Source organism: Chlorocebus sabaeus, chromosome 9, assembly GCF_047675955.1.
Source record: "Chlorocebus sabaeus isolate Y175 chromosome 9, mChlSab1.0.hap1, whole genome shotgun sequence".
NCBI lineage: Eukaryota > Metazoa > Chordata > Mammalia > Primates > Cercopithecidae > Chlorocebus > Chlorocebus sabaeus.
In genome coordinates, this window is record NC_132912.1 from 92,048,231 (window position 1) to 92,120,319 (window position 72,089).

The 72,089-nt window shown below is 40.8% G+C and overlaps 2 protein-coding genes across 3 annotated transcripts; both read right to left on the bottom strand.

Annotated features, from left to right (window-relative positions):
- Window positions 1–14,183: 14,183 nt before the first annotated feature.
- Window positions 14,184–16,551, bottom strand: CH25H (cholesterol 25-hydroxylase). The gene has a single exon (XM_007963493.3). The coding sequence runs from the start codon at window positions 16,346–16,348 to the stop codon at window positions 15,530–15,532; it is 819 nt and encodes a 272-aa protein (XP_007961684.1). The 5' UTR covers window positions 16,349–16,551; the 3' UTR covers window positions 14,184–15,529.
- A 5,190-nt stretch (window positions 16,552–21,741) lies between these two features.
- LIPA (lipase A, lysosomal acid type) lies at window positions 21,742–59,842 on the bottom strand. Of its 2 annotated transcripts, none has more exons than XM_007963495.3 (10): window positions 59,701–59,842; window positions 55,866–55,977; window positions 54,013–54,130; window positions 36,514–36,712; window positions 35,191–35,300; window positions 33,079–33,215; window positions 31,682–31,828; window positions 30,504–30,575; window positions 24,122–24,193; window positions 21,742–23,234 (listed from the first exon to the last, which is right to left on the bottom strand). In XM_007963495.3, exons 2-10 carry the CDS (start codon window positions 55,974–55,976, stop codon window positions 23,001–23,003), a joined length of 1,200 nt encoding a protein of 399 aa, XP_007961686.2. In that variant the 5' UTR covers window position 55,977; window positions 59,701–59,842; the 3' UTR covers window positions 21,742–23,000. The 2 variants fall into 2 exon arrangements, with proteins under 2 accessions (XP_007961686.2, XP_037865172.1); XM_038009244.2 differs by lacking the exon at window positions 59,701–59,842 and adding an exon at window positions 59,133–59,303.
- Window positions 59,843–72,089: the final 12,247 nt, after the last annotated feature.

Here is a 72,089-nt window from a genome sequence, read left to right on the forward strand (position 1 = left end):
TTCTCTTATTTTGTTCCATTGGCCTATGTGCCTATTTTTATGCCAGTACCATGCTGTTTGGTGACTATGCCCTTATAGTATAGTTTGAAGTTGGGTAATGTGATGCCTCCGGATGTTGGGAGCAAGCCCCCCCAAGTCTGGCCATAAACTGGCCCCAAAACTTGCCATAAATAAAATCTCTGCAGCACTATAACATATTCTTAATGGTCCTAACACCCAAGCTGGTAGGTTGTGGGTTTACAGGAATGAGGGCAAGGAACACCTGGCCTGCCCAGGGTGGAAGATACTTAAAGACATACTTAAGCCACAAAAAATTAGCATGAGCAATCTGTGTCTTAAGGGCATGTTCCTGCTGCAGTTAATTCAGCCTATCCCTTCGTTTCCCATCAGGGATACTTTTAGTTAATTTAATATCTATAGAAACAATGCTAATGACTGATTTGCTGTTAATAAATATGTGGGTAAATCTCTGTTTGGGGCTCTCAGCTCTGAAGGCTGTGAGACCCCTGATTCCCCATTTCACACCTCTATATTTCTGTGTGTGTGTCTTTATTTCCTCTAGCACCACTGGGTTAAGGTCTCCCCGACTGAGCTGGTCTTGGCATCCAGATTTGTTCTTTTTGCTAAATCTTGCTTTGGTTATGCAACATCTTTTGTGCTTCCATATGAATTTTGGTATTGTTTTTTCTAGTTCTGTGAAGAATGATAGTGGTATTTTGATGGGAATTGCATTGAATTTGTAGCTCGCTTTTGGCAGTATGATCATTTTCACAATATCAATTCTACCCATCAATGAGTATGGGATGTGTTTCCATTTGTTTGTGTCATCTATGATTTCTTTCAGCAGTGTTTTGTAGTTTTCCTTGTAGAGGTCTTCCACCTCCTTGGTTAGGTATATTCCTAAGTATTTTATTCTTTTGCAGCTATTGTAAAAGGGGTTGAGTACTTTATTTGATTCTCAGCTTGGTTGCTGTTGGTGTGTAGCAGAGCTACTGATTTGTATTGATTTGTATATTAATTTTGTATCCTGAAACTTTACTGAATTTGTTTATCGGTTCAAGGAGCTTTTTGGAGGAGTCTTCAGGGTTTTCTAGGTATACAATCATATAATCAGCAAACAGTGACAATTTGACTTCCTCTTTACTGATTTGGATACCCCTGATTTCTTTCTCTTGTCTGATTGCTCTGGCTAGGACTTCCAGTATGATGTTGAATAGAAGTGGTGAGAGTGGGCATCCTTGTCTTGTTCCTGTTCTCAGAAGGAATGATTTTAACTTTTTCCCATTCAGTATTATGTTGGCTGTTGGTTTGTCATAGATGGCATTTATTACATTGAGGGATGTCCCTTGTATGCTGATTTTGCTGAGGATTTCAGTCATAAACTGTGATGGTTAATACTGAGCGTCAACTTGATTGGATTGAAGGATACAACATATTGATCCTGGATGTGTCTTTGAGGGTACTGCCAAAGGAGGTTAACATTTGAGTCAGTGGGCTGGGAAAAGCAGATCTAACCTTAATCTGGGTGGGCACAATTTAATCAACTGGCAGCATGGCCAGAATAAAAAGCAGGCAGAAGAATGTGAAGAAACTAGACTGGCTTAGCCTCTCAGCCTACATCTTTCTCCCGTTGTAATATCTTGTAATGTCTCCTGTTTCTTTTCTAATTGAGCTTATTTGGATCTTCTCTCTTCTTTTCTTGGTTAATCTTGCTAATGGTCTATCAATTTTACTTATCTTTGTATATATGTATATAAAGTACATATATGTGTATATGTATATATGGGTGTGTATATAGATATAAAGGGGAGTTTATATATAAACTAACATATATATTAGTTCTGTCCCTCTAGAGAAAAGGATGCTAGATTTTGTCTAATGCTTTTTCTGCATCTATTGAGATGATCATGTGATTTTTGTTTTTAATTCTGTTTATGTGGTATATCACAATGATTGACTTGTGTACGTTAAACCATCCCTGCATCTCTAGTATGAAACCCACTTGATCATGGTGGATTATCTTTTTGATATGCTGTTGGATTCAGTTAGCTAGCATTTTGTTAAGAATTTTTGCATCTATGTTCATCAGGGATATTGGTCTGTAGTTTTCTTTTTTTGTTATGTCCTTAGGCATTAGGGTGATACTGGCTTCATAGAATAATTTAAGGAGAATTCCTTCTTTCTCTATCTTGTGGTGTAGTGTCAATAGGATTGGTAGCAATTCATTGTTGAAAGTCTAGTAGAGTTTAGCTGTGAATCTATCTGGTCCTGAACTTTTTTTGTTGGTAATTTTTTTATTACCATTTCAATCTCGCTGCTAGTTGTTGATTTGTTCAAGGTTTCTAACTCTTCCTGATTTAAGCTAGGATTGTATCTTTCCAAGAATTTATCCATCACCTCTAAGTTTTTTAGTTTAGGTGCATAAAGTTGTTCATAGTAGCCTTAAATGATCTTTTGTATTTCTGTGGTGTCAGTTGTAATATCTCCCGTTTCATTTCTAATTAAGCTTATTTGGATCTTCTCTCTTCTTTTCTTGGTTAACCTTGCTAATGGTCTATCAATTTTAGTTATCTTTTCAAAGAACAAGCTTTTTGTTTCATTTATCTTTTGTATTTGTTTGTTTGTTTCAGTTTCATTTAGTTCTGTTCTGGTGTTGGTTATTTCCTTTCTTCTGCTGGGTTTGAGTTTGGTTTGTTTTTGTTTCTCTAGTTCCTTGTGGTGTGACCTCAGATTGTCTATTTGTGCTCTTTCAGACTTTTTGATGTAGGCACGTAAGGCTATGAACATTCCTCTTAGCACTGCTTTGCTGTATCCCAGAGGTTTTGATAGGTTTTGTCACTATTATTGTTCAGCTGGAAGAATTTTTTAATTTCCATCTTGGTTTCATTGTTGACCCAATGATCATTCAGGAACAGGTTGTTTAATTTCCATGTATTAGCGTGCTTTTGGAGATTCCTTCTGGAGTTGATTTTCAGTTTTATTCCACTGTGATCTGAGAGAGTATTTGATGTAATTTCAATTTTCTTAAATTTATTGAGGCTTGTTTTGTGACCTATCATATGGTTTATCTTGGAGAAAGTTCCATGCACTGATGGATAGAATGTATATTCTTCAGTTGTTGGGTAGAATGTTCTGTAAATATCTATTAAGTCCATTTGTTTCAGGGTGTAGTTTAAATCCATTGTTTCTTTGTTGACTTTTTGTATTGATGACCTATCTAGTGCTGTCAGTAGAGTATTAAAGTCCCCCACTGTTACTAGGTTGCTGTCAATCTCATTTCTTAGGTCTAGTAGTAATTGTTTTATATATTTGGGAGCTCCAGTGTTAGGCGCATATATATTTAGGATTGTGATATTTTCATGTTGGACAAGGCCTTTTATCATTATATAATGTCTCTCTTTGTCTTTTTTAACTGCTGTTGCTTTGAAGTTTGTTTTGTCTGATACAAGAAGAGCTACTTCTGCTCGCTTTTGGTGTACATTTGCATGGAATGTCTTTTTCCCTCCCTCTACCTTCCAAGGATTAAAGTTACGTGAAATATATTTTCTCCCCACAAAAGAATTAAATTAGAAACCAATAACAGAAAAATTTAAAAATTCACAAATATGTGGAAATTAAATAATGTTTATAAATTACCAATAGGTCAAAGAAAAACCACATGGGAACTAGAAAATTAATTGAGATGGAAAAAAAAATGGAAACATGACATGCCAAAGTTATCAGAGGCAGCAAGAGTGCTCATAGGGAAAATTATACCTGTAAGTTTCTACATTTTAAAAATAGAAAGACTAGCCAGGCGTGGTAGTGTGCACCTGTAGTCCCAGCTACTTGGGAGGCTGAGGCAGGAGAATTGCTGGAACCCAGGAGGTGGAGGTTGCAGTGAGCCGAGATCGTGTCACTGCACTCCAGCCGGGGTGACAGAAAAAGACTTGGTCTCCAAAAATAAAAAAATAAAAAATAAAATAAAAGGAGAAAGACTTCAAATCAAGAACTTTACACCTTCAAGAACAAGAAAAAGAGGAGCAAACAAAACTCAAAGCCAGCAGAAGACAAGAAGTAATAAAAATTAGAATAGAGATAAATGAAATAGAGAATTAAAAAAGAACAAAAAAATGGAAACTGATGAAACCAAAGGATGAATCTTTGAAAATATTAATAAAATTGAAAAATCTTGAGCTCTGTTGATCAATAAAAAAGAAGAGACTAAAATAAGTAAAATAAGAAATAAAAATGAAGATATTACAGCCAACCTTACAGAAATAAAAATGATTATAGAATACAATGAACAATTTTATGACAACAAATTAGATGACCTAGACGAAATGAACGATGTTCTAGAATCATACAAACTATCAAAACTAAGTCAAGAAGAAATAGAAAATCTGAATAAACCTTTAACAAGTAAAGATAATGAATTAGTAATCAAAATACCCCAATAAAGAAAAGTCCAGGTTCTAATTGCTTCACTTGTGAATTCTATCAAACATTCAGAGAATAATTAACACCAAACCTTCTCAAACTACTCCAAAACATAGATGAGGAGAGAACATGTTCTAACTCAATCTAGAAAGACAGCATAATTACCCTGATACCAAAGTCAATACAGAAAACTGCAAGTCAAAATCCCTTATAAGCATAGATGTAAACATACACCACAAAATACTAAGTAACCAAATCCAGCAGCATATTAAAAGGATGATTATGCATCATGACAAAGTGGAATTTATTTCAGTGTGCTTCAACCTCAATCAGATTAAATTGATAGAATAAAAGGGAAAAATACTACACGATTATCTCTATATATACAGAGAAAGCATTTGGCAAAAATCAAACACTCTTTCTTGTCAAAAACACACAACAAATTAGGAACAGAGGGACCTTCTTCACCATGATAAGGAGCATAAAAACCCCACAAATAACATCACACTCCATGGTGAAAGACTGTAAGTGCTGTCCCTAATAATAAGACAAGGATGTCTAATCTCATCACTTCTATTCAACATTATATTTGAAGTTCCACACTATTTTATCAGTAAGAACATAAATAGGCAGTGGTTCATGCCTGTAATTCCAGCACTTTGGGAGGCCTAGGCAGGTGGATCCTCTGAGGTCAGGAGTTCAATACCAGGCTGGCCAACCTGGTGAAACCCTGTCTTTACTAAAAATACAAAAATTAGACAGGTGTGGTTTTGGGCACCTGCAATCCCCAACTACTTGGGAGGCTGAGAGGCAGGAGAATCACTTGAACCTGTGAGGCGGAGGTTGCAGTGAGCCAAAATCACGGCATTGCACTCCAGCCTGGACAACAGAGCAAAACTCCGTCTGAAAAAAAAAAACAAAAAAAAAAACCATAAATAGATGCTCAACATCATTAGTCATTAGAAAATGCAAATCAAAATCACAGTGAGATACTATTGCCCCATCAAAATAACTATAATATTTAAATTTTAATATTTTTAATAAAATGGCAGAAAAAATAAAGCCATAGAGATAGAAAGTAGATTAGTGTTCCCTACTGGAAACTATCAGGAGCAGTGAATGTGGAGTAACTGGTAAGGAGTATGGATTTTTGGGTGGGAGTGATGAAAATCCTCTGGAATTCGATAGTGGTGACAGTTACACAACTTTGTGAATATACTAACATCTACTGAGTTGGGCACGTTAAAGTAATTGACATGGTGAATTTTATGCTACGTAAATTTTATCTCATTTTTTTAAAAAAACATACAAAGTATGGTCTCTGAACAAAATGGAATTAAATTAGAAATCAGTAACAGAAAGATATTTGGAAGCTCTCCAAATGTTGGAAACTAAATAACATACTTGACATGGTTATGGGACAAAAAATAAAAGTGAAATTAGAAATTATTTTGAATTATATTAAAATGAAAACACAATGTAACAAAATTTTTAGGTTACAGCCAAAGCAGTGCTTGTAGGAAACTTTATAGCATTAAAATATCTATATCACTAGAAAAGAAAATATTAAAGCAATGACATCAACTTTCACTGGCCTCTTAAATAGCACTTCCTGGAAGAGGACTTCCCTCTTACCCTTTGGGCAGGAACTCTCCCTAACCTCCCAGTTCTTCTCCATACATCAACCCAGTTCATGTTTTAAGAACCTACAGAAAGAAGAGCAAATTCAACTCAAAGTAAGTTGAATACAGGAAATACTATAGATGAAAATAGAAATAAGTGAAATATAAAAAGAAAAACAATATAAAAAGTAAATGAAAGCAAAACCACGTTCTTTGAGAAGACCAGTAAAGTTGATAAGCCTCTATTTAAAGTGATGAGGGAAAAAAGACACAACTTATCTATGTTAGGTATGAGGAGGTGAGATAAATATACATTCTACAGATACTCCAAGGATAATAAGAAAATTTTATTTTTAACATTATATGCATTTTTTATTTGAAACTCTCAGAAAGCTAGGAATAAAAGGGAATTCTTCAATCTGATGGAGGGCATATACAAAAAATTTAGAGATAATTTCATACATAACAGTGAAACAATGAGTGTTTTTTCTCTAAGATTAAGAACAAGGCAAGGATATCCTCTCTTATGTTACTTCTATTCAATTTTTACTGTGGGTTCTAGCCTTCTAGCCAGAGCAAGAAAGCAAGAAAAAGGAAAAAAAAAAAAAAAAAGGGCATCTAGATCGAAAAGGAAGAGTAAAATGTCGTTATCTGCATACACACTTTATTTGCACTCCATATCCCATTTACTTCCACTCCATTCCATATCCCAAGCTGTCAGAGTTTAGTTATCTTTATTCTGCAGGCTGGGATCTGGGATGGAATGGAAGCTCTTCAGCCCCAAGGGCATCCTACAGACACACTGCCTCTGAACAAGGCATGTACAACCCTAGCCCACAGTTACTACGGAGCCCGGATACCACTTTAGAAGATAATCTTTATCTAAGGTTAAAACCTGCCTTAACAACGGGCTAATGAGCTTGAACCTGGAAAATCAGAGGTCAGAGAGAAATGGATAACAGGAAAGGAATTTGAATGGCAAGAGCCAGAAACAATGAAGAACCCTTAGACAGGTGAAACAATGGCAGCTGAAAGAGAGCGTGACATGCTGAGTGGACACATTGGAAGAGACTGGAGCAAAATGATAGGACCTACCTGGACCCCAACTCTGGCTTTTACCATACAGCTATTTGACTTAAGCAATTACTTTAAACTTTCCTTCTTGTCTGTGAAATAGGAATGAACACACAACGTACTTCACCTGGCTGGCTCCCTCTTGTCATTCAGGTCTCCTCTTAAACATCACTTTCTCAAAGAGGCCTTCCCTTACCCCCTTCTGCAGGAACCCTCCCCACCTCCCAGGTCCTCTCCGTCATATCAAACCAGTTCATTATTTTTCATAGCATTAACATAATCTGAAATTAATTTATGTATTTGTTTATCATCTGGGGTGCATCTTTGAAGTGAGTTAATAAAGGTATTACTTAACCAAGCAGATTGTTGGCTTTGAAAATGAGGTTGTTTTGGCCGGGCACGGTGGCTCACGCCTGTAATCCCAGCACTTTGGGAGGCCAAGGCAGGCAGATCACCTGAGATCAGGAGTTCAAGACCACCCTGGCGAATATGGTGAAACCCCATCTCTACTAAAAATACAAAAATTAGTCCGGCGTGGTGGTGCATGTCTGTAATTCCAGCTACTTAGGAGGCTGAGGCAGGAGAATTGCTTGAACCCAGAAGGTGGAGGTTGCAGTGAGCCAAGATCATGACACTGCACTCCAGCCTGGTTGACAGAGTAAGATTCCATCTAAAAAAAAAAAAAAAGGAAAAGAAGGTTGCTTTAAGGATAAAAAGGAATCATACATGCAAAGCATTTAGCACAACACCTGAGCCATAGTCGGCAATTGTTATATAATAGCCATTATTATCATTATTCTTGTTACGGTTATCATGATTATTTATTATTGCACTGTAGGTGCTCATTAAGCTGTTGGTTAAATTGAAGTGCTGAGCATTATGCCAGGGAGGCAACATAGAGTAGTCTTGAGTAGACTGATGTGTTGGGCTCTGTGCTGGTAACGTGGTCAAAGCCCTCAATCAGAGCAGCCCACTAGGAGGGTCAAACCAGAAAGAAGCCCCAACCTTGGACAACCAGACCACAGCTCCTGGCTGGATGCACAACTGGCTGGCTGCTCAGCTACCAGACCTGAAACCCCCCTCTGCAGTCCCTTTCCCATACCTCTTCATTGCCCTTCAGGAGGTCTCCACCCCATCTCACCAGAATAATGCATGTTATACCTGCACTGTATACAAATTGTGTTTTGCAAACTTTTTTCATTTATGGTCCACTTTTTTCTTTCATTAATGAACACTAGTCCTTCCATCCAATCTCATAAAATCCCCACAAGCAAGTACAGTAGTGGGTTATATGGAAAAAGCTGCCTAAGGACATATCCCTTTGAATGGATTGATTCACAGTCTAGCTTCTTGTTATGAAAATATAATCTGCGCTTGTAGCAACTCACCTTTTCCTTGCAGAAAAAGAAACAAGTTCTCAAAGACAAAACTCTTATAAGCAAACTTTGGCTCATTTTTCTATGAGATCATGAGAAGAAGATGAGACAAAGAAAAACTGAGCTCCTGAGAGGATGGCAGAGTCCAGTGATGACAAGTGATAAAGGCAGGTTCCAGAAGGATGTGCCTGGTGTGTACCATGGCTCAGCCACTTACTAGCTAAAAGATACGAGGTGAGTTTCTGAATATCTCTGTGTCATTCATGGGTTGCTGTTAGGAATTAAATGAGTTACTAGACATAAAATGAGTTGAGAGAATCTCATACCTAGTAAGCATTTGATAAATGTCAGCCAAGAACAAAACAAAAGAACAAGGCAGCAAAAGAGACACAGCTGGAAACAAACACACAGAGACAGGAAAAATACCAAGCGGCATCAAGATGTGTCAAATGGAAAGTTAGCCCAACAGAGGAAGTCAAGATGTGTGTTAGAAAGCTGCTAGCATCAGCTGGGACCTCAAACCCTTGGGGAACACAGTGTGGCACTATAGGACCCATTACCCATAAGAGGCCTGTTAGGAAATAAGGATATGCCCTCTATAGGAAGGATAGGATTGAGTTAAAGTTTGGGCTTCCAATTAGGCTTAGGTTCAGGTCTTTTTTATGAGACTTGAGATGTCTTTGGCAAACATTTGGAATAAACTCTGTACTCAAATTGCTATACAATAGCACTTGCTCACCTTGGGTAATAGAAGGTCAAGATGGGGTTGGCTGGTACTAAATTGTGTCAGAACACTCATTTTGTTCTTCACATTGGCCCCTAACAACCACACATAGTCAGTTTCCCTTCCTGGCCTGTGAGGCACCACAGACTCTGCCTGTGAATTAGGATGTGGCTATTCATTGTCCACTGATGACAACCACAAAACACCTCCTATAGTGGTTTGCGATAAAGGGCTTCCTCCTACAATCTAAAGGCAAAAGGACCCCACAGAACCCTTAGGTTTTAACCAATGTCCTCTTTACATACAAGAACCAGAAAGGTATTTAACCAGCCCAAGAAGAGGAATCTATTAGAAAGTCACGGAACCCAAAGGCAAAAAGTGTAGCAGGTTTAGGGTCGAGAACCTGGGCCTATAGAGCTTCTTCCAGAAACCAGGTCAGTGGTCTACTCCCAGAACTGCCATTCCCCTTTCCTCTCCTTCTAGGGGTATGTGTCTCTCATTTCCCCCTCCCTGAAAATCTGCTCATCCTCCTTTCATTCTATGTACAGATAGGCTTTCTTGGCATCATTATTCACACAGTACAAATGGCAGCCCCAAAACGGTCACCTGCATCTGCTGGTTTACATATCCCAAATGCCTGGAAAACAGCCTAATTCTTCCTAGGTGGATCAGATTTCCAACTATGGTACAGAAAGCTGTGGCCATGATGTGGGGATCATATAATACAATAGATACAGGGACCCAATCTGTGTTTGTGCGTGTGCATAATGGGGGTTGAGGAAGTTATTAAAGAAAGGGGTCTGGGTTTTGCAGGCTCCCAGACATGCATGCCTTCTTCTTCCTGAGAGGCTTTCTCCAGTAGGTCAGGAGAAAGGATGAGCAAAGGATGGATTATAGACTCTGTGTATGTGTGTGTATGTGTGTGTGTGTTTATGGTAAACTAGCTTCAAAGCTAAAACTCAGAACATGAGGTCCTAGATTAAATTGTCATCACCATCAACATTTGGTCTAATTGACGTACTATATACCACACATATTTAAAGTATACAATTTGGTAATTATTGGCATTTGTGTACACCTGTAAAACCATCCCCACAATCAAGATAGTGAACATATCCCTCATTACTATGTTTTCTCAGACCCATTAGGTAATTCATGTTTGCTGCCCTTCCCTTCACCAAACAACTACTGGTCTACTTTCTGTCCCCATTAATTCATTTGCATTTTCTGGCATTTTATATGAATTGAACTATATAGTAAATAATCTTTTTTGTCTGGCTTCTTTTACTCAGCATAATTAGGACACAACCTTATTGCTGCATGTATTAATCATCTTTTTCTGTTTATTGCTGAGTCATATTCCATTGTGTGCATGCTTTTTAAAACATTTTTTAAACAAAACTTTTCAGAGTTCGCAGATATTAAAAAAATATTCACAATAAGTACCCACAAAAATATGTGGCAGGGTAGATCTTAGCAAAATTGGAAATAAACACTTCACTCAAGTTGCTACAGGTCGGCAGAGCTATTTATGTTGGGTTTATGCAAATGATTAGCAAAGAATATTGATTGCAGCATTTTCTAAGTAGTGTCCCATAACTGCATTCTTAATACTCAGCAAGAGACAGTAAGTAACTTGTTCAGGGTCAAAAAGTTTATAAACAGTGGAGCCAGGATTGGAATCCAGGCAGAACTTGCAACAGTCGCCTAACTGGAATCACTGCTGCTGTTCGCTGCTGCCAGTTAACTTCTTGAACCAGATCTAATATCACTTCCTTGCTTGAAATCTGTGGACCACCCTTCCTAGTCCCTCAATTGCCCAAGTTCAGGTTTCAATGCATTTATCTATCTATTCATTATAAATCAACAGATAACAAGAAGCTCTAACGTTTGTTTCAAAGCAATTTTACATCTCTCAAAAACCCTGGGACATAAGCAGGTGAGTTTCAATGGCTCGTGAAGAGGCAAGACAGCAAATGTTTGTTGCTGGGACCCAATCCCAGGCCCTAACTGCCTTGTTAGACATATGCCTTGAGTGTCAGACACATTTCTTCCTTGTTTATTCAGTGCTCAGAGCTTCCTGCCATGTTTCAAGAATGTCAAATTCTTTCATCTCTCTCTAATTTTACAACTGCTGTTTCTTCTGCTAGGTATGCCTTTACCCTGCTTAGTGAAGACACAAAAATCCTTCATGATTTAGCTCAAATGTCCCATCTCTTTTTGAACTCCCTTAACAACCTGTTAACATCCTCCATTACAGCACTGGCCACATTAGATTAAATGCATTTGCTTGCCTGACTCTCCCAGTAGAGTGAGAACAGAATCTCCTAGAGTAGAGTCTAGAATCTCCTCTAGAACAGACATTATGAGTGGTGATCATGGCCTAAGTTAGAAATCTGGGATTGACTAGTGATGGAAGATGGAGAAGAACAAGAAGGAATGTTTGAGAAATGCATGATTAATGGCAAAGGTGTGTTTCTAGTTCTTCCAGGATTCATGCAACACTGAACCAATGTTTATTAAGAACTAGGCATAGTACTAGAGGCAGAGATAAATGGTAGATAGGGCAAAAATAGTTGTGTGTTTATGTTTATGTATGTGAAGAGAGAGAGAAGAGGAGACATAGTGTGTGTGTACACATCTAGTACAAAGATAGCAAGTTTGTACATGTTTACATATATAGTGTGTGTACATATAATGTGTACACATATATAGTATACAGTGTGCTTATACATGTGTGCATATATACAGCATATGTACACAGGGTATAAATACATCTATGTGTACACATAATAGCATATAGGCATAGAGTTTTTGTGTAGAGTGTGTACATATATAGCGCTTTTACATGTTACATGCATATGCACATATACACGGTGTATGTGAATATACATGCATACATACATTGTATGTATCTACTAGAATGCAATGCAGTAGGACATTTATAGAGTATATTAGGAGATGGTAGGGAGGATATTAATTATAAACAATACAGGTGTATTTTAGTAAAATGAGAAGCACCTTGAGGCTTGCCTCTCTATTGTGGCGAAAGAGGAGCCATTGAAGAGAGAAGAAACAGCTGGAGAATGAAAATGGAAAGGAGTTGAGAGAAACCTCAATAAAGCCAAGCAAGAACCACATTCTAAGTTGAGCTGGTTTAAAAATCAAATTCCTCAAAAAAAAAAAAAAAAGAAAGAAAAAAAAGAAGAAGAAGAAAGTAAGTCAAGGAAATGGAAACCCAAGGGGGAAAATGTCACTGGATTTGATAATTAGGAAATTAGTAGGCAACCCAGAGCAAAAGTTTCCGGAGGAGTGGGAGTAGAATGACTCAGAGGTAAGGAAGTAGAATCAAACAAACATAGATTTCTGTCTCTTTCTAAAACTTTTGCCTTGAAAGGATGATGGGAGAAGTACCTTGTGATGGAAGCAGAACCAGCAACTTGGCTTTATTTGATTCCCCGAAGATGAGAGAGCACAAGCATGTTTGTGAACAAAAGCTTTTAGCATTCTGAACTGCAGTCCTAGCACTCACATTGGGAAGCATCAGTCCCCGCAAACACGACTACAGCCAGGATTTTGGATTCATCTAGCACTTTGCGTCTAGTAAATCAAAAATCCCTCACAACAACTCAGCAAGGGACGGTCTATGATCAATAGTAAAGGAAGCTAAGGCACAGAGAGGTTAAGCAACTTATCCAAAGTCACTCAGCTGGTAAGTCCCAGAACCCAGATTACCACCCAGGTAATCTGGCTGCAGTAGTTGCGTTTGTAGCACAGGTGCAATGAAGGATGCAGAAAACACAGTCATTGACCTGCCTCCTGCTCTCCCAGTGCCTGCTTAGACTGGCCTTGATCTACCTCCCCTGGCTTTCTCCCCTACCCAGGCACAGGCTTTGGCAGCCTTGTGGAAGTGAAGTAGTGGGCCAGGGTGACATTGTTTTAGGGGTAGTAACAAAGGAGGAACAGAGGGAGGCCATTTGTTGGTGTTGCAGGGTTTGCAGCTCTCTGGCAGTTATATTATCAGAAGAGATGCACAGTATACACTACCAGACCTAAGTTTAGTAGAACTAGCTCCCACTCCTCATATTTTGTAACCTGGAAAAATGTACTTAACCTGTGTGGGTACCAATCCTCTATCCATAACATAGGATGATGATGAGAATAATAATTATTATTATTCTACATCCCTATGGTGTTGTTGAAAGGAGCAAGTGAGAAATTGTGTGAAAGCTCACGTGCATATGAACTTTTTCTTTACTATTTTTATTAACAGGTTCTCAAGCTATCTGAAAAACTGCTCACCCTCTCCACTTCCCCAGTTCTACCTTCCAAGGCATTAAAAACTGTTAAGACATTCGATTGTGAGAAAGTGTTTCTAAATCCAAATTGTGCACTTCCCATGTGTATAATTTGACCCAAACCTAAAATTCCCTTATGCAGTGATGCACCATGATACATTTTTACAATTCTCTGAGGATAAGCTGTAATAAATTGTCATTATCTATGATTTACAGGACAGCTTTTGCATGCCTACAGCTGCTTACAACTAATAGTTGCACCATAGACTCCACACCTGCCTGTTTATTCTTCTCTTCTTACTCCAGGCGCCACGTGCATCATGATAATGATATACTACCGTCAATGTAGCATTTGCTCCTCACATCACACTTCCTCTTTTCATGGATTTCACTTTTATAAGTCAATACCATCTTTAAATCCCAGTCTGGTCCTGATACAGACAGAGGAGGAGGTAACTTCAGTCAAGAAGCTAAAGGAATACACACGTTGAAGGGAACATGGGAAAACTGACTGTGAGGCTCCACACGCTGGGGCATTCTGCCAAATATTTTGAGGTCCTAACCATATTTCTTGGGAGTCTCATTTGGCAGACTGTGGAGACCAGGTCTCTAAATGGATGTTTTACCTTTAAACATGACAGTTTGTTTCAAAAATAATGAGCCAAGAATTACACACAAAGCTGCCATTCTTTATATTTTGTCGAAATTGTCTTGATTTTTAACTTTACACTATATAAACTATATTCCAAAAACAAAATTAAAATGAATAGGCAGGAGTTAGATGGGGCGCATGATGGGTGATGGATGCGTGGTTAGTAATAGGAATATTTACTGTCATCTGCAAGAACATCTGGGACAACTCCTCCTTTTCCAGATGAGGAACCAGGGATCCAGGGCCAAATTTCACTTTATCTTTCTTTTAGAAAGGGCTGTACCTGCGCATGTGTGTTTTAATTAAGAAAACTGAATATACAAAAATTCCAGATTTCAGAAGCAATGCTTTGAGGTTCATTTGCAGTAGCTACGGATGGCTTCACGAAACAGGAGCCTCCTCAGAATCGCCTTCTGCATCTATCAGCTGCTCTAGTGTATGCAATTGACTCACCAGTTCTGCAAAGCAACGCACACCTCCGATTCTGTTCCTCCCCCAGTCCTTTCTTACAAATAATAAAATGATTGATTGCTTAGTGTTAATCTCTTTATGAAACTTTACAGAGTAATCCTATCACTTGCCTGTTATGCAGAAATCAGCTGAAACACATTAGGAGCATTAGCATTTTTTTCCTCCATGAAATTGCTAGAGCACAAGGACAAACAGACCCCCTTCTCCTGCATCCTTTTCTCCAACAACCCCGGACAGAACACCCTACACCCAGATTCCTCTCTTTCCATGGTAAGGCTGATGGAGGCCTAGAAGCACATTTGGTATGCCCACTCCCTCTTCCCTTTTTGTCAGTCAAAATGCCAGTGAAATGAGAGTCAATACTTATTTGATTCATGTTCTTTTTTTTTTCTTTTTTAAAGCACGAATAACATTTCTTTCCAAATAAATATACAGTTCTATAAAAAATATAAAAAGGTACTATAATCTTGGTCACTGTCCAGCAGAAACATGTTTGATTGTTTTTAGAGTCAGAAGTCAACACCACCCATAAAAATACGTTCTTTAAGCCAGGTTTTAGAACACTTTGAAACATAGAAAATTCCTTATTCTACAAACAAGTCCTTTTAGAGATACTCTAAATATGCCAGTGATGAATGTCTAATTCATATCCAGGATTCAAGGCTATTGCGGTGAGCTAGACTAAGAATACCAAGAACACAAAATTGCATTGATACACAAACAGTATGTAAATTACTTTGTCACATTACAAAAATACATCAGGTTTTATCTGTGGTATTCATCGGTTAATAAGTTAGTTGCTGTAAAAAATAGCTATAGCTCAGGCGTTTCTCTTGATTCAAGTGTGAAAGGCACAGCAGTCCCACGTCTTAGGGGCACCCACCGCAGCCACATCACCGCGCTGTGACAGATGCAGTCCGCAGCGTTCCCAATATTTTGTCCCAGTGTGTGAAGTACGGAGCGAAGTTGCAGTTAAAGTGAGAGTGATGCAGGTCGTGGTGCACCACACCCCCGTACCACCCGAACGGCACCAGTCTGTGAGTGGACCAAGGGAAGTTGTAGCCGGAGTGGTCCTCCACGGACAGCCAGATGTTGACCACGTGGAAGGTCAGGGAGGTGAGCGGATGGCACCCGAGCAGCGTGACGTTCATCATGTCGAAGAAGCCCAAAGAAAACAGCTCCCAGACGCTCATATACTGCGTGGCCAGAGCGAACGAGGACGGGTTCTGGTGGTGCACCTTGTGGAAGGTGCGGTACAGCCAGGGCACCTTGTGGTGCAGCAGGTGCCACACGAAGAACTCCGTGTCGAAGAGTAGCAGGCAGAACACGATGTGGTGCAGCAGCAGGAGCAGCTCGGGGGCTTCGTGGGGCAGGAGGGCCGGCCTGCTGGCCCAATGCAGGAGCGTCACGGGGAACACAAACATCACATGCTGGTAGAGGGTCTGCCCCAGGCAGGGTAGCAGCTGCCTCGCGGACGGCGAGAAGTCGGGGTGGATCTTGTAGCGCCGCAGGGCGGGCACCCAGGAGCACAGGATGTCCAGGACCACGAAGGGCAGGCAAAAGGCCACGTATGTGGTGATGGAGAAAATGACCGGGAAGAAGGGCGACTGTATGAGGGGCTCCCAGCTCCTCAGGTGGTCCCACAGGGGCTGCAGGAACAGCTGCTCGGAGCTGCAAAGGACCTGGGGGTCGGAGGAGTTCTGGCAGCTCATGACGAGGCTGTGCAGGCAGCTGCGGCTGCTGCTCGCTTCCCACCGACTTTTCACAGGACTCGCGGCCCCGCCCCAAGTGATGTCAGCTGCCTTTCCATGCCTTTCCCGGGGATACGAAGCTTGAAGAAAGCAGCCCGGCAGAGTGGCGCTTGATTGCTGTAAATGTGCTCATCTATAACGGCATCTTTTCGGGTTTTAAATGTGTGTGTGTGCAGTGGCACTTAGTACTTTTCACGTAAGTTCTGATTTTTCAGTTGACTACAATTAACACACGATAATGTGTTAATGTACAGATCTACCGTGTGGAGTTTCTATGAGTTTGGCAACTCAGTTCACGTGTGTCATCACAGGTCCCAAACGAGACCGTTTCCATTGCCACCAGAAAGCGCTCCTTTGCAATCAGTGCAGAATAATTTGTATTTTTTAATGCACACGTATAACTGCATCCATGTGCTTTCATAAAGACGCAAGCATAATCGCATTTTTAAAAACTTTAAAACAACATGCAGTCTGTAGCTCGGGTGTTTTCTGTATGCGAACCCGGTTGCGGTCTGTCCAGCGGCGATCGGGAAACAAGCCCTTCGCACAGGGAACCGCTGGTTCCCGACCGCCGGCGGTGGCGGTCAGCTCAGGAAATCAGATGGGACGGGTGGCCAGATGGGAACCTCCGCCAGCTCCAGCTTCTCCGGAGAGTTTTCCTGGCCGGAGTCAGCAAGCTGGACAGACCCCGCACGCAGGCTCTCCTGGAGGGGCCGCAGCCCGGCCGCTGAGCTACCCTCGGCGGCGCGTCCCGGGGCGCTAGGCCAGCGATCCCAGCCGGGAGGCACCACACAGCGGAAAGAGGGCTTCGCGGCAGCCAGGCCCCGCTTTGCCAGGGAAATGCTGGATTTAACGCCCAAAGGCTGGATTTAACGCCCAGTCTGCGCCAATCTGGCTAAAAAGCCATTGTATCTCAATTTGGGGTGGGAACACTTAATTCAGCAAACCACCTGCGTTGTTCTTCAAGGGAAAGAGATGTGCGTTACTGAAGCCTCCCGGGAGGCTGTTGAAGGACCAGGTGATGACGCCACTACCCTGCCCTTCCTCTTGTTGGCTTTGCGGGGCCAACTGGCCCTCGCCCTCCGCCTCCCTTCCTTGAGTCCACTCCGAGTCCACAGAGCCGGGCTACGGGGCTCGTCTCCATCCCCTGCGTTTCTCCGCCACCCAACTGGGGTCCTCCGGCCAGGGGCCACCCAGCACAAGGAGGTCGGTACAAGGAGAGCTCTTGGGAGACCCTGGGAACAGCACAAAAATCGTCGCGTTCAACCCAGAGTCTGACACATGACACGACACAAGGGTGTCTTAGAGGATAGACGTTTTGGACACCAGCTTTGAAGCCGAGGAGCACTCCTGATTCTTGCTTAGTGTCTTGTATCTATGTGGTTGGGTCCAGCCCTTCTCTCCTTGAAGCTTGCATTTTCTTATTCTCCCCGATTCCCCACAAAGGGAAATTGAGAGTATTAAATGGAAAAATAATGTCTACCGTGTAAAACCCACTTACTAGGTGCCACAGATTGGCCGAATGTTTTATTTGAATGGATTTTATCCAATCCTCAAAAGAGCTGGCTTCCTCACCCTGCCGAGAAGTAGGATTATTATCATTGCTGTGGGTTTACAGGAGTAAAATCATAGGCCCTAGCACACAGAAAACACACAAAGTAATATGCATGGTATTTTAAATTTGTACTCCACATGTTACCTAAAGAATAACTGAGAAGTTTGAAATTAAAATCAAGTAAGTTTATGTAAAGAGAAATAAAAGATATAAAACAATCTATTATGAGGAAAGAACAAATACTACAAAAATATGGACCAATATATGGACCTAAAACTATGATAATAGATGGTATATATGTATACATATGATATGTATAATAGGCCAATTCATAATATATAATATATAGGATATAGATACTTATAATAGGCCAATTCAGAATCTCCTAACCGGTGTGTGTCCACTAACTGCCACTGATGGAATACTGACATTCCTTAGATGCTCATTCCCAGGAGCCCTCAGCAGTAGCCTCCAGCCCTACAGCAGCCTTTTTATTTAACCCAGTGTGCCATGAAAATATTATTATATTCTGCTGACATATTTGCTGTTGATGAGATAAAGGTCTAGAAGCAGCGTTGAGTTTCTTGATAGCCAATGCAAAAAGGGAACGAGGTTGAATTTTTCTAATGTTGCTGCTTTGATTTCTCTATGATAGCAGAAAATAGGTATAATGTAGGCCCCTGGTTTCTTCCAATTAAACAACCTGTCCTTGCTAGGCTGTCCACCTCCACCGCACCACCACCACCCTATCCTCTCCCTTGCCCAGTTCTGTTTTCAGTTCACTTTTAGGGCAACCCAGAAACTTTTATTTCTCATTCCTGCTAGATGTGGTCTTGTCCTTGATGCAGTGTTTCAGAGAAGAGCGTCCTTCTCACTGCTCCAAAGGGACCATTAGAGCTCACTTTCTCAGCCTTAAAATTGGGTTTCTGCTCATAAGTAAAATATCATTCAAATTTACCCACAACAGAAGTTAGCCCTCAAATTTCCTTTCAGCACACATTGTCCTTTTCTTGTGGTCTCAGTTATCACGCTTGGGTGCTTTGGTTGCTCTTGCAGATTTTTTTTAAGTGAGTGGGATTGGCAGGTTTGCTTAATTTGGATTTAGCTGCTAGATTTGCTGTCAAGACTGTCTCCTTTGAGCCCCCAGCCCCAACCAACCCATTCATTTTCTGCTTTGGTGCATCCATCATCTATTGCTGTTAGAACAGTGTCCATGTGCTGATTACAGAAAGCTGTGAACAGTAAAACTTGAGAACTCTGGCTTCAGCCTGCTTTGTCCAGACTCTCCCTGATGACTTTGTGACATTCTGAAGAATTGCAACTAAGCTTCTCTGCCATCTCTGCACTTGCAGCTGACCAGGACAGAAATTTTTGTCTAACATACAAATGCAAACATCCCAGGGGAATTGATGAATTACAGTCGTATTAGTTCTCCACTCTATATCATGTGGAATGCTGAACAATATGTCAGGTAACCAAAAACAGTATCACAATGGACCAAAATAAAATTGAACACTATAAAGTGCTGACTAAGATGGTATCATTTCTTGAATTTGGCACACTTGCACCTTTGAACAGTTTTTATTTGCACAAACATGTAATAGCTTGCTAGATGAATAGGTCTTTTTAGAGCACCGGGTGAATCTTCTAGGACTTCTCACAGTGCCAAGCATTGCATCTTTTATATAATGAGTGTTCAAAAGATATTTGTGGACTCAAGATTCATTTTAAAGGATATTAGCTGTAAATTGAGGCTAAAAAATAAAATCTTTTTTTTTTTTTTCTGGAGTACTGCTTGATGTAGTTTGGATCTACTCACCTATAAAGATGGTCTTCCCTAAAACGGGGTGTTTTCTGATTAGAACTTTGGCCCACACCATTTCTTGTCCAATTGATGGTTTTCTGTAAAAGGGGGTGTTTTCTGACAGGTAGCATTAGAACTTTGGCCATGCCATCTCTTCTCCAGTTGATCATGGCTTCCTGCGTATCAGTTTTGTATTGGCATGGTTTTTCTGGCGGGGTTGGAGGACGGGAATCCTTTATTTTCTGCTTATCACAGGAGTCAAATCACTTTTCTCAGTACAACAATCAAGTCTGTGCACACTAATCACAATCTCAAAGTTATATGGCACCAACTTACCAAAAGACTGTGGATACTGCTCCCCTTCCCCCAGCAAATAGAACATGTAGGTAGCAAAGCCTGTCACCAATCACATCATCCCTTTTTTAAAGTGACCTTTATGATTTCTTTTCTTTCTCAAATTAGGTAAAGCCATTTGGGCATCTGTCTAGCCAAAACTGTTTCTGGATATTAGAGATGTATAGTGTTGTGTAACAGGGAAGACTCGTAGAGGTGGAATGATCTCGAATATCAAAATCTAATCCTTCATTTTAAGGACTAAAGATTAAAAATGCAGTCTTGGAAAAGTCAAGACAAGACTAACTAGGGTTAAAAAGCAAGTTACAGCCCAACTGAGCAGAAAAGGGCCAGTGTTGGTTCCAAGGTATCTCTTCAGGAGGAGTTTGGTGTTGGAAGGGGTCATTGAAGCTGCTTTTGTGTGACACCTTACAAAAGACTCAGAAAACATTAATTAGTCATGCCAAAAACAATAGGAGATGCTGACGAAGAACATGGGGATGTCAGCTTCCTCCAGACACTCCCTTGATGCTCCTATTAGTCCAAATACTGGTGCATATTTGGTTTTAAACACTTCATATTTTGATCCACTTACATGTCGCATATAAGTGGGCGCTTCTACTCACCCATACTGGTGAAACTCTCACCAACCTCTCTGAAACTTTTAAGGCATATAAAATCATCCCCATTAAAAAGGCATTCCCTTGCCTGTAGAGAAACAAATACTCGCCTCACCTGTCAAAGGGGTTATTGCAAATATCAAAGCCTTATGAAAAGGCTTTGAAACCCCGCAAGGCACAATGCAAAATACAAAGTATTATTTTTAGTAATGCTAAGACAATTTGACAGAGAAAGAGTTTTGCTTACTTAATTTGGAATTGAACTTGAAATCTGCACCTAGCACAACATAATGAAGCACTGGTTCAGTAACTTTTTAAAAATCAGAATTACTATTCAAAGGTGACTTTTAGTGTCACAACAGATCAGGGTAACTTATCTTTTGAAAATCTCTTAATACATTAAAAAATAAATGACAAGAGATCAAATTACTGTATATTTTTAAAGTTTACATTTAACAGATTAATACCTTTAATACCCACAAACACAAAATAATCATTATTTGGGGATGTCACTAGTCTAAATTTCAATCCTATATATGTGTGAGGCCTGCGTTAAAACCTTTTCCTGCCACCCATCCCCCAACCACATCTGAAGTTCTGATCACTCATTTACCTATTAGGCAAATTTCTATTTTCAGTTTACATTTGAGGGGCAACTATTCCTTGAGAACGTTTGCCAGATGTTATCCACTAGGCAATAGTTAATTATACTCCTGAACAGAAACAATACTACCATGGCTGGCCATCAAATTACCAACCGGCTCATAAAGCAACAAAGTCCCCTACCTTCCCTAGAGGAAGAACGCCGGAGAAAATCTTAGAAAAAGTAGTGAGGGAAGGGAGCGTGGGACGATTTGCAAGCAAAGCCAAGAGTGCCCTCTTGTGGCAAACAAAAAAAAATGATTTTTAAAAATCACTAGTTACTTGGTAGCCCTTCATTTCCCGGAGTAAACACAACTTAGAGAAGAGTTCCAAGTCCTGCCACAGGAGAAAGGGGAGAACCAGACAGCTATTAAATAAAAGAGAAAAAACATACACACAATTCTTTGGGCCTATAAGGCTCACTCAATTTTATTGAAAAGTTTAAGTTAGACTTTAAAAGTTACAAAGTAGTATTCTGCCTGCCTGTATTAGCCAATAACAAGCACTGTATTGTTACTGCAGCCAAAGTAACTGTATCAGAAAAACATATTAATTGTCATTTTGTCCACTGGACATTATTGGAAGGATGCTGCAAGAAAAGCAGACAAATGTGGACTTCCCAACATAGAGACGTGAAGCAGGCGTATTAAAAATAAGGACACATATAAAACTAAGACACAAAATGAATCCCTGAGCTGAGCTTTCATCTGAAAACATCACGTTCACACTTCATTTGGGTGAAAATGAACTAGGACACTTCTCATGGGCAACCACGGGGCTTTGGTTTCACACAGATGTGATCAGTAATGACAGTAGCTGGCTCCAAGAGTACATTAATCTCAGAAAAAATAGTGGTATAGTCTCCACAGGGATTTGCTTCTCAGATAAGTAGAATCATGGCCTGCCATGAAATTGAGAGTTCATGAACATAGATGGTTGAGTGTATCAGTCTTCAAGCATTTAAAACATAATTTTTTGGTTTTTTGTCAGTGCAATTTGTTTTTGAAGACTCCAGAAAACTATTTCATTTAACCTGAGCAATTAAAACATGAGTCAAATCACAGCTGTCACAGTTAGGTTTGATAAAATTAATTGTAGAATCCTTATTACTGGCACAGCTGTGATATTTCTGGATTTGACTATGCACCTACTGCAGGAAAATATAATAATATGTCATTTAGATCTCTAACTACAAGACCATTAGACTAGAGCACTCTTTAAGGCAAGGACATGAAAACTGCATAATTTTATACCTAGCTCAAGTCAGTGACAGATTTACCAATAACACAATTTTAAAATTCCAACACTTGTATTACTTTGTCCTATGAAGGGCAAAAAGTCAATATAGTATATTTTAAATTTTTAAAATAGAATGGATACAATGACCTTTTCATACATCAATGATATTTAAAAGACTTAAAGAGATAATACTATAGTTGAGACGCTGGCTTTCTATTCCAGTCCTAATCAAAGAAAAAATAGCTAGTATGTGTCTAATTGTAATTAGAGAGAACTGGACATCTTCAAAATTATTATTTTCTTGGATATAAAAATACAAAAGGCCTGGGAAAGAAAAATGAATGTTTTACAGAAATTAAGCAAAAACATTTTCACATGACATAATCATTGACTTGGTGGTACACAGCTCACATTCAGCTTTCACTGATATTTCCTCATTAGATTAATAATTTTATTATAAAGCCTCCAAGGGGCATCCAGGCCCCAGATGAAGTCAAGATGCTCCCACTCCGGAATGCTCTCATGGAACACCAAGTTGGTGATCTGAGTCAGTAAGATATTGATGTCGTAGACATCTGCAAGCCAGTCATGACCCCCACTCCAGACTGCAGTCGGCACAAGCATGTCCTTCACATTGTATGTGGGAGGGTAGCTCTACAATGAAAAGGAACCACAGAAAGCCTCATTGTTGTTGTTTTAATTTTCAAAATCACAATAAGCACAATCTCCATTAAACATTGTCTAGTAAGTTTGACTAAGAATAACAAACTAAATTTTTTAAATCCCTTTGAGTATCTTTTCAAGTTACCATTACCAGCACAAAAAAAGAAATCTAACCCCAAATGAAAGAATGCTAATTATAATCGTCACTAGCTGTGGAGCTGCTACCCTAGGCTGGGCACCAAAATGAATGTTTAATCCCCGGCAAGGAAGGTGTTGTACTCCATAGGTAGTAGACGCAAGGCAACAGAACCAAGTGGCTGGAAAGAGTTTGGAGTCATGCCCTCCTACTTCCTCCCTTTGGGTGTAAGACAAGTCACAGAAATTCTCTAAGCCTCATTGTCCTCATGTTTAAGTCAGAGATAATCACGTTTATGTCACAGAGATGTTCTGGGAATTAAATTTAAAAAACAGAGCAAAGTGTCTCATACTTCCACGCATTTAGCGTGCTCAAAAATGCTAATTTTATTAGTACAGGGAAGAAGAGGCTTAAGCAATGTAATCTGGCCAAGGCCCCACAGCTACCAGATAACAGACCTAGAACTGTCTGACTCTACAGGCTGTGTTCGTGATTACTCTGAATAATGCATAACAGTGATGATTCTTATTTAGAGCCGGGGACAAGACAGAGAGGAGGCCCAGCCCACAATATCAGCTACAAAGCTAGGATTGTTCTGAATGGACTGATGAAAAACAAACACTAGTCAACTCCCCCAAACATTTCCCACAGCACCCGAGCCTAGCCAGAATCCTGACAGGCCAGGCTGGCTTTCTTGATGAGTTTTCAGGGCCCCCTTTAATGAAAAGACTAAAAACTTTACCTGGTTGTAATGAAAATAATTCTTGGCACTGCTTCCCCAGTCAAAGGCTTGAAACTTTTGGAATTTAACAGCCTAAAATGAAGATAATTTAGGAAAGAGTTATCTGACACTGAAGTTAGAGATAACATCCTAGGTTACTGGAGCTAGCCACGACCTCGAAAATCAACTTTATACCAATATCCAGATTTACTCTTGACTTCCGAGGCATTATTTTAAATGAAATGGCATGCTTTTGTTCTGCTTTACTGAATGACTCAATTTCTCATTGTATGGTTGTTAAGCAGCTACCATCTGACAAGAAAGCAGCTATGCACATATGCTGTCAATTATACTAGATCAATAGTTGCTCCTGCTAGGGGAACTTTAGGCTGACATTTTCTGCTGAAATGTGCATCCTAAGCTTTTTCAAAGAGTTAGTGATTTTACTTGAAAAATATAGGTAGACAGATAGATACAGATCTACATACATACATCTATATATACATATATATATAGAGAGAGAGGGATATATATAGATAAAATAATTGTAATATACCATTGGCCCTCCATATCCACAGTTTTGCATCTGTGGATTCAACCAAGTGATATTTTGCAGATTGAAACTATTTGGAAAAAAACAATAAAAGATAACAATAAAACAATAAAAAATACAAATTTTAAAAGACAGTATAACACCTACTTACATAGCATTTACATTGTATTAAGCATCATAAGTAATCTAGAGATGATTTAAAGCACATGAAAGGATGTGCATAGGCTATACGCAAATACTACACCATTTTATATAAGGGACTTGAGTATCTCTGAATTTTGGTTTGGGGGTGATGTCTGGAGCCAGTCCCCAAAGATACTTGAGGGACAACTGTATATTTTCTATGTACCCATTCTACTTGTCTAGTTATATTACTCAGTCAAATTTTAATGATCGTATTAATTAAACACTTTTTCTTGAGTACTGGTACCAGTGTGATCACCAAGTAGTACTGCATGCCAGCACAATTCTAACTAGTTAGGGATACTAGAGCCATGAAATTGAAATTGTATTGAAATTTACATTTATTCATATTTAAAACAGTATAAAATATTAGCAAAAAGTCATTTATTTTTAAAATTCAAAATAGTGCAAATCCATATTTCCTCTACATTCTCAAATTAAATGTATGTCAAGAATTAAACTCAAAAATTGGCAAGCCTGCTGAATTGGAAATAGTAAGTTTTGGTCACAAGGTGGCGCCTGGTAAAAAGAAATGCCTAGACATTCTTTGTCAAAACTGCTTTTGATTTATGTGCAGTCTGTTCTTATCAACTACATACAATGCTACTGTTTGATGTAATAAAAGACAGAGTGAGATGACACACTACAGGGGATTGTTCCAGGACAAATGTCTGGCATCTGTTTTTGTCATTGCAAATGACAGATATTAAATACCTGTGGCATATTTAACAAGCAACACAAAATTTGGATTCACAGCACCTGTTGGTACATCTGTTCCCCATCTTTGTCAGTGAAAATATATTGATGCAAACTATTCTGCCACTGAACCCAGACAGCAGTTCACCACTTTGTCACATGTCCTTCAGCATTTATATGAAGCACCAGCGAGAGCACAGAATACAAAGCTGAAACTTGCCTATAGCTCAGACTGAAGTTCTAAATTTGACTTTGTGCTCACAGTCACTTAGGACATCAAGCTATCCACTTGAAAGGGTATTTCAAAAGAAAAGTATTAAGATGATTTACAGTAACAAAAACCTGGAAATAAACTAAAGCCCAATAATAGATATTTGGGTAAATATGTTACATAAATATATACAAGGAGTATACCACTGTCATAAATATAAATAAAATAGAAACAGAAATGGCTTATAAATAATCTCATAAACAATACCAAGTGGAAAAAGAAAATGAAACTGAATATACACTAAGGTTATACTTCTGTGATAATCATATCACAGAGTATATGTAGATAATGATCAGGAGGAAACACTTAATAGTATTAGGATAAATGCTTTTAAAATGAAATTTAAAAAATTATATTTAGATCTTGAATGGTAGTAAAATGTAAACAGGTTCAACTTTTCTAAAGTACAATATGTATCAGAAGTGTTAAAGCTATGCCTACCCTCTCCCTACTAAGTCTACTACTATGAATGTATCATCCTAAGAAAATACTCTGACTAACATATAAGAACAGGTGACTTACGACTGCAAAACAACTATCGCTGTAAAAAAAAAAAAATCATAATAAAATTCAAGCAACAGAAAACTGCCTTTTATGACAAATATTTTAAAAATTTAGTTACTGACCTGGAAAGGCATTTTTAATTGTGGCAGAGACTGTCCCCATGCGCATTCTTGCCTTCTTCCTTTCAGTAATAATCCCCAAAGCTTTCCCTACGTACATGGCTGCCAGGATAGAAACCGCATCCTCATCCTCCTGCGAGCAGCCAGTCTATGGCCATAACACTCACTTCTGAGCTGTCTCCTTCACACAAAGTCACTTGCCCTGAGCTCCCTCTCCCCTGCCTTCCTGTGAGTTGGAAGAGACATGGAGGTGACCCAGATGCAATCAGGCAGAAGAGGACAGTACCCCAAGGATGGCAGAGCTATAGTCTGGAGGGAACTGGGTCCGTGCACGGCCTCATGGAACATAGCCAAACCCCCCACTGTCATCAGTATGGGCCACCGCTCTCTAAACTTTATTATGAGAAAGAAAGAAACTCTTTATTTATTTTAGGGTGTCTAATACAACAACTAAGCTTGTATCTAACAAATATAATGGCATTTCATTAAATGAATATTTACTTAAAAGCAGATGTAGTATGATCTGATTTTTGTAATGGAAATGATTATATTACAAAATTGTAAGATTATACCAAAATATGAATAGTGGCTATTCCTGGGTGCTAGATGTACAAGTCATTTTTCTTTCACTCACATATTTTCTAAAATTTCATAAAACGTATTACATATATAACAAAATGATAACAAATATCCTTTTTACAGTGTTCTTTAAAAGCCTACCAAAAGTATGCTTTTTCCCTTTAAAGAAAAAAAAAAACAAGAGCACATCATAATCATCTAAAGTACTTATTCAAACACAGATCCCAGGGTCACAGTCCTAGGAATTCAGAGTCTCCACAGGTCTCAGACAGGCCCAAGAACCTGTATTTTTAGTAGCACCTTAGGTAGTTCAGAACAACACTGGAAAGCTATGTTGGGATGGCCTTCTTCAAACAGGCAAGAGTACCCGGGCTCTGGGCAGGGCCAGGGAGAAAGTGAGCAGTAATATCAAGTCTTGGCTCTGGGGAGCTGTGATATTCACCAGGTTTATAAGGAGAATGGAAAGATGAGTACACTAAATTTAAAAGCCCACTAAAGAACGAGGTATGGAATTTATTAACAAGTTAATACTAATTATTTAAACAAAAACTTCTGAATGTACTGTAAACAACATGGCCTTTAAAGTCAACCCCAAACTCATAACCACAAGAGCCCTCTAATGCCACATTTGAATTCTAGCCCCAGCCTGCCGGGCATCCAGGCCTGGTCACCTTCCACAGAAGCCTTTTCCTGCGCTGCCTCTTGGAGCCTGCAGCCTGCACCAGTGGCAGCCCCTAGTCAACAGCCCAGAGGAGGGAGGGCCAAAGGGAAGATCTGACACAATGGCTACACAAAGCAACCAACCATTTTATTGACAAAAGATGGTACAGTGGGCAGAAGAGCAAAGGACCAGGCTGCCTTCTACAGCAAATCTGGGCTTTGCAAATATTCTGGAGGTATGTTCCATGGTAGCTAGAATCTAAAGTCACCAGGTCACAAATGGGGCACAGAGCAGTGCTTGGCCCTCAGCCTGCAGCCTTTGACCCTGGCTAGCTGCTGGATAAGAGGGCTGGAACAAGAGCAGTAGCCTGGATGATAGCCAATCCAATGTCTCTACTGCAAGCCCCATGCTCAGTGGAGGCCCAAGACACAGAAAGGCGAAGCAACACAGGTCTGTAATACAAAATAGAGTTGGTCTAGGACAGCCTTGGTTTCAACATTCCCAAGGGCCTCTGACATCCCAGGTCTGGTGGCCATTTGTTGTTTGCTGAGGCCTGGCGTGTACTGCGCGTGGGCTGCTGGCAGTCACTAAGCTGGTGGGAAAGCTCAGAATCTGCCTCCAGGCAGCTCAGTCACCCTCCATCATCTCTGGGGGTGCAAAAACTGCTGAGGTGACAGACACTGGGCCTTTTAGGAAAATGTCCATTAGGTAAGAGGTTCTAGGCATCCTCAAAAATGTAGGGGGATTCTAGTGACAGGGTATATGAAGAAAACAAGTGACTATAAGCATAAATGTAACCAAGAAGAAAAGCAGAGACCTGAACCAAGAACCAAAATCCTCAATCTCTGTGAATTTGAGGATTTTTGAAGGTTTGGGGGCATTCCTTAAGTGGTAAGCATGTGCTGTTCAGCATGTCATGAACTATTTACATTCCAGATGCCCCTCTTTTAGGCCACAACAAACTGCCCCTGAGGGACTGACATTTAACTCTCAGCCTTCTAGTTACTATAAAGGGCCAAGAGCCTGAGGCCAGGCTCTTCCTAGTGCCTTAGAGATGAGCCCCAGGGAGAGGAGAACTATGGCACTGTCAGAGTTCCTGGGGCAACTGAAGAAGGAGATGAAAGTATCAGGATATGCCGACCAGGTTTGCTCCCAAACCTGGTTGAGCAAAAGAATCTACCAGGCAGATTTTTTAAAACTACAGATCCTCAGAAATAAAAAGGAATGAATACTGACGTACACAACATAGGTAAATTTCAAAACAAGTATTCTGAGTGGAAGAAGCTGGACAAAAACAAGTATAAACTGCATGACTGTTCTCCTACAAGCTCTAGAAAATGCAAACTAAGCTACAGCGACAGGAAGCAGATCAGTGGGATGGAGGGGAGGGATGGGGGAGGTGTCACAAAGGGGTAGCAGGGCCCTTTTAGGATGATGATATATTTGCTGTGTCGATTATGGTGATGGTTTCACAGGTGTATACAAACACTGAAATATATCAAATTGTACACTTTAAATACTGTATGTCACTTACACCTCAATACATTTTTTTTTTAAAAAATAACAAAACTACTTAGGAGGCTGAGGCAGGAGAATTACATGAACCTAGGAGACGGAGGTTGCAGTGAGCCGAGATCACACCACTACACTCCAGCCTGGCGACAGAGCGAGACTCCGTTTCAAAAAAATAAAATAAAACAAAAAATAAAAGTACAGATTCTCTAGTCCAAATGATTGGGACACAGGAGTCTTTGATTTATAAGCCTGGAGGGTAGCCAATCCAAGAGTTCCACTATAATCCCAACTCCCAATACTTTTTTAAAGCAATGATTTATTAAAGGGTGTACTTTCTAAAGCAATTTGGTGATTCTGATGCAAGCAGTGACAGCCAGGTGTTTTTTGAAATTACTATTCAAGATACCTACAGTATCTTGGTTTAGGGCTTAAATGGTGAGTTGTTTCATATTGAAAATGAAGTTAGCTAAAAAATAAATGGCACAAAATTATGTCCTGAGGTAAAAAGAAGCCCCTGACATATTGTCAGGTGAAAAGACAAAAGCAAGCTATAAAAGAGTAAGCAGAAGAAAAATCAATCTATTTCTACATCTACTATTTCTATCCATGTCTTTAACAGCATCTTTTTGAAAAGAGGTATAGAATAGAATGCAGAGACATTCAATATCTATGGATATGCATTTCCTCTCTGTCTAGGGTTATAGAATGATTCTATTTTTATTTTAAGATAATTTTTTTCTACATGTAGTTTCTAAATTTTCTAGAATGAACATGACTTATTTAAGTGATAAAATAATCAAAACTGTATTTCAAAAGTCAGGGGCCCCCATTCACATCTATCATTGGTTTCGCTCCAGTTTATTCACTGTTGTTCCAAGCATATTGCGATCAGGGGTTAATGTTGAAACAGCGGTTTCTATCTTCGAAACGGCTTTAAAATCACTCTTTATGAAGCAACACAGAAATAAAACAAATCTAGGACTCAATGAGAGAAAGATGGAGGGGAAGAAACAGGGGGAGGAAAAGAAAGGCAGGGCGTAGGAAAGGGAGAGAATATATTAACCTGAGATTTGAGGAAGGGAGAGGAGGGAAAAGAAAAATGTCAACCCCAGTAGCTGTTTGTGACCCACGTATAACACAGTGTGCCCCACTACAGGTATCAAAAGCAACACAAGCACGATGACAAAAACCCAGGACTCTGCGGAAGAAAACCGGATCAGATTTGTAAGCAGGTTGTCTTTCTGTTTGGGAAGGGTTTTCATGCCCAGACCCTTCTGATGTTGATTTTACATGGGCCCCAAATGCACTCCCGGAATGCCTACCTGGCTCCAGTGTAACATGTTTTGCACAGAAGTTCCAGCGGGAGAATGTGTTGTATATACATCCACTCTAGACTGCAAAATAAATACATTGAAATGAAGAATGAAAACAGCATTAAGGTGACATTGATAATAAACATTGTATTTTGCCCTTCAAAGCACTAAAAACTAGAGCCATCATCTCAAGTACATGAGATCAGAGATAGAAAAAAATTATTTGACTAAAAATCTGTCCTATAAAAATACATACAACCACACACGGAGTCCTTAAGAAGGAGGTGCAACAATATGGTAAGCATGGGACTGTGTGGGTTGCGTTTACAAGGCATTTTCATTTTCTTCTTCATGCTTTCCTGAATTTCCCAAATTTCATATAACAATCACACCTTGCTTTAATTATCAGACAAAAGAAAAATGGCACTTAAGTTCCTTAGGGTCTTTATTCCAGGATTTTAACCCTTTTTTTCAAAATGCCACATGACAAACTAACAAATAAATACATTCAGAAACACGAGCATAGTATTGGCCAAGGATTTACATTCTATAAAATAAAATGGGTTTACATTTTATAAAATGTATTTTTATAAATACACACACACTGCAAGCATACATATATGTGTATGTAAATGGCCATTCCAAATTTAAATACTTAGAGTAATTTTTTTCGGGGGGTACCTGTGCAGGTTTGTTACAAGGGTAGCTTGCATGATGTTGAGATGCAGGCTTCTATTGATCCCATAACCACAGTACTCAATACTGGCTATAGTACTCAATAGGAAGTTCTTCAGCCCTTGTCCCTCTCCCTCTTTCCTCCCTCTCCCTCCTTCCTTTTGGAGTCCCCAGTGTCTACTGTTCCCATCTTTGTGTCTACCACTTATAATAATTTCTAAAAGAAACAAATCACTAGAGTAAATATAAATATTACAACTTAATTTGTGACAGATCTCCTCATTCAATAGACTCCATCCAGGTACAACATAAGAAGGTGACCACAGCCAGCCTGAGGATAGCAGCAGGTGGTACCGTATTCTAGGCATTGGCCAAAGTTCATGCTTGTGCCTCTCAAATGAAAGACCCTTCAGAGTTCGGATGAGGTCATTCCTGCCTCTCCCACATCGTTCAACACAAATAAGCACATTCACAGATAAAAGAAAATCAAGTCTTACTATAAACATGCATACCATATTTAAATTTCTCTCATTAAATCCACACAGAAGAAAAAAGAGATTGCCACAGAGCTCCTTCAGTATGACATGAGTGCAAACGTGGGTACCCAGCCACTTCAAAAACGCACTCTGGGGAAGAAATTCTTTGTCTCCAAATAAGTCCTACAAAATAAAAAGAAACCCAAGAACATCTCAGCATTTCATGCTGGCGCATAGGTCTCCATGACTCACCTCAGAAGCAGAGACAAGTACCCAGTGTCTCCACGAATGGTCTCAGGAGAGAATGGCAGCCAGTGGACATCAAACCAGGATGCTTTTGCAGAAGTTTACCAAAGCAAAATTCACACACTACAGAGGTGTATTTAAATTCTCCAAATGAAGAGATGGAGAGAGAAAATAAGTTTACAGCAGACTTCTACAATGGGAAAGGGCCTTAATGATCACCCTTCCCAGGGCCATCCCAAGTAGTTTTCATCTGACTGATGGATCGGTGGTTACTTCTAAGAAACAGTCAAGACTATGATTGATCAGTAATGTCTGCCAGAGGTGTGTCCATCTAATTCAATGTTATTGGCCAGCAGGCCAAATCCAGCCCACTGCTTGTTTTTTGTTTTATTTTGTTTTTAAAACTTTTTTTATTGGCCGGGCATGGTGACTCATGCCTGTAATCCCAGCGCTTTGGGAGGCCAAGGCAGGAGGACTGCCATCTTTCCTATTAAAGTCTTCTAAATGGTCCATGAGAGATGTTATACCTGATTTCATGTATATATTTCTATACAGGATTTCATATATGTGTGTGTAAACGTATATTTCATAAAAGACATATACTGCATGCATAATAGACCATCTGCTCTTACCTGGCTTAAAACTCTTTTTCATGATATCTATTTCCTCCTTGAACAGAGGTTCGGGTGCCACAGCTTTAGAGCAGAGCCCTGACGAAGCTACTGGCTGTGTTTAGGAGCCGTATTATAAAACACAATAATGACAGCGTTGTTAGGTCACCCTCAGTGTAGCGAGGGATGGGCTTTTGGGAACATTTCCTACCTGCCATCTCCTACATCCTCTGTGCACTGGCTCCCCTCATGGGATAAAGGGCAACTCCACCAATGCTTAAATTATTTTCTCCCAGACTCTCCTTGCTCTCCTTGTGAGGTGAGCAGAGCTGTACTGACACATGCTAACTCAGCTGTACTGACACATGAGTACGCGTGGCACCAGTGTGCAGGGAACGACAGGCGTCCCCGGCCACCGTCTGGAAGGAGGGGTAAAGGGAAGAAGAAAAGCCCACTGCTCCACTGATATCGAAATGCAGGGGAAGAAGGCGCAGATGCTCCCTCCACTTGCCAGTTCTTGCCAGATCTAGGAGGAAATCTGTGGGGAGAGGAGAGGGATGGGAGGGGTCCAAGTACCTTAATGAGAAGATCTGGAAATCGCCCTAACTTGGCCATAGGGCTAGTACAGAAGTCGACTGAAACCACAGGAGCCAGGGCAAAAAACACTTTAATCCTTTTGGCCAGCTCAGGAATCTGTGAAAATGCTATAAAACCTGTGAGAACAAAGGGAAGAAAACAGGAATTCCATCTTCTGGGATTTCCTTCTCAGGAAACACAAAGGCCCGCCCTCTCGTGGCGGCCTGAGACCCATGCAAGCACCACCACCGGCAGGAGGCAAAACACTTGACATGGGCGCCCTCTGAACTTCCGTGTGCCCTAACACTGAATTTGGTTAAACTAGTAAATCAAGCATTTGTTAATGCTTGTTCCAAATCGCAACCTAGATAAGCACTGTAAGAAATCCAGGCTGGGGGAACCAGAAAATCTTTCCAGTTCCTTTTACAATATAAATAACAGACTGTATTTCCAAGAGCCTCACCCCATCACCTTTATCCCCCCCCCATGCCCCTCCTCCAAAGAACAATTTACAGACACCACGTTCAAATAAACCACCAAGGATTTCAAAGGAACTCACACATTTAGAATCCCCTAGCTTTAAAATATATTTTAACCCTTGCTGTGGTTTGACTGTGTCCCCAACCAAATTTCATCTCTAATTGTAGTTCCCATAATTGCCATGTGTTGTGGGAGGGACCTGGTGGGAGATAATTGAACCATGGAGGCGGTTTCCCCAGTACTGTTCTTGTGGTAGTGAATAAGTCTCAAGAGATTTGATGGTGATTTTTTGTTGTTTTTTTGTTTTTTGTGGTTTTTTTCAGACGGAGTCTGGCTCTGTCGCCCAGGCTGGAGTGCAGTGGCGCGATCTCGGCTCACTGCAAGCTCTGCCTTCCGGGTTCACGCCACTCTCCTGCCTCAGCCTCCGGAGTAGCTGAGACTACAGGCGCCCGCCACCAGGCCTGGCTAATTTTTTGTATTTTTAGTAGAGACGGGGTTTCACTGTGTTAGCCAGGATGGTCTCGATCTCCAGACCTCATGATCCGTCCGCCTCGGCCTCCCAAAGTGCTGGAATTACAGCCATGAGCCACCGCGCCCAGCGGAGATTTGATGGTTTTATAAGGGGAAACCCCTTGTCGCTTGGCTCTCACTCTCTTGTCTGCCCTTGCTCTTCTGCCATGATTGTAAGGCTTCCCTAGCTCACAATCCATTAAACTGTGAGTCCATTAAACCTCTTTTTCTTTATATATTACGCAGTCTCGGGTATGTCTTTATCAGCAGCATGAAAACGAATTAATACAACCCTCTCTGATGTCTTGCCACCTGGTCCCAGAATGTCACTTCAGGAAGCAGTGGGGCAAAGGGCTCAAGCAGGCAAGTCATGAAAGAAGAAATATAAATAAAGAAAAATGCCTAACTCCATCTTTTTCTGGCAATATAACCACATGTTTTGAGACCCTTAAAAACATTCATATGTTTCATATAGTAAGGCTCCTTCTAGGAATATGTTCTAAGGAACGCATATGACGGGAACACTAAGGTGTTAGTCATAGTAAACATTAAAAGGGAGATTAAATAAATTATAGGACAGGTTCCTAGCCCCTAATTACAAAGACTCTTGCTTGCTAGAATTATGGGCAATTTTTATTTTCTTTAGTTTTGCTAAATCTTCTGTTCTGCTTTTCTACAGTGAATATGCATTACTTATATAATCAGCATAAATTAAAATCATATAACTTTTCAAAATTTTTTGTAAACCAAATGTACCTGTAGTCAGTTATATTCCACTTAACTTCAGGAGGCTGTATATTTTCTTGTTTTCTTTATATAAGCCTCTGAATTTAGAAACTACTTGTTTTCTACCCTCTCACATCCCTATCTTGCTTTATCTAGGAAAACATATAATATATTGTGGCTTACATTAATTTCTTCAATTTCAAGAGAACCATATACCATGAATTTTCACAGAAGACTAAATGTTACCAAAATTCCTTATCTTATTCATTATTTCTGCTTGGCATTTAAAAACAAATGGAATTTGAACTAACATCTTTTTATATATCACTTTTAAGAAAAGTACAAACTCTGTAATGAAGAATTTATACCAACTTCTAGTTTTATTTACATACATACCTATTGTGGTGCCTTGAGAATGACCCACATAATACACTTGTTCTTGGCCAGTTTTATTCAGAATGAAGTTAATGGAAGCTGGTAGGTCATATTTTGCCATCTCATCGTAACTGTAATCCAAGAAAGGAACTCTTTCATTGAAATAGTACATAAAATAGAAGAGCACACCCATACTGAGTATGCAGTTTGATGAGTTATCACAAACTAAACACAGCTGGGAAAACCAGCAGTGAGTCCAGGAAACAACACCAGCAGGACCGCAGAAGCCCCCTTGGGCTCTCTTCCAGTTGTGTCTACCAAAGGTAACTATTGTCCTCATTTTTCACACCAGAAATTAGTTTCACCTGTTTTTAAATATTTCTGTAAGTAGAATTATACAGCGTGTATTCTTCTGTATCTGGCTTCATCCATTTTTTGCTGCATATAATTGTAAGTTGTTCATTCTTATTCTACTATAAAAATATACAACATTTTATCCATTCACTGCCGACATGCATTTGGGTAGTTTCCTGTTTTTCACTGTTACAAATAGCGTGACCATAAACCTATTCTTGTATATGCCTTCTGGTAAAAACTCTCATTCTTGTGTTTCACGTCCTCAGGGGTGCCTCTGGTTTTAAAAACGGGAAGCCAGCCCGGAGGCTGCTATAGTGCTGTAGACTTTAGTGCTGCAGACTTTCTCTGATACCTGGTACCAGAACATAGACCAAAACCCAAGTGTGCATATAGGTATATGCGTGCGCATGTTGCCATGGCAGGAGAAGAGCCAACCCCTAGCAAGTTCATACAATGTGCCAGGTTCTGTGGAGGCTCCTTCTCTGCATCCTCTCCTTTAAGCCCCCAGTGACCTTATGAGGTAGGTGTTTCTTATGCTCCATTTTACAAATGAGGAAACCGAGACACAGGAGACTTATGTAAGATGTCCAATGTCATACAGCAATTAACTGGTAGAGCCAGAAGTAAGAGGGAGGAAAGGAAAATTTCTGGAAAGAAGAAAAGTGAACATCTGGATTACATATTTATGGAGAAAGGAGGAAAGTTATGGAGCAACATTTACCCAGCAGCACCCACACCACCAGAAATGCCAAAATAACTTAAGAATTCCTAACTAAATGTAAATCTTAATGTAATCATTTGCTTAAAATTTACCTAACTGCTAGTCATTAAATTCCTAGCAACGTTTAAAACCTTTCAAAAGACACCAACTTTCCCTCTCCTACAACTTCAGAGGTACCCACCTATCTGCCTCTTCTACTGGAATCCTGTTGCCTGCTTTAAGAGTACTAAGGAAGTACATCCATGTCATTATCAATTCAAACATACCTGAAAGCCCAGAATTCATCCTGAGAAACTGAGAGTGTCTTATGTTTCCGAGACCAGGTATTTCCTCTGCTGTTGCCCATCCACACGTCAAAACCAGCATCAGCAAGAATGAAGCCCAGGCTGCTGTTGGCAAGGTTTGTGACCCAGTTACTAGAATCCGCCAGCAAGCCATGTTGCAGGAAGACAACCGGTTTGGGACCTGAAAAACATTCATCGTTTAGGAGGCAGTAGCACCAAGCTTCAAAACAAATATGATATCTTGCTAAATAGAACATTTGTAAAAGATCCATAAGCAAATAATGAACTAGAAATAAACGGAAAGATTGAGGTGTTGATGTACTCCCATATAACATTAGTAAAGAATTTTTTTAAAACAGCACTGGCAAGGTAGCAGTGAAACTGGACCGTTTTTTGCATGTCCACTAATAAGACACACTTACGTAAGCAGCAAAAACAAAAAGCAATATAATATATTTTTAAGAACTTGTAAAATGTTTTTACAATTTGCTTTCATAATTGCATTTCTCACAATAATTCCTAACAAAATAAACCATAGGAAAGAAAAAGATCACACATAATGAGATACCACTATACACGTATCAGAATGAGCAACATCCAAAAACACTCAAAACACCAACTGCTGAACAGGATGGGGAGGAATAAGAAGTCTCATTCACTGCTGGTGGAAATGCAAACTGGTAGCACCACATTGGAAAAGTTTGGCAGTTTCTTACAAAACTAAACATACTCTTACCATATAATCCAGCAATCACGTTCCTTGGTATTTTACCCAAAGGAGTTGAAAACTTACATCTACACAAAAATCTGCATACAGACGTCTACAGTAGTTTTACTCATAATTGCCAAAATTTAGAAGCAACCAAGATGTGCTCCAGTAAAGGAATGGGTAACTAAACTGTGCCACAGCCAGACAATGGAGTGTTACTCAGCCCTAAAAGGAAATGAGCTATCAAGTCACGAAAAGACGTAGAGGAACCTTAAATACATATTACTAAGATCTGTAAAGGCTGCATTCTGTATGACATGCTGGAAAAGACAAAACTATAGAGACAGTAAGAAAGATCCTGGTTGCCAGGGGTTAGGAGGGAGGAAGGCATTCATAGACAGAGCAAAGAGGATTTTTTAGGTCAGTGAGACTACTCTGTATGATACTATAGTGGTAGATACATGTCATCATACATTTGTCCAAAACTATAGAATATACAGCATCAAGAGTGGCCGGGTGTGGTGGCTCACGCCTGTAATCCCAGCACTTTGGGAGGCTGAGGTGGGTAGATCACTTGAGGTCAGTAGTTCGAGACTAGCCTGGCCAACATGGCAAAATCCTGTCTCTACTAAAAATACAAAAAAGATAGCTAGATGTGGTGGTGCTTGCCTGTAATCCCAGCTATTCAGGAAGCTGAGGCAGGAGAATTGCTTGAACCCCGGATGCAGAGGTTGCAGTGAGCCGAGATTGCACTGCTGCACTCCAGCCTAGAGGACAAAATGAGACACAGTCTCAAAAAAAAAAAAGTGAACCCTAATATAAACTATGGACTTTGTGTGAATGTAGGTTCATCAGCTGTAACAATTACAATTACACTCTGTGGGGGATGTTCATAACGGGAGTGTGGGGGCCAGAGGGTATATGGAAAATCTCTGTACCTTCCACTCAATTTTGCTGTGAACCTAAAACTGCTTTAAAAAATAAAATTTAATAAAAATTTTTGAAGCTGAATAAAAGTTAAATAGATAAAAAGGCTCACACACACAAATTCATAAATATACGTGTCTGTGTCTGCCTGTGAGAATTTATTTTCTACTTACTTGTACCTGAGACAGTGATATAGCAGAAAAAACAAAGATGTGGGAGCCAAAGAAACCTGACCTGAAGCTGCTTACCTATTGCTGAGACCATTCAGTTATTCAAAACAAGCCTTTATTGAGTACCAACTATGTGCCAGGCATTCTTCTCAGCACTGAGAACACAGCAGAGAACAAAAACAGAGGGAAAAAAAATACCCCTATGGAGCTGACATTATACTGACCATGAGTTGTATTCATTTATTTGATTGATTGATTGATTGATTGATTGACTGAGATAGGGTCTTGCTCTGTGGCCCAGGATGGAGTGCAGTGGCATGATCTCCCCTCACAGCAACCTCCACCTCCTGGGCTCAAGTGATCCTTCCATCTCAACCTCCTGAGTAGCTGGGATTTCGGGCATGCACCACCACACCCAGCTAATTTTTGTGTTTTTTGTAGAGACAGTGTTTCACCATGTTCCCAGGCTGTTTTCGAACTCCTGACTCAAGCGATCCGCCCACCTCGGCTTCCCAAAGTGCTGGGATTACATCCAGGTGTGAGCCACTGAGTCCAGCCTGTCCATGAGTTTTAGACAGCTCAGACAAACCTAGGCTCAACTCTGTCCTCTCCAAGTTCTGACGTGACACTTTGGGGAAACTTTTCCTAAAATTAATATCACTCCCTGAAGAGTAGAAATGCTAATACACGTTTTATAGGACATAGTGAGATATGAGATATTATATGAAAAGTAGGTAGCAAAGTGACTGACACACAGTAAGAGTTGACTGTACATCAACTCATACAATTAAGTTGCTTAACCAGTCTGCATCTCAGTTCCAAAAATAATTATTAAGAGGAATAAGTGAGGTGAGTAAGTATCCAGCATAGTGACTGACACACGGGTCACAGTAAACAAATGAGAGCTTCCTTTCCCCTCTGCTCATTCTTTACAATAGTGAAAAACTGGAAATAAGCTAATTGTCAAGTGGTCAAATAATTCATTGAAATCCACTTGGTACAATAATTATCTATCAACCATGACAAGGACAGTGACAGCATAGAAAAGCTTATAACATACCTTGCAAAAGATTAAAAAAAAAAAAGCAAAATGCAAAATTATAGACTACTCTGAATTACAGCTATGCAAAAATAATGTACACCAAAGAGGAGTGTAAACTACCAAGGAAAAATGAGAATGATTTGTACGGATGATAAGACTATAAGTGAATTGACAAATGCTCATCTCTGCAAATGTCCTAATATGGATTTGGTAACTAGCAAATTGTTTTTAAACGACAGTTCTGCTGCAAGGTAGCTTCTGTAGACCACTCCGGAAGGCACTGCTCACATACATGAAAATATACATGGTGCTCCCTGGAGTTGTACAACCTAGGGGTGCTGTACCCTCATGTTGCTAAAATAGCAGGACCCCAGGCCAAGAGTATAAAATGATTCCTATAACTTTTTTTTTTTTTTTTAAGAGAGACAAGGTGTCATCTTATCACCTAGATGGGAGTGCAGTGGCATGACTGCTCACTGCAGCCTCAGACTCCTGGACTCAAGTGATCCTCCCACCTCAGGTCCCTGAAGAACTGGGATTACAGGCGTGGACCACAACATCCAGTCAATTTTTTTAAAAAATTTTCATAGAGGTGAGGTCTTACTATGTTGCCCAGGCTGGTCTCAAACTCCTGGCCTCAAGTGATTCCCTTGCCTTGGCATCTCAAAGTGCGGGGATTACAGAAGTGAGCCATCATGTCTGGCTGCTATGATTTTCTAATGACAAAATAGAAATGCCAGGGCCATGTAGATGAACTTCTACCCATGGGGAGAAAATAGAAAGCAAATAGGACAATAATAGGGCTGCTTTATGTGCTCATCTTTGCCTTCAAAGGTTCATTTTAATGTGATAGTAACAAGACTAAATTTACTATGAAAAGTGTATGTGGAAGGCACTGTGGTAGATACAGCGTCTTATGCACAGGCTTCTTGGCTTCAATGAAGAAGATGATAATCCAGCTGGGAAAATATGTAAAATGATCATTAAAAATTCAAAAGTATAAACATCAGTGTGACAATAATAATTACCAAAATTAATTCATCACTAAATTATAGTTGAAAAATGTGTAACTGCAGGCAGCAGCAGCATCTCATGGTAACTATACAATGCAGTGAGAATGGTGACCGGGAGCTGTACGATGCAGTGGCTCTGCCCTACTGATGGTGCCTAGCACTTTCTAGAAAGAGGGGTTTTCCTGTTCATGCCACAGCTCCTTAGGTATGTTGAGACACTTTTCACTCACCAAAAGTGATCGGGGCTAGGCCATGAGGAAGGCGACTTGACTTTCAAAGGCCAGGAACGGGTTGCTCCCACAGGTCAGGTCATTTCCAACAAAAACAACTGCAATCGTCTTCCCTCAGGATGGAGAGTCAGAGTGAGGCAAGAGGAAGGCTTGGTAGGTGGTCTAATTCCTTGGCACTTGTTCCAAACTGTGCCTCTGTAGTTAACACGGAAAGCCGGGGGCTGCCTAGTCCACTCCTCAGGGGAGAGTGTCCAGAGAAAGGCAGGAATGGTTTGAAACCAGAGAGGGCCCTGGGGCAAGGATAATTGCGAGAGGAGGAGGAGGGTGATGTGTGGCAGCCAGGCCAGGACAGAGGCTGGGAGGGGAGATGTTGGCCAGTGCATGGGACCAGGACTCAGCTCCCCACCTTCTCTCGATGGGGAATGTTCAAAATTTCCCTGAAGTCCCTGTACTTCCCTCTCTAACCTCCAGGAGCTTTGAATGGGGAAATGTGGAAGTTGACAAGTTGAAGACATATCAGGAAAATCTTTAAACATCCCCAATAAATAACTCCTGGATTCCCAAGGGCAATGAGGAGCTACTGCAGTTTTCCTGGGAGGTGAGTGTGAAGCAAGGAATGGCATGTGGACAGCTGGAGCATGTGCTACCCAGGAGACCATGCCTAGGGCAGCTGAGCAGCTTCTAAGAACATCTGTAAATATGCTTGTTCCACCAGACCTAATTCACACCTGCACAACACTTTTCTCAGGGAATTACTTTATCCTTTGAAGGAGCCTTCTAAAGAACAAGTCAAAGCCACTATTTTTCTAATTGTCCTTTTTTGTTTGTTTGGGTTCTTCCATCCCCCACTTCAAGCTGAATACAAAAGCTCAATTAACAACAGACACAAAAGATGCACCAGATGGGAAGGAAACAGTGAATCTATTCTTTACAAGCTAAATGTTTTCAAATCTGGAGAATCCGGGCCAAGCACTGCAAAGGGTACTGCAGACCACACTGTTTCCTTATGGGAAATGCTGGCAGATGAGGAAAGCGACTGATGAAGAAAAGTAAATGTCTGACAAATGGCATGGCTTTAGAGCAATGGAGGCCACTCAACTGTGTCCTCCACATTCAGGTGAAAAGTTTTTAATGGAAATCTGCTGTATCTTAAGCAGTACACTAGAAGGTAAAACATCAAGAGGTGATTTGAAAACACACATTACATTTTGTGCAAACCTTTAGTGGTGCCTACTGAGTAGCAGCCACTGCTATTAGGTTGTTGCAAAAGTCATTGCGGTTTTTGCCCCTAAAAAGCAATGGCAGTCCCGGGCGCGGTGGCTCGCCTGTAATCCCAGCACTTTGGGAGGCCAAGGCGGGCGGATCACCTGAGGTCAAGAGTTTGAGGCCTGCCTAGCCAACATGGCAAAACCCTAGTGGTGGGTGCCTCTAATCCCTGCTACTCAGGAGGCTGAGACAGGAGAATTGTTGGAACCCAAGAGGTGGAGGTTGTGGTCAGCCAAGATCGCACCACTGGACTCTAGCCTAGGTGACAGAGAGGGATTCCATTAGCCCCCACCTCCATGACATAAAAAGTAAGGCAGAAACCACAATTACTTTTGCCCCAACCTAATAGATGCTAGGAATGCAAAGATGGGTAACCCCGCTCCCTCCCACAGGGAGCTGCATCCTCTAGGGAGACAGACACACAATGACTGTCTAGCCCAGGAAGAAGAAGGCTAGAACACCACTCAGGAAGGCCCAGAAGAAGGAGAAAGTTACTTGGCCAGAGGGACAAACATTTGACCTGGATTCTAAGTAAGAGACAGATGTTTCCACAAAGGGTTCTGGAGAAAACATAGGAGCCAGATGAATAGAGAGCTGACACCGCACCCAGGCCTTGGCCAGGTGGGACCAGTGTGCACATGAAAGCCTCCCTGCCTGATTCTGATGCGCAGCCAGGCTGGGGAACAACTAGGAAAAGTCCAGTGCCTTGTCTGACCTGGGAACACAGGGAACAGGAAGGACTTCATGGGATGCACATCTTTCCAGGCTGGGCCAATTTCCTTTCATCCGAGAACAAAAAACGTCTCTTCTGAGGAGGGAGATGCAGAGGACATAACTTACTGAGCTTCTAGAGACGGCGGTGCCATTAGGCATCATAGATCCTCAACAAAGAAAATAGTATCAAATCCTAGAGTGGAAAACCTTTAAAAATGGCTGCTAAACTGCTTGCCCCTTCCCTCTGGCACTGGGTGAATACAAAAGGGAATGGAATTGACTGGACGCTGGAAGCAGGCCCAGCCAACTGTCTGCCAGCTTCTCTCACCTGCTCCCAGCAGGGGGAAGAAAGGAAGGTACAACGTGGTTCTTTCCCATCCCACCACCAAACAAGGATTTAAGGATTTACTGGCAAAGGATGTTTCTCTCTGGGAAGGTAAAACCTATTGCCGCTCACATCTTCCAGTGAACTATTTCAGATTTCACTTCACCTTGCTGAGAATAGTTGATTGAAATGATAGCTAGCGCCGATTGCACGCTTATATGCTGTAGGTACTGTACTGAAAATCCTTTGAAGTTGGCACTACTGCCATTGAACAGAACAGGGAATTGTGGCAGAGAAGTCAAGTAACTTGCCCAAGGCTGAATGAGAGCTAGGAAGCGGGGGAGTTGGAATCTAACAAGGAGTGTCTGACACCACAGGCCATGCTTTTCACTGCTTTGCTAGGGACAGAAGGTTAACAAGAGAGAAGTCTCTAGAACACACTGAGGGCTTCTGGCTGAAGGCAGGAAGCTATTTTTGAGAGGATATGGACAAAGTGCTTGAAGAAAGTAATCTCTAGTAGATGGAGGGGATAGGGAATGAAACGAGAGGCACCCACTCAGCCTCGCCTGCTCAGGCAGCTCCTCCAAGGCCCAACCTGCTCAATGCACTCAGGTACCCTGAAGCCCTGTTTGTCTGAGTGACAAACCAGCATGACAGATCAAGGGGCTGCCTTCCCCAGCTGTGCCCTACGGGTGGCTCTAGCAGGGCTGGGGATTAAGGGAAAAGACTAAAGGACCATTTCTCAGCCTGGAGATGGCAAGTGATTTCATCATGGCCCTATAGGACAAAACTGACAAAGAAGCAGCCCAGTGCCAGCCCACCACGACGCTGCCTTCCCAGTGTGGGTGGAAGCCAGGAGGGGATTACTCAGGCTCCGAAACTGAATGTGCTGAGCCCACAGTTCTGCAGGAGGAAGATGACCGGGTGGGTGGGGAAGTTCCTCCTGCCTCCCAAGGCACTGGCCTTCTCTGCCAGGATGCTGAGTCCGGACAGGACCCTGTCACACTCCAAAACACATGTGAGAAACCAGCTGAGGTCCAGGGCAGAACCAAAACAGAGAACAAGGAGGAGGTTACACACCGGGGCATTAGCATGAAGCAGACCTCAGTTCTTACTGCTACAAAATTTCGTAGGATTTGCTCAACTCTCTCTGAAGTATAGGTGTTCTTTTCTAAAGTGAGAATGATGAAGTAGTTAATACATAGTAGAGCTGAATAAATAATGGTCCCTGATAGTAACATAATCAATGTATACAGTTGGTCCTTAAACAATACAGGTTTGAACTGCACAGGTCCACTCATACATGAATTTTTTTTCAATAAACATTGAAAAATTTGTTGGAGATTTGCAACAATTTGAGAAAAACAGACCAATTCTAGTCTAGAAATAATAAAAAATTACTAAAAGGTTAGGTATGTCATGAATGTATAAAATATATTTAGATATTGGCCTATTTTTTATGTATTACCATAAATATACACAAAGTATAAAACGTTAACATTTTCAAAACTTAGACACACACTTACAGACCATACATGGTGCCACTGACAGTTAAGAGAAATATAAACAAATGTAAAGATGTGGTATTAAATCATAACTGCATAAAATTAACTAGAATATATTGTGTACTACTGTAATAATTTTGTAGCCGCCTCCTGTTGCTCTTGTGGTGAGCTCAAGTGTTGTAAATATCTGCTTAAATTTCCCGTGACACTAATCATCTCCACGTGAGCAGTTCGTCTCTCCAGTAAATGCATATTGCAGTAAACAGTGATCTCTTGCAGTTCTCATATGTTTTTCATCATGTTTAGTGCAATATCATAAACCTTGAGTAACACCATGGGACCCATACAAAGAACTAATAGTGATCTGGGAGTGCTCTCAAAAAGCAGAGAAAAGTCCAGAAAAGAAAAAGTTGGATTGCTTGATATGTGTCATAGATGAAGGTCTGCAGCTTCAATTATCTTCATTTCAAGATAAATGACACATAAAGACAACTGTTAAAAAAAAAAAAAAAAAGGGAAAGAAAATTTGTGAAGCCATTTGTCATTGTAGCTATGACAGCAAGTGCCAAAACCTTGCACTTTTTCTGAAATACCTTTGATCTCATATTGAAAATGCAGCTTTTATGTGGGTGCAGAATTGCCCTAATATGATTCTAGACTCTTATATTCGAGATAAAGCAAGAACAGATTCTAGACTCTCAGATTCAAGAAAAAGCAAAGTCATTATACGACAACTTAAAGAAAAAAGAAGGTGAAGAATCTAAAGTTGGAGAATTTAATGCAAATAAAAGATGCTTTGATACTTTTACAAAGAGGTTTGGTTGGCTTTTAAAATGCCAAGACAGACCAGGCACGGTGGCTCATGTTTGTAATCCCAGCACTTTGGGAGGCCAAAGTGGGAGGATCTCTTGAGGCCAGGAGTTCGAAACCGGCCTGAAAAACACAGTGAAATCCCATCTCTATCAAAAATTGTTTTAAAAATTAGCCGAGTATGTTTGGCACATGTTTGTGGTCCTTAGTTACTTAGAAGGCTGAAGTAAGAAGACTGCTTGAGCCTAGGAGTTTGAAGTTACAGTGAGCTATAATGGTGCCACTGCACTCCAGCTGGGTGACAGAGCAAGATGTCATCTCTAAAAAGCCAAAAGTTGATTAATTTTAAGAATTAAAAATTTTTAAAACTTTAAAAATATGCCAAGATAACAGAAGCAGCAGCTTCTGCCAGCCAAGAGGCCACATATAAGTTCCTGGAGGAAAATGCATCTGCCTGAACAGGTTTTTAATGCAGATGAAAGTGTTCCATTCTGAAAAAAAAAACAAATCCCACAAAGGACATTTATTTGTAAGGAAGAGAAGCAAGCACCAGGATTTAAGGCAGGAAGGGATAGGCTAACTCTACTGTTCTGTGCAAATGCAGTAGGGTTGATGGTCAGGTCTGCCCTTATCTATAAATCTGCTAATCCCTGAGCCTTGAAGGGAAAATATAGACACCAGCTGTCAGTCTTTTGGCTGTACAATAAGAAGGTCTGGACAATGAGAACTATTTTTCCAGATTGGTTCCATTGATGCTTTTTTTCCTGACGTCAGGAAGCACCTTTCCAGTAAGGGACTACCTTTCAAAGTTCTTTTGATATTGGACAATGCCTCTGGCCACACAGAACCCCATGAATTCAATACCAAAGGCATCGAAGTGGTCTACTTGCCCCCAAAACACATCTTTAATTCAGTCTCTAAATCAGGAGGTCATAAGGTCCTTTAAGGCTCATTACACACATACACTATGGAAAGGATGGACAATGTTATGGAAGAGAACCCCAACAGAGAGAACATCATGAAGGTCTGGAAGAATTACACCACTGAAGATGCCACTGCTGTTACAGAAAAAGCTGTTAAAGTTATCAAGTCTGAAATGATAAATTCCTGCCAGAGAAAACTGTGTCCAGATGTTGTGCATGAATCCAGATGTTGTTCACAGAATCCATAACCATGACTTAGCCAATCAAGGAAATCAAGAAAAAGATTATGGATATGACAAAAAGGTGGAGGGTGGGAGCAGGTAAAGAGTTTCAAGATATGCATCTTAAATAAAGTCAAGAGCTAATAGGCACACCAGAGGAATTTACAGAAGATAACTTGATGGAGATGAGTGCTTCTAAAATAGCACCAGACTATGGGAAAGAAGACATGGGAGATGCAGTACCAGAAAACAAACTGATATTAGACAATTCAGCAGAAGGGTGGCAACTGCAATTATTCAAGACTTCCTTTACAAAAATGATGCTTCTACGACACAGGCACTGAAACTAAAGTGAATGATGGAAGAATTGCTATTCTATAGAAACATTTCTAGGGAAATGAAAAAAGGTCAGAAATTACAATGTATTTTTATAAAGTCATCCTGAATGTGCCTACTTCTCCTGTCTCCCCTTCTACTTCCTCCCCCTCTTCCACCTCTGCTACTCCTAGGACAGCAAGACCAACTCCTCCTCTTCCTCCTCTTCCTTAGCCTGTTCCAACATGAGAATGAAGACCTTTATGATGATCCACTTCCACTTAATGAACAGTAAATACATTTTCTTTTCCTTATGATTTCCTTATAACATTTTCTTTCTCTAGTTTACTTATTGTAAGAATATAGTATATAATACATATAACATACAAAATATATGTTAATCGGCTATGTACATTGTAGGTAAGCCCTCCGGTCAACGGTAGGTTATTAGTTAAATTTTGAGGAATGCAAAAGTTATATACAGTTTTCAATAGCTCTGGAGGCCAGCACCCCTAACCCCCATGTTGTTAAAGAGTCAACTGTACATGTAATAAAATATTATTAGAACACAACCGCTATGAAGAAGGATAAAGTGAAGTGGTATTCTTTGGTCCAGGTAATATAATCATAGTAACGGCAAGAGTGTACTAAATGTTGACAATGTGTCAGGCACCATGCTAAGCACTTAAGTGCTTTACATGCATTATCTCAGATAAGCCACCTAACAGCTCTCTGAGTTGGTGTAGTAGGCAGAAGCAGGACATCTAGCAGATACAGGACATCTAAGTCAGATACTTTCCATAGGGTGACTTTATCAGGGACATCATAGCTGTTCTCAGGCCTGAGAAGAGGACCAAGTGGGCAGGAACAGTCACGGGCGGTGTGACTCCCACCTTCACTACCCATCAGCTGCTTTATCTTGGGGCAAGTTAATTAACCCCTATAAACCTTGGTTTCCTCATCTGTAAAACAGGAGGTAATAGGAGTTCTTACACCTGAGAATTGTATGAGAGTTCACCTGTTGATTCACACAGAGCACAGTGCTTGACCAGTCCACAGGACGCATTCAGAGAGTCACATAGCCTTTGCCACTGTGCAGTCCACTGCACTCACACTTCATTGTCACCCTGCTAGGGAGCAGGTGGCCTGCAAGAGTGAACACAACAAGAGCGCCCTGCATCACAGAGCAGGGAAGAAAACCATCCCATGCCTCAGAATGCTGTTTTCCCCACCACTAGCAATAGTCACTCTGATCACCAGGCAACATGAAAGCAGTAATGTGGTCTGTCTTGTTCACTGCAGAACTTTCCAGGACATTGTCATAATTAGAGTTTTCCATGCACCCAGGATGATGCTGGGACATTTACATCATTCTTCCTCCTTTGGGGCCTCTGAGGCTTAGAGAGAATAAATCATTTGACCCAGGACACATAATTAGTATATGATGGAGCTGGGAATCAAACCCAGGTCATGTGACAAACGTGCCCATCATCTCCATGCCAAATTGCCTTTCTGTCTTCCCTGCCCCTCTCTGTCACCGTGGCCTGTCCTCAGACAGCTTTGCAGCACAGCAACTTGAGTTCCAGAGTTTCACAGTTGACCGAATTTGGGGAAATTATCCAGCTCTCATCCAAAATGCTCCCTCAACAGAAGAAGCAGAGGGTCCAAAGAAGAAAGCACTTTCAGGGGACACAGGGCTAGAGATGACACAGCGCGTGTCACCTGACCCCCAGACATAGTTCTATGACATTTCTTACTTTTCTTACTTCTGTCCACTGTAAACAAAGGCATCTTCCTCCTTTCCATACAATTTAGAATACATCCCTGTCATGGAGGGCTTAATCCTGAAGAAGTCAATATCAAAGGCCACCATCAAATCCACGTTGATATTTCAAAATTAAAAACAGAGGCTGGGCACCATGGTTCATGTGTGTTATCCCAGCCCTTTGGGAGACTGAGAGAGGATCATTTGAGGCTGCAGTAAGCGATGATCGTACCACTGCACTCTAGCCTGGGAGACAGGATGAGACTTTTAAAATATTTATTTATTCATTTAAATATTTTAAATAAATAAATGTCTTAAAAGAAACTGTATCACCTGCACTTGTTATCAAATTTTCACAACAGTCTACGAAGTAGCCAGTATTATTCGTCCTGTTTAATAATTGAATAAGTCAAAACTTCGAGAGGTAAAGAAAATTGCCAAGTCACACAGCTAGTTAAATAGTAGAGCCAGAACTTACACCCATGACTGGTGGCTCTTCATATGCTCATCTTAATCACGAGGCAATACAGCTTCAAGTTTTACCCACCACAGGAAGCTTTCAAGTTGTGTTCGTGGACTCCTAGGAGCCCAGGAGTAGGAAATCCTTAATGCAGTGTGGCCTTGAGCAGGGGACACTATTAAATCACAGTGTCACAGGAGGGTTGCAGGAGCATACTTGGGTAGACTGCAGCCTGGAGTCAAAGCAATTTACCATTTAAAGAGAATCAGAAAAGTCTTCACCCCCACAGAGTCTGGTGGGGATGACAGAGGTCACACACATCATCATCTACATAATAATATATTGTTTATTGTCTTAATTGTAATGGAGAAAAACACAGAGAACTATGAGAATATGTAGCCAGGTGCCTGATCTGTTGTGAGAGGCTGAGGAAATCCTCCCTGAAGATGTGAAAATTAGGTTGAAGACAGAGGACAGGTCAGAGCGGTAACCAGGAGGAAGAGGAGGGAAGGGGACAGGGCAGAGCACTGTATTCCTTTCTACTCGGCTCTCTGCTCTGATCCCATCCTGGGCCTATGAGACAAACTGTACAGCTGACCTCACTTATGCTACTCCACTAGGCAAAGGTTCTGAATGCAATCCCCTACCCAACACACCATCAGAGTGTTACATGAGCCTGAGCTCAGCCCAAGTCACCAAGCTCAGGCATTGATTAATGAACCCACATCTGTTCGGCACCATCAGGGGTGAGGAATTACATCCCCGATCACCAAGGCCTATGTATAGCCTGTTAGAGCACTGCAGTGATTAAAGAAATAGTTTCTTTAGAAGTGAAGGATTTTTCTACTAGAAATCAACCAGAATTCTAAAATAAACAATCAAAGCAAAATACAAGCTGATAGTCTCCTTCTAAAGACTTAACTCACAAGCCATGCTGTGAATTTTCAGGTATGACTCTTAATAGCTCAATGGGCAACCCCTGGGGAATCTTTGCTGAGGCCACAGTTGAAAAGCCTATTTCTGGACATTGAAGGCAGGCATTCCAGGCTTTCACAGTCTACAGCGCCACGTCACTCACTTGGCAATCTGATGTGTAACTTTCAGATACAAATGTGCCACTCTTGGTGTTTTGATGATTGGCCAATATCCTAGTCAGGCAAGAAGTAAATCTGCCTTGTTGTTGCTGTTTTACGTATTTAATGCAAGACCAGTGTGTATTTCCTTATTTTAGTCAAATAAAATATATATTGTGCGTATCACGGGATCAATTGGTTAATATTTATTATGTAAGGCCACATTCTCCAGTTCAAAGATCACTGAATCTGTAGTTAGACAGGCCAGGCCATGACCCTCCAACCTGCGGCAAATTCCTTTCCCTATTTGAACCTGGCTATCTTATCCAACAAAATGAGGCGTTAGTCTAGAACACAGGTTGCCAAAACCAAGAATTCTACCTTGGAACCCACCAGTGAAGTGTGTTAAAAAAACAAAAATCCCTAGCCCAGGCAGGAATCTGAGATCCCTCTAGTGCTAACTCCCTATGACTTTCTGAAATAAGGCTGAGCAGATGAAACCAGAGCCACTTCCCTGTGAAGGATTAATTTCTGAATCTCAGTTCCCTTCAGGAGCAAAGGGTTGCTCAACACTTTCTAAGAAGGTTGCTTAATGATGGGAAACAACACACACATACTGCACAAGTAGCCAAGGGCTACTACCATACAGAATGGAGGTGAAAAGTACAAATACCAGCTAGGACGGAATATTTAAGGAACAGTGTATATCTTCATTTCTGAGACTCCTGAAGCTTGCTGAATGGCAATTTCACATAATTATAGCTGAGTTTTAAGAAACTTAATCCTCCAAAATCATGTAGGATGAATGAGAATAGGAAGGCTGGCAGAGAAAAGAGTAGTTAGGTAAAGCTTTTAAGCAAACATGGGCAGAGAAGCCATGTGGCCAAGCCCTGTGTTCATAAAAAAAACCCGATCTCCAAGTGAGGCTACACAGTAAGTCAGAGTCCCACGGCAACAGGACTGAAAGATGCTCACCATTCAGCTGTAGACTCAGGTTCCACAAGGAATGTGGTACCAAAAAATGAATCATGTTTTAATATATTTTGTAATTACTTGGAAATAGTATGAATGTATAGCAGTATTTTTGTGTGTATTAAAAGCATTAATTTCTTAAACTATATAAGCAAACTGAATTTTCATAATCCTGTTTGGAAATTCTTACTTTTTGTTAACATACGAGGAGCATTGAAAATGGAAATGGCTCAAGACTCTCTCAGCTGCTGTGCTTATTTCAGGCACCCAGTTAAGTGGTAACAAGAGCCTAATGTAGGATAGTGGTCAGGGAAACAGAAGAAAAATATGAACTGAAGCAATTTAATGTGAGTGGCCTAGAGAGGACCCGTGGTCAAGAATGATTCTGCAGATTCCAGGCTAGGTCATTAGGAGGATGCTGGTGCTATTAATAATAGAGGAGGAAGTCAGGAGGGGAAGTGGGACGCATGAGAAGAGGACGTGTTTCACTTTGGGTGTGAAAGGCCTTTTCCATTCTTTTTATCTATTTGTCTTTAAACAGCTGAAATAACACCAGTGGCAACAACCTCGCTCTTGAAAACGAGTGGAGGACAGTAAAGAGCCTCTGTCCATGCTCTGTTTTAGACTGTGGAAATGCAAACCATCAGAAAAGTACCCATGCAGTTCTTAGGAAAATCACAATTCCTTTAGAGAACTGAGTTGTTCACCGTAGACTTCTTTGAAAACTCCCCATTGAGGTTAGCTCACGGCAGGTATCATATTCATATCAGTGATCCCCTACAGGGAGGGCCTCTTCAGAATACCGAAAGAACATGAGGACCAAATGCTATGAACAGATTTAGCTTAGAGTAAGTACTTTCAGTCTATATTCCCCCATTCTAAAGACCTAGACTCTCCACTCTCCCAATCCCCAACCCACCTGCCAAAAATAAAATAAAGTATATATAATATATCCCACAGAGGTTTAAAAAAATGAAAAACAAAAGCACACAAGAAGTCAGGGGCAGACCCAGGTCTAGCACCAAGGTCCTGTAAGTCTCCTTTCTATTACCTGGGAGCATATCAAGACTCATGCTCACTTTCTTCATATCCCAGAGCACTGCACCTTCCCCTCCAACAGTGTGATACACACAGGTAGAGCATGTGACTCTGAGTGTTTTAACCACTGTATGGAGAAAGAAGTCTGAAGGTGGATATAGGAGGAGAGCTCTCAGCATGTTTTATTGAAATTCTTACCATCGTTTAACAGTGATTCACATTACTAATTAATCAACTATAATTTTAAGAAAAATAATACAAAACATTTTTCTTTATACAGTGTCTGAAATCAGTATACAGAGGTTATTCTTTGGGGGAAAAAAAGGAAGGAAACCAAGATTATATGCTTGCTCTAGCATAAAATATATGTTTTGAGTGTTTTGAGCACAGGAAAAACTAAAAGCTCTCACTATAAGTTATCACTCATTTTATAACACATTTATAAAAAGGAAGCTTAATGGCATATATCTGTAAACCATAAAAATCTCAAGAGTTAGAAATCAAATTTCAAAATTAATGGTTGTCATGGCCGCCTAAACATTATTAAAATCTTATTATAGCTAGAACACATGGAAGAAAAAAGCTAAATTAGGATAAATTAAGAAAAAACAAAGCAAATAATAATACAATGCTCACATTAACACAGAGGGTTTTTAAGTTTGCTTTGAATAACAATTTGGGCAGGAATTAAGGCAAAGATGGCTCTGCTGCCTGTATAATACTTAAGTTAAAGAATAGCTACCTAACTACCTTAATCTAAACTTTAATTTCCCCAAGAAAAGTCTCCAGAAACAAAAAAATGTTATAGAATAAGCTACATCTTACTTGAACCCGGGAGGTGGAGGTTGCAGAGAGCCAAGATTGCACCATTGCATTCCAGCCTGGGCAACAAGAGTGAAAATCCATCTCAAAAAAATAAATAAATAAATAAGCTACATCTGGAGAGTTAATTGAATAAAGATTAGATCCTTCTTCTGATACCTGCTTAATAATTTCAATCAGTCTGTCTAGAAATTCCTTTATCCGCACTGCAAACTGCAGTTTTGCTCGAGTTATAAAATGAGAGAAAAAAGATATACATATACATGTACATATATAGTTTTTAAGCCAAAGCTACAAGAACTTTCATATATTCATAGTGATAGTTATTATCAGGACATGTGCACATGAAAATCAGTGTGGCAATATATATCAAAATCACAAATGCATATATCCTGCGATCCAAAAATTCTATTTCTGGACATGTATCGTATACATAAACTTGCATACACAAAGGCTTATTTAGAGCAGCAATATTTGTTAACAGAATACTGAAAATAGCACAAATACTCATTAATAGGACACTTGGTAAATAAATCATGATACAGCCATATAGTGAAATTCCATGCACCTCTGGAAGACATGCTTTAGGCACTGTATGGAAAGATCTCCAAGATGCTAAGTAAAAAATTCAAAGAAGACAATAGTGCCATCTTTTGCATTAAAATGGAGGCAAGGAAAAAATAAGGATCTGTGTTTGTACTTGTTTCTGATGAGATTTTTGGAGATAAAAAGATTTTAAAATGAAGTTATTTTGGAAAGATACACAAAAAAGCAGGAAGTAGGGAGTGAGCGAGAATGGAGGCATTTTACTGTATGTCTTCTAATTCTCTGATTTTTAGATTATGTGAATTCAAAAAAATTAAATAATTTTTACATAGCAAAAGTCATCGACTTAATGCTCAAAACAGTTCATTAAACGAGATTCTTCCTTAAAAAAACAAAGCCACAGAGATTTCAGCATATCCTCAAATGAATCTGACCTTTGAACAAAAGATTGGATGACTCTTGTCCTTACTTCTTTAAAAGAAAATTATTTGTCTGTGCCTTGCAAAACTGCAACACAGCTAGTGCTTTGGTCTAAAAATAGTCCCATTTCAATGTTTTTAAGTTAAATCTGAACTTGGTTACTAACACAAAACCCAGCCAAATTCTGGCTTTTACTTTTAAGAGCGTTCTCATACCTTTGTCAGAATGGTTCCTCCTCCCATGAGGAATTCGGTTAAGGCACAGAATATATCCATCTTCTGTCTCAACCAAGTATTCCTCACTAGGGAATCCCCAGTAAGAGATCATTTCACTCTGTAGAGAACAAGGACAATGGAAATTGGGCGGACAGAATCTGAAACAGTCTCCCACATTAACAAGTAAAGGAACAGATAAACTATGTTCTCCAGGCTTTAAGAAAGCATTTGTCATTGAAAGTTTAGCCTGCTAAATCTAGTAGCGCATCACAACAGTAAATCCTCCCTTGTTTCATGCTTGGGTTCTACCTACCGATGTTTGGTTAAACTTCAGTTTCATCATTCTAGCATGTTTATACCAAATGCGTCTAACTTTACCACAGCTTGGGCCTCTTTGTTTCCATCCTGCCTACCAGGCACAAATAAATGCTCATTTCTTTCTTTTCTAAATATGCCAGCTAGAACTGTCAATGTATAAAACACCTTCTTTGTTTTGAGAGATCCCCTGCTGGCCAATAAAGCATAAAAAATATTAACCTATTTTCATCAATGGACTAAAAAGATTACATAGAATGTCAAGGTGGGATGGAAGAGAAGTGGAACAAAATAGGGAATTATGGTCACATTCACTTCCCTATAGGAAAATATTCATGGGACAATTGTTAATCAGGAGCTCAGTGGGATATGGATAATTCAAGTATCCAGAGGATTTAATGTAAATAAGTGCACGTACCCTCTCTTCCCTAAGTACTTGAAAGAATTTAATTTTATCATTCTTATTTTAAAAATTCTTTTAAAAGTTGGAAAAGTTGGGAGGCAAAAGAAAAGCTTTGAGCTAAGAAGTAAAACTTAACTCTAAGACCCTGCTATCAGGTCATACTCTCCTGGCTCACTGTGAATTTCTCTCCGAGTCCGTAAGCTTGCCAGATTCTTCAGCTGGGTCACTGCAACATCTATTTTAAAGTTGCTGTTTTCTTTAATAATTTGTACTTTTCTGATATTTTGTGCCTAAATGAGGTATTTCCAGATTTTGTTGTTTACTTAAGATTAATAACTTTCAGATGTTTTAAATAGTCTAGTGGTTATTTTTGCATATTTGTTCTAACAAAATTTTGCTCAGATACTTTGACTTCTGTATAGAAATATGTTCCCTGGACATTCTTAATCACAATCTTTGTTCAATGTATTCTAAAACCATCACTCAATAGCAGTAAAGTTCTTGCAAAGTTTAAATACTTTTTTATAGTTTAAACAAACTTATTGAGACTTAAAAATGAAATGAATTAATAAATATCATAATTTAGCTTATTAAGAAGTATATATAACATTAAACTGAGGTTTGTTAACTACAGATTACCTGCTGAGAAAAGGCTAGCAAACTGAATCTAAGATTCAGAGAAATTGGGCGAATCGTGGTGGCTCGCGCCTGTAATCCCAGCACTTTGGAAGGCCGAGGCAGGCAGATCACCTGAGCTTAGGAGTTCAAGACCACCCTGGGCAACATGGTGAAACCCTGTCTCTAATAAAATACAAAAAAAGATAGCCAGGCGTGGTGGTGCATGCCTGTAGTCCCAGCTACTCAGGAGGCTGAGGCTCGAGAATCGCTTGAGCCCCTGAGGTGGAGATTGCAATGAGCCAAGATGGCACCACTGCACTCCAGCCTGGGTGGGCGGGTGACAGAGTAAGACTCCGTCTTAAAAAAAAAAAAAAAAGATTCAGAGAAATTGAAAAGCAAAGGAGTTGTAAAGAGATGAATGTATGAGTATGGCTTCATGTAGCTCACATAACTGGATCTGAGAAAATAACATTTGTCACAGATGCATTTTAAAAGTACATAACTTTGAGAAACTTACCACATTCATGTTTGTTTCAGGATCCACAGCTGTCAGTTTCCCTCCGGACGCCTCAGAATGCAGGGTCCAGAGAACCAAGCAGACCACCAACCCCAAGAACCGCATTTTCATTCTGTATAATAAAATAATCTATTATTATTTGCTTTTATTTTACTACACAAAAATATTCTGGTAATTAATGCTCCCACAAAAAGTTCTGAACCAGATTTAGGGCAAGTAAAAGGTGACAGGAAAATATGAAACAAATGACTCCAGCCATATCTGAAAGGAGAAAATAAGGAATTTTTTGTTTTATTTATTTATTTATTTTTATTTTTATTTTTGTGAGACAGAGTCTTACTCTGTCACTCAGGCTGGAGTACAGTGGTGCGATCTCAGCTCACTGCAAACTCTACCTCCTGGATTCAAGCAATTCTTCTGCTTCAGCCTCCCAAGTAGCTAGGACAACAGGTGCACACCACCATGCCAGGCTAATTTTTGTATTTTTAGTAGAGACAGGGTTTCACCATATTGGCCAAACTGGCCTCGAACTCCTGACTTCATGATTCACCCACCTCAGATTCTCAAAGTGCTGGGATTACAGGCATGCGCCACAGTGCCTGGCCAGGAATTTTTTTTTTTTTTTTTTTTTTTTTTTTTTTTTTTTTTTTTTTTTTGACTGAGTCTCGCTCTGTTACCCAGGCTGGAGTGCAGTGGTGCGATCACCGCTCATCACAACCTCCACCTCCCGGGTTCAAGTGGTTCTGCTGCCTCAGCCTCCAGGGTAGCTGGGACTACAGGAGCGGGCCACCATGCCCAGCTAATTTTTGTATTTTTAGTAGAGATGGGGTTTCACTATATTTGCAAGGCTGGTCTCAAACTCCTGACCTGGTGATCTGCCCACCTCCGCCTCCCAAAGGAATTATTTTTAACTAAGAAACCTCCCACCCACCACCTCCAGTTAATATATGACCTTTGGAGTCCAGCAGACCCACACACCTCCTAACCCCAAAGTTAAAAACAAATTGTTCATGGAGAAATAACAAAAGGCAAGACTTAGAAGAGGATAGTCTGAGAAAAAGAAAGAGCTACAAAATTTCTGAGCTTGCTTATTTCCCACCTCTTGCCCTCCACCTGTGATTTAGACATGTTTAAGTTCAGCCACTATTAGCTTTTCCTCCTACTTATTTAACCACTTCTGTTCTTGCCCCAATTATATGTCAGCAATTAAATTTGTCATTCATGGGGGAAAAAAAATGAAATGAAAGAAAATAGAGCCTTCAAAAGAAACAGAAAGGAAAAATTTGACCCGTTTCTCTCCTTCTGAAATTCTCTAACCATCAAATCAACAAACACCATCTTGGTTTCTGGCAGTGATGACACAAAACCACAGCAAAGACCTTGAGGATGCTGAAGGCAAAGTTAAACGCCTCTCCTAAGAAAACACAAATGGTTAGAGAAAAACCTATGACTATAGTCCAGAACTTCTACATTTTCAAAAAATAAATAGAACCACTTAAAAAGATGCAGGCATGTATGCCCACACAAAGACTTGTACATAAATGTTTATAGCAGCTTTGGGTGTAATAGCCAAAAACTGGAAAAACCTAAATGCTTTAAATGGATGATTGGATAAATTATGGTATATACCTACTACTCAGCTATAAAAGAGAATGAACACAAAACAATATAGATGAATCTCAAACTAATTATGCTGAAAGAAGCCAGATCAAAATAAAGAAAAAAAAAAAAAAGTACTGTCTGATTCCCTTCATATAAGACTCCACAAAATGCAGTCTAATCTATATTCATAGAAAGCAGATCAGTGGTTTCCTGGGGAGAGACGGGGCAGTAAGAAAGCATTACAAAGGAGTATGCACAGAGAATCTTTTGGGGGTGATGTACAGGTTCATAATATTGAATGTACCAATGGTTTCACACGTGTGTACGAATGTACCAGTGGTTTCACAATTGTATAAATAAAAACTTATACAATTGTACAACTGAAATATGCCATGCTATCGTATGTCAATAATACTCCAATACAGCTGTTCGTTTTTAGTCTTGTGTTTAAACCGAATATTCCACAAGTCTTAAGAAATTGATTCTCAGGAGATTGCAAAAGTGATCTGACTCCCTTCTGTTGATGGAATTCCTCCTGGGATTATTTTTTTTTCCAAGAAGTAGTGAACTCTGAAATTCTTTTTTTCTTTTTTTTTTTTTTTTTCAGACAGAGTCTTGCTTTGTCGCCCAGGCTGGAGTGCAGTAGCGAGATCTTGGCTCACTGCAAGCTCCGCCTCGTGGGTTCACGCCATTCTCCTGCCTCAGCCTCCCGAGTAGCTGGAACTACAGGCGCCCTCCACCACGCCCGGCTAATTTTGTTTTTGTATTTTTAGTAGAGACGGGGTTTCACCGTGTTAGCCAGGATGGTCTTGACCTCCTGACCTTGTGATTCGCTGGCCTCGGCCTCCAAAAGTGCTAGGATTACAGGCGTGAGCCACCGCGCCCGGCCGTAAACTCTGAAATTCTAAACAGGAGCAAACGTTATCCCCTTCAGTGTGCACTGGCAAAGTAAGGCCACTGCTTCTACTTACAACTTTGTACTTCTTTATGATAGGAAGGATTGTACAGCCACAGGCTATTTTTTATCATAAACGCAACCTCCCAAAAGTCTATTATTACTAGAGAACAAGGAGTAAACTGAAAGGGAAAAAATCAAAGGAATTACCACAATTTAAAACAGAGTAGCATCTGCGTAGCTGCTTTCATTCAGCAGTTTTCCTACAGAACCTGCACCAGCTGCCTAGAGGAAGGTCCGTGAGAGTAACAGCTAAATCTACTCAGCTGAAAATCTCACCCAGTTAAGTTTTCCTTCCAACACAACACTACGCACTTAATATGTTTTTCTCAACATACAAAGCCAAGCAATTCTTACAAAGGAGATAACTGTGAAAATCTTGAAGGAGGGGGAAAAAAAAACCTTCAGGCTGAATTCAGTGTGCTTTTCTGAGCTGTATTAACACCTTTATCTCAGTTCTTTAGACTTTGTAACAATGCAATTAGATACTTGTCTGCCCTCATTTCACCCCAGCCCAAGGCCACAGGGCACAGCCTGAGTCTGACTCAGCTTTGTACCCCCAGAACCAAGCGAGGTGCCACGTATATATTAGACACATAGTACAAATTCTGAAAAAAGATAGGAGCAGCCCAACAGTTCAGTGGCAGAAGAAAAGGCCCCAACGCAGCATGCCGTTTAGCTTTCTACTAACAACAATTATTACGACTCACATTTAAGCTCTAGCGAGGCGCCAGCCACCGCAGGGAGCGCTTCTGATCTACTATGTCAATTACTCCTCCAACGACCCTATGGCAGTACCATTAATTTCATTTTTCAGGAATCTGAGGTTCACCCAGCTTAAGTACTGGAAGCAAAGTATCAGCTGTTTAAAAAGCAATATCGCTGGGACTTTAACCAGGATTGATGCCCAAGTCTGCTTTCGACCACGCCGTTGGCTAACAAGAGAGGTAGGATGGGATGCCTGGAGAAGCTAATGGGAGGAGAGCACGAGGATGTAGAGAGAGGACTCAGACATCCCTGCTGTCCTCACGGTCCTGGAGCACTGGGCAACTTCACTGACCGGCGACCGCGCCTGTCCAGGAAAGTGAACAGCGCCCAGGGAAGAGCCAACGCCCGCAGAAAAAGCACCCGCAGGCACCCCAGGCAAGACTCGCCGGGTCCCAACGCAGAGGGTCCTGCCGGCCGGCAGAGCCTCAGGGCGCGACCCTCCCCTTGGTGGCGGCACCAGCTTCCAAGCCGCACCCACACCTGGCAGCGCCGCGGGGCCGGCACTCTCACCTGGAGCTGTCCTGCCGGGCCGCTGTCTCGAGTCGCAGTGCCAGCTCTCAGGGGACGGGGTGCGGATAGGGTACCTGCAGGGGGCCTGGTCGGCCTTGTTGGGCGGGCGGATGCCCACCGCCCTCGGGCTATTTGTTCAGCCAATCAGAGCAGCCAGCCACCGGGAAGTGCCGCGGAGACTCCGCCCCAGCCCAGCGCGGCCGCTTGCCAGCTAGCCAGTTGATCCTGCAGAGCATGCGCTGTAGGCGGTCCAAAGAGATGGGACCCGTTCTCCGCCTCCCAGGCTGGCAGGTCCCCAGCTCTACCAGCGCGACGCCTACGCATGCTCTCTTAGCAGAGGCTCTTTTAGGCAGCCTTCTGCTCCGCCCCCGAAGCTCCTGCAGGGCTGGCACCCTCAGCGCCTGACAGAGAGCATGTGGGCTCTATAAATGAAAGTGAATCATGTGCTCTATTTAAAGCGTTTATCATTGTGCCTGATGCAAAGCAATCTTGCTGCTTTTAATTTTTTATTATTATTAAAGATTTGTTAAAAGAGGAAACAATATTCAATATGCACATATTATTAATCATTTTCTAAAACAAAGATTTTATTGAGCACCTACTAAATGCCAGGCAGTAGTAAGACAGTGGAGATATAGAAACGAACTAAGCAAGGTCCCTGTTCTCTTGTGTATATTCTGATGGGAAGAGACACATCATGAATAACTATATAATACATGAGGTGGTGATAAGTGCTATAAAGAACAACAACAAAAACAAACAACAACAAAAATACACAAGGGGCTGGGCACAGTGGCTTATGCCTGTAATCCCAGCACTTTGGGAAGCTGAGGAGGGCAGATCATCTGAGGACAGGAGTTCAAGACCAGCTTGGCCAACATGGGAAAACTCCGTCTCTACTAAAAATACAAAATTAGCAGGTGTGGTGGTGTGCGCCTTTAATCCCAGCTACTTGGGAGGCTGAGGTAGGAAAATCGATTGAACCAGGCAGGTGGAGGTTGCAGTGAGTGGAGATTATGCCACTGCACTCCAGCCTGGGCAACAGAGTGAGACTCCATCTCAAAAAAAAAAAAAACAGGGATAAGAAGGAGGATGATATGTATATGGTAATCAGAAAAGGACTCTGATGAAGTGACATCTAAGCACAGGCAAGGAGGTAGTCAATAGCCTTAGATACTGGAGAAAGCACATTCCGGGTGCAAATAGCAAGTACAAAGACCCTGTGGTAGGAATATTCCTGGTGGGTCCTAGTCAGAGTGGTGAGGTCTTTGAGGCTAAAACAGAATGTACATAGTAGAAAGTAGTGAAACATGAAGTCCTAGAAGTTTGGTGCCTTGGGAGCCACTTGTCAAGATTTTACCATATCTTCTGACTAAGATGAGAAGCCAGTGGAATATTTTCAATAGAAGGGCAGCATAATCTAGTTTAGAAAGATCATTCTGAACTACAGAAGCAGGGAGACTAATTATAAGGTGTATTAGTCTGTTCTCATGCTGCTAATAAAGACATACCCAAGACTGGGTAATGTATAAAGGAAAAAGGTTTAATTGACTCACAGTTCCACAGGACTGGGGAGGCCTCACAATCATGGCAGAAGGCAAAGGCATGTCTTGCATGGCGGCAGATCTGAGAGAAAGAACCAAATTAAAGGGTTTTCCTTTTATAAAACCATCAGACCTTGTGAGACTTATTTACTACCACAAGAACAGTATGGGGTAAACTGTCCCCATGATTCAATTATCTCCCACCGGCTCCCTCCCACAACACATGGGAACTATGGGAGCTAAAATTCAAGATGAGATTTGGGTGGGGACACAACCAAACCATATGGTTCTGCCCCTGGCCACTCCCAAATCTCATATCCTCACATTTCAAAAACCAATCATGCCATCCCAATAGTCCCCCCAAGTCTTAACGCATTTCAGCATTAACTCAAAAGACCACAGTCCAAAGTCTCATGTGAGACAAGGCAAGTCCCTTCCACCTATTAGCCTGTAAAATCAAAAGCAAGTTAGTTGCTTCTTAGATACAATGGGGGTACCAGCATGGGATAAATACACCCATTTCAAATGGGAGAAACTGGCCAAAATGAAGGAGCTAAAAGCCCCATGCAAGTCCAGATCCATCAAGGCAGTCAATTCTTAAAGCTGCAAAATGATCTCCTTTGACTCCATGTCTCACATCCAGGTCACACTGATGCAAGAGGTGGGTTTCCATGGTCTTGGGCAGCTCTGCCCCTGTGGCTTTGCAGGGACAACGCTTCCTCCTGGCTGCTTTTACAGGCTGGTGTTGAATGTCTGCAGCTTTCCCAGATGCACAGAGCAAGCTGTCAGTGGATCTACCATTCTGGGGTCTGGAGGACAGTGGTCTTCTTCTCACAGCTCCACTAGGCAGTGCCCTAGTGGGGACTCTGTGTGGGGCCTCCAATCCCACATTTCCCTTCTGCACTGCCCTAGCCCAGGTTCTCGTTAAGGGCCACACCCCTGCAGCAAACTTCTGCCTGGACATCCAGGCATTTCCATACACTCTCTGAAATACAGGTGGAGGTTCTCAAACCTCAATTCTTGACTTCTGTGCACCCACAGGCTCAACACTACATGGAAACTGCCAAGGCTTAGGGATTATACCCTCTGAAGTCATGGGCTGAGCTGTACTTTAACCCCTTTTAGCCATGGCTAGAGCAGCTGGGACACAAGTCTCTAGGCTGCACATAGCAGGGAGGACCTGAGGCAACCCAGGAAACTATTTTTTCCTCCTAGGCCTCTGGGTCTGTGATGAGAGGGGCTACCTCAAAGGTCTCTGACATGCCCTGGAGACATTTTCCCCATTGTCTTGGCAATTAATATTTGGCTCCTTGTTACTTATGCAAATGTCTGCAGCCAGCTTGAATTTCTCCTCAGAAAATGGGTTTTTCTTTTCTATCATGTTTTCAGGCTGCAAATTTTCTGAACTTGTATGTTTTGTTTGCCTTTTAAAACTGAATTCTTTTAACAGCACCCAAGTCACCATCTCAATGTTTTACTGCTTAGAAATTTCTTCCCCCAGATACCCTAAATCATCTCCCTCAAGTTCAAAGTTTCACAAATTTCTAGGGCAGGGACAAAATGCCCCCAGTCAAGAATCACCTTTACTGCAGTTCCCAACATGTTCCTCCTCTCCATCTGAGACCATCTCAGCCTGAATTTCATTGTCCATATCATTATCAGCATTTTGGTCAAAGTCATTCAACAGTTCTGTAAGAAGTTCCAAACTTTCCCACGTCTTCTTGTCTTCTTCTGAGCCCTCCAAACTGTTCCAACCTCTGCCTGTTACCCAGTTCCAAAGCCACTTCCACATTTTCAGGTATCTTTACAATAGCACCCCACTCTACTGGTATCAATTTACTGTGTCAGTCAGTTCTTGTTTTTTTTTGTTTTTTTGGTTTTTTTTTGAGATGGAGTCTTGCTCTGTCACCCAGGCTGGTGTGCAGTGGCGTGATCTTGGCTCACTGAAGTCAGTTCTTATGCTGCTAATAAAGACATACCCAAGACTAGGCAATTTATAAAGGAAAGAGATTTAATTGACTCACAGTTCCACATGGCTGGGGTGGCCTCACAATCATGGCAGAAGGCAAAAGTCATGTCTTACATGGCAGCAGACATGAGAGGATATGAGAACAAAGTGAAAGGGGTTTCCCCTTATAAACCCATCGGATCTTATGAGACCTAGTCACTACCACGAGAAAGGTATGGGGAAAACTGCCCCCATGATTTAATTATCTCCCACTGGGTCCCTCCCACAACATGTGGGCATTATGAGAACTACAATTCAAGATAATGATTTGGGTGGAGACACAGCCAAACCATATCAGAAGGCTACCACAATAGTCCAAGTGAGAGTTAATAATGACTTGGACCAGGATGGTGATAGCAGTGAAAGTGGAGAAAAATAGCCAACTCTAGGTATGTTTATAATGTCGAACCAACAGGACTTGCTGGTGGATTGAATACAGGTATGAGAGGGACAGTAGCATCAAGGATGGCACTAATGGAGTTGCCATGAATTTGAATGGACAAAGTACCAGGAAGAGCAACTTGAGAGGGAAATTAGGAGTTTGTTCTAGATTTGTTGGTTTTGAGATGCCTGTTAGAGACCTGTATCAACTCAGGCCATATCAGGAAAAAGAAGTCACTCTAGGCATTGCAAACAGAGGACATGGTTACACAGGTGACGGCATTGCTGAGAAGACAAACAGGGTTCGGGTGGCACCACAGAAATTAACAACAACAGTGGGAAGAGCTGGAGTATCATTGAATGAAGGAAGTGTCATACTATAGACCAGAAGTTGAGCAGCAGTCTCCATCAGAGACACTACCCCTTGCCAAGAAAAAGAGGAGCTAGAAATAGCTGGACCTTCCCTTCCTTCTTCTTCAGTCTTCCACAAGTCCCTTCTGAGGATCCTAGACGGGCTAAAGCTGGCTGACACAAGAGCCTGCAGAGGTCAGACCACTCCACCCTCCACAAGACAGAGCAGAGCAGGGGTAGGACAAGGAATGGATTTGGAGACAAAAAGGAGAAGATTGGCAAAATATCCACATGGAGATGTTGAGTAGGGACTAGGAAATATAGATGTTGTATTCAAGCTCCAGGCTAGAGATATGATTTGTGACTAATCATATTAGAAACAGTATTTAAAGACATGAAGCTGGATGAGATCCCCTGTAAAGTAAGCATAAGTAGCAAAGAACACACATAGAGATTCAGAAGACATAAAAGCTGAGAAGACAATGAGGTTGGAGGAGAACTGAGTGTGTTGTACTTGACATGAAGTGAAGAAAGAAATTTCATGAAAGAGGAAATGATCAGCCCAGGCAAGTGCCAATGATAGTTTAAGTGAAGTGAGTACTGAGAAATGAGCAACAGATTGAGCAGCATTTCTGTGTGTCAGACATTGGGCAATATAGTTAACCTTTCTAAGCCTCAGTTTCTTCACTTGTAAAATGGGTATATAAAGGTAGTTTTGAGGATTGAATGAGACACTCTATGTAGAGGGCTTAGCACAATTTTGCAAAAGTAAAAAGTGATGCAGCCCAAAATGCAACCCAGGCAAACTGAATCCAGGTTGTCATCTGTGAGTGAATGAATGAAAATATAACCACAAAGTTCCTTCACCCAGGTAGGGGAAGATTTCTCCTACTTCCTGCTTTGGGCCATTGTGATCCACAATGACTGGTGGATGACACATACCTTTTCCATGTTAAACTTAATGAAAGAGAAAAGGAGACTCTACAGAAGAAAATGACATTGATTCAGGTTTGCAATGGGAATAAGTGTGCCATATTATACTATGTGCATATTTAAAGAGGTTAAGACAAGGGGAAGTTTTTAAAGGCAAAATGAGAAAGAACAAATAAGTTGTTTTGAATCAATTGTCCTTAGCTACAAGGATCAATAACAAGGGTGGCATTAGTCCAAGGTCTGACAGACAGTTGCTGAATAGACATCCTTGCAGAAGTATTTTCTGTGCAAGGCTGCATTTTTGGCAGTCTTTTGTGATAGTTCTGATTTTCAGGCATATGTGTGAGAACACTCCCTTTATGACCTTCCATGGGTCCGTTTGCCAGTTCTTTAATATAAAGGACTTCATTTTGATTTTGACAATTTTCACAACTATAAAAAGAAAGTTTTACAGAAAACAGGAGGTAGCAGTGGTGTGTGTGTGTGTCCATATATGCACATGTGTGTTTGGAATGGTCACTTTATGTAATCAGCCAGACTGGTGAATTAAAGACAGAAACAATACTAATAGCAGTTCTGCTTCCAGCAAAGATAGAGTAACAATGACCTGATTTACTCTCCTACTTTAAACAGCTAAGGTGGAAAAAGTATGAAACAATAGTTTCAGACGTTGGACAACAAATAGTGCAAAAGAAAGAGCAATCCTTGAAAAGAGGAAAACAAGTGAAATGATCCCTGCAATGCCTCAGATAATTGCCTGGAGAGATTTTCCAGGCTGTACTTTAGGGAGGCCAAATCCAAGCAAAATCCAGCAGTTGATCTGAATAGAGGAGAAACATGAGAATTCAGAAGGCATTCTCATCTGGCAGTAGGAATTCTCATAAGGCAGCAGAGTTGCAGAGCAAAGTACTGGAGCAGAGAGAGCTGAAGAGAGGGAGGCTGTGGCAAGCTGCAGATGGGTTCCTTCAGGTCTTTAACTAACAGTTTGCATGTGAAGAGACTATGCTAGATCACAGTTTACCGGAAGGAACCACCTGCAAACAGTAAGATCCCCAAGGCTCACACAGAACTTGGAATGGTTTCAGTTACAATCAGCCAGAGTGGGAAAACATTGTAATACACAATGCACTCAATCAAAAATTCATAACACTATTGTCTCAGTATTGGAGCAAGATCAGCCCTAAATTAAGGCTGCCTTTTAAAAATAAGAATACTGAATAAGAATAAGAAAACTGAATACTGGGAAGTAGACCCCCCACTGATTTTTATCAAGGTTCCATGACAATTCAATGGGGAAAGAATAATCTTTTTAACAATGGTGCTAGAACACTTAAATAGCTATATGCAAAGCAATGAACCTAGACCCTTAAGTCATAGAAAAATTAACTCAAAATGGACTGTACACATACATTTGAAAGTTAAAACTACAGGAGTTCCTGGAAAGAAAATAAGAAAATCTTAAGGAATTTGTGTTTTGTCAAAGATTGTTTAAACACAACACAAAAAGCACAACCTATAAAAGAAAAAATATCAACAAATTGGACCCCTTCAAAGTAAAATAACTTTTTTTCTCTAAAAAAAGACACATTATAACCATGATGAGATACCACTTCATACCCACTAGGATGGCTATAAGAAAAAATACAGGTAATAACAAGTGTTGATGAGGATGTGGAGAAATGTGAACCCTTGCACACTGCTACTGGAAATGTGAAATGGTGTGGCCACTTTGGAAAACAGTCTGTCTGGAAGTTCCTCAAAAGGGTAAACATAAAGTTATCATATGACCCATCAACTTCACTTTTAAGTATATACCCAATAGAAATAAGAACTGATGTTTACATAAAAACTTGTACATGAATGTTCATAGGAGCATCGCTCAGAATAGCCAAAAATTGGAAACAACTGTATGTTCATAAACTGATGAATAAATGAATAAATAAAATGTGATATGTTCATACAATGGAATATTCTTCCATAACTTAAAAATGAAGTACTTATACAAACTACAACATGGATGAATCTTGAAAACATTATGCCAGATTTAAAAAGCCACTCACAGAAGACCATTCCACTTGCATGAAATGTCCAGAATAGTCAGATCTCTGCAGACAGAAAGTAGATTAGCAGTTGCCTAGGGATGATGGTGGGTTGATGGCTAAAAGATGGGGAGGAGAGGGTGTTAGGGTGATGAAAATGTTTTAAAGTTAATTGTGATGTTAGTTGCACAGCTCTGCAAATATATTGAATGCCATTTTTCACTTTAAATGGTGAATTGAATGGTATACAGACTGTATCTCAGTAAGTATTTTTTAACTTTATAAAATGATTTGGTCTGCTTCTTAAAAACTAAAACTCCAATCAAAAATGAGCTAAATATTTGGACAGACATTTCACTAAAGAAGATATATGGATGATGAATAAACATGTGAAAAGATGCTCAACACTGTTAATCATTAGGAAAATGCAATTGAAAGCCACGATGAGATAACACTATTCTACCCACCAGGATGGAATTAAAGTGTTGGCAAGGATGTGAAGCAGCCAGGAATCTCTTTCATTGCCAATGGGAATGTAAAATGGGACAATCACTTTAGATAAAAGATTATAAGTAAACCTATCATATGACCCAGCTATTCTACTCTTAAGTATTTACTCAAGAGAAATGAAAGTGTTTGTGCACAAATGATCATAGCAGCTTTATTTGTAATAGCCATAAACTGGAAACCACACAAATGCCCATCAACAGGTAAATGGATAAACAAATTGTTGTGTATCTATACAATGGAATATTACTCTGCAATAAAAGAATTGTGATCTTCTGATGCACACAGCGACATGAATGACTCAAAATAATTATGCTAAGAGAAAGAAGACAGACAAAAGCAGTACATGTCTCATTTCATTTTCATAAAAATATAGAAATTGTAAATTAATCTACAGCGGTAGAAAATTAATGGTTTCCTGGAGAGGGGACATTTTTCTTTGGAGAGGAGAGGAGGCTGGATGACAGGCATGGGGAAACTTGGAGGAAATAAATAAATTTGCTGTCTTCACTGTAGTGATGGTTTCACAGGTATATACACATATGAAAACTCATCAAAATGTACAATTTAAATATGTGCCGTTTAATCTTCCTCTGTCATACTTTGATAAGCCTATTTTTAAAAATACTAATAGTCACTATTTATTGAGCCCTCGCTATATGACAGATATAATCCTAATACTTTACATTCATTATCTTGTTGAATCAGTAACCACCCAACAGAGGTGTTTTCCCTTTCTTCAGATGATGATATAGAGACTCAAGCCATGAAGATGATATTTAAACTCAAGTAGCTTAACGCCAAAGATCCAGCTCTTCTTCACTATCAAGAATTTAACCCATTTTCATTCAGCAGTTCTTTGAGTGACAGGCCACTCTCCTGAGGGTTGGAGATTCAGAGCTGAACAAGGATACCTGGCTCCTACCCTCAGTGCCTAGTGGAGGAAGCAAGAAGATGGGGGACCTGAAGCTCAAAACAGGAAGGCCCAGCTCACCTGGCTTGTGGATGAGAGGTTGGGTAGCTGCGGAGATTGGCTGAGCCGATTAGAACTGAATGTTGTCTCACCCTTCATTGCCAGCAGGGGGCAGAAGTTCCCCAGGAAGACCGAGTCTGGACCTATGCAGGCTTGGGCCTCCTCCTGGGAGGTGCGGACACATTCTGGTACTTGGGGCCTCAGAGTCTCACAGGCCTTTGGCTATGTTTTCCCCACCTCCACACACATTTCAGTACTTAATAATTCAAGGTCCTCCATCTCCATATGTTCAGTAAAGGGAAAGAGGCTTTACAGAGCACATACAGGGCAGACTGCCCTGCCTCCCAAAGGGAGGCAATTTAAACATGTCCCACTGTGTTTTGTTTCCTTTGGAAGCGCTGATAAAAGCTTTACTAACATGCACTTGAAGATGGAGGTCAGGTATCCAGGACGCTTCAGGCTTTGACCCGCAATGGTGAGCAAGGGTTCCTCTTCCTTTTCCTATGCTGGGCTTCTCAGTCAGTTTCATCACAAAAGGTGAAAGGTAGCTAGTAGTGACACATTCCAGCACCAGAATAATTTCTAGAAATTATTGTCTAAGGGTCTTTAATTTCCAGCCCATAGTTGCCTTTGATTCCTATTAACAACATGTATGGACACCTACTAAAGAACTAGCCTGGAGCTGAGGACACAGAAATGACTAAGTCCAAGCTTTCAGTGCCCTCCCACATAATGTGAGGAATTGGATGTGATGCCTAGTCCAGAAGTCATAGCCAGAGGCCTTCAGATATGCATCCTTTGCCAAAATAGCTGGACCCTCTGGGTGTTCTAGAAATTTGAATTAGTAGTCAACAGTTAAAAATCAGAAGAGCTCAAGACCAGACTGGCCAACATGGCAAAACCCCATCTCTACTAAAAATGCAAAAATTAGCCGGGTGTGATGGCGGACTCCTATAATCCCAGCTACTCGGGAGGCTGAGGCAGTAGAATCGCTTGAACCCAGGAGGCAGAGGTTGCAGTGAGCTGAGATCGTGCCATTGCACTCCAGCCGGGGTGACAGAGCGAGACTCTTTCTCAAAAAATAAATAAATAAATAAATAAATAAATAAATAAATAAATAAAAATTAAAATTTAAAAAATCAGAAGAGCTCACATAAAAATATATAATCCTGGCTTCTCTTGAAAAACAGAAAGAATGCTGGCTCTTGATTACAAGATGAAATAAATGTCTTAGAATTGTGGGAAAATTCACTGGCATAAGTCAAGTCCAGCCACCTGTCAGTGCAGAGGAAAATAGAACTCGTCTCATTCTGTACCTTCTGTGGTTTATTATTCTTCTTCCTTGTTCCGACCTGTGCATCTAACACTAGTTTATATTGAATGGGCTGAACTTGCTGGGATACATTAAGAAATTCTTTCTCTCTATGATTGCCCTGCAATGTGCTGTTTCTGAGCTCCCCTCCCTATCCCTTAACAGCCCGGTTGATTTTTTGCCATAACCAATCCAATTCCAATCTCATTTTTCAATTCAAAGTGCTCCCCTTTTTTACTTCAGACCTGCTTAAGATGAAGTCCAGCCATGGGAAATTGTATGTGATCTGCTCTTTCCCTTTTCCCAGGTCTTTCCTTACCCACCTACCCAATGCTTACTGCTGGCTTCTTCAAGCTAGAATCAGGGAAAGATGAGACAATAGAAAAAGAGATTTTTCTTGTTACCTGACTGGTGCTGAGGACTTGTGAACTCCTGGTATTCCCTATGGGAAAGGATATGATTGCTAGTTCTCTCATTTAGCACACACAAATGGACTGAACTTTCCAAAATGAAAAATCAGAATATAACATCTGACAGTGGCAAGTTACTATGCAGGCAATGAGGCATGAATTAAACAGCATTGAGTGTCTAGTAAGTCTTCCCTCAGTGGCCACAGGTCATCCCTGGAGTCTGTTTACAAGCCGTTCTCTTTGCCTCTGCATTCTCCATTCAGCCCTTGTTGGCATCTCTCTTTTCCTTTTCTGTCTATACCTACAGCCTAAGGCTCCTAAATGACACCACAATGAGCACAGGGTCATGGAAACTCAGTATCTTTCTTCCTGTCTGAATCACAGCTTTGCAAAGCAAACCTTGGCATTTTTATATCTTCACTCTGCAGATGTCCTCAGACTATCCCAGCCTTTTTACAACCTTGCTATACAAAGAATGGTCCCTGGCCCAGTACCTTGAGATCATCTGGGAATATGTAAGAAATGCCAAAATTCCGGCCTCACCTCCAAACTACTGAATCAGAGTCTGCATATTTATCAGATCCCGGGGTGATTCCCATGAGGAATGTTTGAGAAGCACTCTTTACAAGATTCTAATCCTATATGTTAAACATATTTTTCCTATTTGTAGTAAATTTCATCAAAACAACTCCAAACACTTTCCTCACGTTTCCTCAGAAATCCTAGTGGGCCCTTATCTAGGATTCCTCGCAGTTGACAATCACTTTTTGTGAAGCGAACAGTAAAAACTGCCAAGCCCAATCACATGTGCAGTTGTTGGAGTTATTAAAACATACTAACATGTTGCTGTTGGCAGCTGATGCAGAATAAAGAGGAGTGGCAACTAGAGATTCCATCAAGTCTTCATGCATTCCTTACTCCTTTCTTCCCGGAACTTCTCTTCACATACAAAATAGATATCAGGGTATCAGGGCCAATTTGGCTTTGACTTTCGCTTCTCTTCCTCCTAATTGCCCTTCACCACCTCCAAGACTCCCTCAGTGAACTTTCTTAAATGAAGTGCAAGCCTATTGGTCCATGAATAGATCCTGAATTCCTGCTGGATGACAACAGTTCTGGTCTTGCTCCAGGGTTGGTGACCTTATTCCAACTTTAGAAAGATTATAAAAACAATAGAAGGTCGGGTTAGTGGTATTGGATTTTACTTACTAATTGCTCCATTTTGTGGGAAATTACCAGAGATCTTTTGGTGGATTGCTACCAAAAACTACAAATAGCACTTTTAATATGCTTGCATCTTTGGTTGGTTTCATGTTCAGGAAAACAGCTTCATCTCTGTGATCCTTTCTATTTGCCATGGTAAAAACTCTCCTGTCCTCTAACTCTACCAAACATGTCATGCAAAAGCAATACAAAACCTACACAGAAAGTTATGATTAATCAAAAGTTGCTTGAGAAGCATAGATTTAGTTCAAAGAAGTTCTGATAGCATATGGAACTGTCATAAAATACTTAGGGTGTCACTTTTCCAGCCAGAAGCCTTTGTGGCTATTGGCACCTTTGCCTGAGCTTTACTCAGGCCTGCTGGGCTTGTTTTGCCCACTCAGCCTGGCAGGCTGTGCTTGGCTCATGCTAACTGACCAGATCCCATGCCTTCCAAGGGCAAACTAGGTATACAGTGGCAAGGGGTGCATGAGCAAGTGAGTGTGGGGTCCAGCCACTGCAGAGAGTCAGGCAAGCCAGTTTCTCTGGTGGGGTGGGCAGCTGCAGGCACCAGTGCAGATGCCAGCTCTGTGCAAGCCTACTGCTGGATAAGATGCACCAGAAGCAGCTTCTGCTATGGGCACCCAAGTCTAGATGAGGGGAATGTGCTGGCCTCCAGAAACTTGGAGATGCCAGAAACCACAAAACCCCAAAGAAGGTGTCACAGC

Bases quoted from the DNA above. Each gene is read 5' to 3' on its own strand.
- CH25H (XM_007963493.3), bottom strand. From the start codon at position 16,348: ATGAGCTGCCAGAACTCCTCCGACCCCCAGGTCCTTTGCAGCTCCGAG.
- LIPA (XM_007963495.3), bottom strand. From the start codon at position 55,976: ATGAAAATGCGGTTCTTGGGGTTGGTGGTCTGCTTGGTTCTCTGGACC. The intron at 33,216-35,190 runs GTATGTATGTAA...TTGTTCTCACAG, and splicing joins TTCTCAAGGCACCACAATAG to GTTTTATAGCATTTTCACAG. The intron at 24,194-30,503 runs GTAGGCATTCCG...TCTTCATTTTAG, and splicing joins ACATGTTACACTGGAGCCAG to GCTGTTAAATTCCAAAAGTT.